Source organism: Natator depressus, chromosome 1 (genome assembly GCF_965152275.1).
Source record: "Natator depressus isolate rNatDep1 chromosome 1, rNatDep2.hap1, whole genome shotgun sequence".
NCBI classification, from domain to species: domain Eukaryota; kingdom Metazoa; phylum Chordata; order Testudines; family Cheloniidae; genus Natator; species Natator depressus.
In genome coordinates, this window is record NC_134234.1 from 313,177,970 (window position 1) to 313,250,058 (window position 72,089).

Consider the following 72,089-nt stretch of genomic DNA (forward strand, 5'->3'; position numbering starts at 1 on the left):
GATCACTTCGACTAGCATGCCAGATTACCTGAATCTGGAGAGACAGAAGCCAATGCAGAAACTTACTTTTTTATAGCTGCAGGATTGTTATTGTTTGATTATTAAGAAGTATAAAATAGTTTATGGTCATTGCCTTAAATTTCTAAATGGGAAGTTTTGTTTCCTTACTTTAGTAAATGAACAAAAGAAAGCCTATTTAAACCTCATTGGATAAACTGCATACTCTATCTTGAAACTAGGAGTTAGTCTTTCTGAAATGTTGCTTAGTGCAAGGTTTTCCTGGGCAGAACATGTGCACATCAGAGAAGCCTTTGCTGCAGAATTGACCCTCTGGGTGCGCCCCCCCTCCCAAACTTTGCCAGAGCATGCTGGAGAGGAAAAAGTGTTTGGGGGGGGAGGGAAAAGTACAATAAATGAGTCTAAGCAATAGAGCAACATCTATTTCTATTGTCCCATTGTGTGAGAAAACAAGTGAAGGATGGTGGTGTTTGGCAAGCAATCTAGTTTGATAGTTCCCCAAAGTTCACCACTTGAGAAATATCTCTAGGGTCAGGGACATTTACTCCCAGAGGCTTATGTCCTAAATCCAGACTTTGGATGTTAAGGGACAGATTCTCAATTGCTGCAAATTGATGTAGCGGCATTGAAGTCAACCAGGTGTGGATTTGGCATGTAATGTCCACTGTCTGGTTTAGAAGCAAGAACTTCTCGGAGTGAATGTCCTCCGTGTTTCTCAACTTCTGCTTTCGTATGGGAAGAAGAAGATGGTGTTGTCCCAGACAAGAACTCTTGACAAAATTTCACGTTGCTAGTCATACCAGAAGATAAACAAATCTACGTCCAGTAGCCTTTTGACAACATTTGACAACACACAACAGGAGTATCACATGAAGGTTGTTGTCCTGATCTCATTTCTTTACGAATGTTGTCTTTAGGGGACTACAAAACTAAAAATAGCCCAGGAATTTGCTAAGCAGTTAAACTTTACTATTGACTTTTCTCATGACATCCGATTTGTTCTATAATGTATAAAAAAGGGACCCAGTCCAAGTTGTTGGCCTCTACATAACACTTTTTCACAAAAATATCAAACCAGGCTGTTCACCTATCCCACAAAGTAAGTATACCTCTCACAATAAATAGGGCTGTCAAGCAACTAAAAAAGTTAATCGTGATTAATCACACAATTAATCACACTGTTAAATAGAATACTACTTATTTCAATATTTTAGATGGCTTCTACATTTTCAAGTATATTGATTTCAATTACAACACAGAATACAAAGTGTATAATGCTCATTTTATATTTTTGACGACAAGTATTTGCCCTTAAAAAAACAAAATAAAAAGTATTTCAATTCACCTCATATAAGTACTGTAGTGCAATCTTTGTCATTAAAGTTGAACTTACAAATGTAGAATTATGTAAAAAACCCCTTCATTCAAAAATAAAACAATGTAAAATTTTAGAGCCTTCAAGTCCACTCAGTCCTACTTCTTATTCAGCCAATTGCTCAGACAAACAAGTTTGTTTAGATTTGTAGGAGATAATGCTGCCCGCTTCTTATTTATAGTGTCACCTGAAAGTGAGACTGGGCATTCTCGTGGCATTGTTGTAGCCAGTGAAGCAAGATATTTACATGCCAGATGCACTAAAGATTCATATATCCCTTCATGCTTCAACCACCATTCCAGAGGACATGCGCCCATGTTGATGATTGGTTCTGCTCGATAACAATCCAAAGCAGTAGGCTGCATGTTCATTTTCATTGTCTGAGTCAGATGCCACAGGCAGAAGGTTGATTTTCTTTTTTGGTGGTTCAAGTTCTGTAGTTTCAGCATTGGAGTGTTGCTCTTTTAAGACTTCTGAAGCATGCTCCACACCTCATCCCTCTCAGATTTTGGATGGCACTTCAGATTCTTGAACCTTGGGTCGAACGCTGTAGCTATCTTTAGAAATCTCACATTGGTACTTTCTTTGTGTTTTGTCAAATCTGCAGTGAGAGTATTCTTAAAAGGAACAACATGTGCTAGGTCATCATCCGAGACTGCTATAACATGAAATATATGGCAGAATGCAGGTAAAACTGAGCAGGGGACATACAATCTCCCCCAAGGAGTTCAATCACAAATTTAAAGAACACGTTATTTTTTTAACAAGCATCATCTGCATGGAAGCATGTCCTCTGGAATGGTGGCTGAAGCATGAAAGGGCATACGAATGTTTAGCACAGCTGGCATGTAAATACCTTGCGGCGCTGGCTACAAAAGTGCCATGCAAATCCTGTTCTTACTTTCTGGTGACATTGTAAATAAGAAGGCGGCAGTGTTCTCTTGTAAATGTAAACAAACTTGTTTGTCTTAGCGATTGGTGGAACAAGAAGTAGGACTGTGTGGACTTGTAGGCTCTGAAGTTTTACATTGTTTTGTTTTTGAGTGCAGTTATGTAACAAAAGAAATCTACATTTGTAAGTTGCACTTTCACGACAAAGAGGTTGCACTACAGTACTTGTATGAGGTGAACTGAAAAATAGTATTTATTTTGTTATTTTTACAGTGCAAATATTTATAATAAAAATCATATACACTTTAATTTCAGTTACAACACAGAATACATATGAAAATGTAGAAAAACATCCAAAATATTTATTAAATTTCAAATGGTAGCCTATTGTTTAACAGTGTGATTAAAACTGCCATTAATAATGATTTTTTTTAGTTAATCGCATGAGTTAACCTCGATTAATTAACAGCCCTAAAAATTACCCTATTATTAATGCATAATCTTGGAGGGTTGGGTGCTGAGCAGCTGTTGAGAAGCAAAAATTCTTGTTAAGCTGAAGGAGAGTTGCATGATTTTCAGCACCTCCCTGTGGTTGGCCAAATACTAATGAATTTATAGCAGGGTGCACTTTTGTTTAATGTTCTGACCAGTGTAATTGTAATACACAGAATCTGGGGTTATTGCAAAACATCTCATTTCAGTCTCAAAAAAAAAAATTCCATTGAAGCAAGGACTTTAGTATTAGCTACTCCTAAATGTGATTTCTCATTTAACCACTACCACCACCCTGAACTTACGTTCGCATCAATTACCTTTTAATCCAGGCTCAAAATGCTCTCTTGTTGACATTGGTCAACAAAAACTTCTGTGCTTCAAAAAAAGGAACAGGATGATAATTTCTTACTTTATTCAAATTTTAGATGCACTGTATAAATGAAAAGCTGTTCTAAATAATGTAGTGCTTTTGATTTCATTTTATGTTAACAATTTTATCTTCTGGGATATATAAAGTAAATATACATTAAAGATGTCAACATTACTGTTCAGTCTCGCAGCAATATTTTATTACGAATCATTGACACTACACATCAGATTCCTTCACTGTTGGTTATATGTGTTGCTGGAAATGTCGGTTTGACTTAATCACAAAAGCATTATTTCTTTATCCAGACTTAAATTGTGTATATTTATTCTGAAAAGGAAGAACTGTACATGGCATCAAGTTGAGACCATTTGAAAGGTATGAACTGTTTAAATGACAGTTTCACCTTCAGCAAATACATTTTTGCCTGGTAGAAATGGTGATGCTATCATGCTGCAGGCAATCTATGGTACAGTCATGTCACAAATAGGTGTCAACTCTCATTACATTCTCAAGTATAAATCCCACTTATCAGTCCCCATATAGTTGCAGATGTTCTAACAATCCCATTTTACCATGATTGCACTGAGTCTGACCCTCAAATATATTATGATATATTTGTTACAGCTTCTGTAGATGTATCAGATTTTGGAACATTATGTGTAGTTGTGTAGCCACATGGAAATTCTGATCTCAAGTAGCTAGAGAATAAACCAATTTTATTAATATTAATATTTGTATTTGGAAAATAAAGTGATTAATTTCCCCCCCCCCCAATATCCTTGAAGTCTGTTTACATGTTTTAGAGCATTACAATAAAAATAATTGTTCTTGAAAACTCAGTACTTAATTTATATTTAATTAAATATAATACAGTTCCAAGAAATTACATCAGTTTATGTTATGTTGTCTTCAGTTAGTGGAAATGTTGCTTGTTTACAAAGGGTCTTTGCTGATGCTCATTTATAATAGGATTTTAGTTAATTAATATTAGTTAATTGGGGGAAATGGATCAGCCTCCTTGTCGTGCCACCCACCAGTACCTGACAGGAGTCAGGGAAGCTAATGATCCAACCAGTGAGCCGAATTCCACAAGCACCAGCTCAACAAATCCTGGCACTGTCGTCACTGACAACTCCAATGTGTAGCCTGGTGAATTCTATGTCATTGGTCCAACTCTACACTTGTTACAACTCAACGTGGCAGGTTTGTCAGCTTCCAAGCATGATTTACTTGGTGTTCTTGCTCATTGACATACTATCAACATCATTTGCTTGCAAGAGACACACGTGACAACTGCCAAAGCCGGGCGTTACAATATTGATGGCTTCAACCTGTTTTGCCATGTGACACACCTGAAGCATGACCAAGCCTCATACGTTTGATCCAATACTGCAGATGCCATTTAGCTGATGTCTACTGAATTCTGTGACACCTTCCAGGCTGATGGTTTCTGGCTGTCAAATGTTTATAAGCCTCCAAGTATCAGCTGGAACCAATAGATTCCACCAAGCCTGCCACACCCAGCTGTCTATGTTAGAGACTTTAGCAGCCATCACACAGACTGGGGGTAAAAGGAGGTTGACACCAATAGTGAACAACTTGCAGACTGGGCATCTCAAAATGATCTCACACTTATCCATGATGCCAAGAAGTGAGGCACATTCCATTCTTCTGGATGGGATCATGATTCCTCTCCTGACTTGTGCTGAGTCAGTTCAGTTCATGGTCATCCTCAGACAGCAACATGCCAAGTCTTGGATAACTTTCCACGCAGCCAACACAGACCATCACTGATCCATATCGGGCTACAGCTCCCAGTTGTCAAGAGTTCCAAAAAGAAGCAGTGGAACTTCCAAAAGGCTGACTGGGAAAAATATAGAGAAGTGCTGGAGAAGAGTGTGGTGACAATACCAGCCCAGCATATCTCAGTAAATGAGACCTACCATCGCTTCTGCGGTACTAGCTACAAAGCAGCCTGCAGAGCCATCCCATGTGGTTTCAGCCCGGTCTAAATCCCCTTTCTTGACTTGGGGAGTGCTGCCAGGCTTGAGTGGTATGAGGCACCTGGTGACCCAGATGTCGCTGACCATCTGACCAAATCACTGGACACTGAGCCAGATGGGAGGAGACGACCAAGAGGATGAGCTTTACCTGCTCCAGCGGCAAGTGTTGGAGTCTGCTCTGATGCCTTGGAGCAGCGCAGCAGCCACCTGCACTCTATTGACCCTCAGTGACACCCAACCAGATAGCCGGATACCTACTTAAAGTGGCCAGAGCACCTTTGGAGAAAGGTGCAAAGACAACTGAGGGACAAATGGCATATGTATAGATGTGTACACCAGATGAGAAGCTGCCAAGAACCATTCACTGTAACAGAGCTGGAACAGACACTGGGTAGCATCAAGTGTGGGACAGCTGTGGGCTATGACAACATACCTCTAGAATTCCTGAAAAACCTTGGCCCCCATGCTCGGCTTTGGCTTGTGAAATTCTTCACCAGGGTCATCAGTGAAGGGAGGCTGCTGAAGATATGGTGCACCACAAAAGTAATTGGCCTCCTAAAGCCTGGAAAGGACCCAAGTCAAGCATCAAGCTATCGTCCAATATCTTTATTGTCGGTGTGCTTCAAGGCACTGAAGCACTTGGTCCTACAGTGCATATTACCCGACATGGAGAGAATTTTGAGCCCTGACCAAGTAGGTTTTTGTCGAGGCCGTAGAACATGGGACCAGGTACTTGCGCTGACAACATTTGTTGAAAATGGCTTCCAGAGAAACTTTAAAACAGGTGCAGTTTTCATCGACCTAACAGCAGCGTACGATACGGTATGGCATACTGTCTGCTTGTGAAGGTATCATGGGTTACAGGTATCGTTGAACTGTTCTCCCATGACAGGAAGTTCAGAGTCCATATGGAGGGGGAAGATGAGTGCTTGGAGATGACAGAGCAATGGGTTACCCCAGGGCCCTGTGCTTTCTCCAACCCTATTCAACTTTTACATCAATGGCCTGCCAACAATGGTGTCACAAAAGTTCATTTAAGCAGATGACATCTGTTGTGGTACCCAGGCCCTGATGTTTCACAGACTTGATGCCACTTTAAATTGGGAGATGACAAAATTAGCTGACTACTTTAAGACTTGGCGCCTCCAGACAAGCGTCATAAAAACAGTCTCCAGCTTGTTCCATCTTCATTACACCAGCGCAACCCGAGAACTGAATGTTTATCTGAATGGTCAGAAGGTGAAGCATGAAGTAGAGCTGGTCTATCTAGGTGTGACCTTAAATTGCACACTGAGTTACCATGCCCACCTGAAGAAGACAGCGGCTAAAGTTAAGACACGCAATATTCTTAGCAAACTGGTAGGTTCGTCATGAGCTGCTCATGCGCCAACTTTGTGGACATCAGCTCTTGCCACCTTGTATTCGGTGGCGGAGTGCTGTGCACCAGTTTGGAGTCGATTGTCACACACCAAACTGGTAGATACGCAGTTACATGCCATCATGCATATCATCTCCGGCACCCTGTATCTGACTCCACTCCCATAGCTTCCAGTTCTGAGCAATATCACTCCTCATATCTGGCAAGAGGTTGCCACTGGCAAGTTACGGGAGAGAGTATGTGCCAACTCAAGCCTGCCACTGCACAATGACCTTCTTAAACCATCAGCTGAACATTTGCAGTCATGTCTCCCATTATAGTCTCATCTGCCACGCCAGGATGTTAGGGTGGAAACACTCTGGCGAGAAAAATGGATATTTGTTATAATCGCCAACTAGTCCCTCGTCACTGACCCCACAATTTGCCCACCTGTTTTGACTTGCCCCATTGCCAGTGGTCCCTGTTGAACAGGTTCAGGACCAGGCAAGATCTCTGTGCAGCCAACCAGTATCTCTGGGGCCTTCATGACAGCCCTTTGTGCAGCTACAGCGCAACACAGACAACGATGCACATTGTCGATGAATGCCTGTTGACTAGGCTCAGTGGTGGCCTAGAAGAACTGCATCACGCCACTAAAGATGCCATCGCTTGGCTAGATGACTATGCACACGCTAAATAAATAGTTAATTAACAGACATTATGGGGCATTTTGTGGCTTTTAAGGCCACAGCTACATTGCTATGAGAGGAATAAGCATCTGTTGGAGACATCCTGGCTGCCTTTTTGTCCCAGGTATAGAATGTCTCCAGGGCACTCAGAAGCCCACTTCTTTAAACAGGGTGCATTTTGAAGACCCCAGGCAGTCTTCTGTTCACTAGGAGGTGCAGAGGGAGTCATGCCTTTTCCACGAGTCTAGTAGCATTGTTTTTTCTAACACTGCAAAATGAAACACAAGCACCATGAGCCTGGCTTCCTGCTGTACTAGAGAAAGAGTGGATGTGAGCTCTGTGTTTTAGCATGTGTACATGAACAACCACAACTTGCTCCTACGTGCATAACTATTACCATAAATCTATAGGAATAGATTATGATACTATGAGTCTGGTTTAATAGGACTTTACTTCACAAGCATTGTTCCATTAATTTCAATAGGCTATTCATGGAAAAAGCCACTTCCACCATCTGTCCCATAATCAATAATGTATTGTGCATAAGGATAATACATAGTATTTAGGAGAGGTAGGTTTAGTGGGATTAATTCTTCTCTTAATTACACTAGCACAACTCTATTAAGTCACAGGTGGCTACATGGTGACAACTGAGGGCAGATTTTGACCAGAAGAAAGAGCAGATTCCAAAACCACAAGAGAGGGTAAAATTCATAGGTAAATCAAAGGTCCGGACATTTCTGTAACCAAACCTAGGGTCCAGCCCAATTCCAGTCCAAACTGACGGAACCACTTCTACAACAAGTTTGCTTTTCTGGCTTCCTGTTGCTTGTGTACTTTTCTTCATTTCAGCAGTGTTCTTTGCTCTTTAGGGTTTGTCTACACTGCAATGAGAAGATTAATTCCAACATGTGTTGACATACATGAGCTAGCTCTGAGCTAACTAGCAAGAGTACCAATAGCAGTGAAGCCACATCAGTTTGGGCTTCAGAATAGGCTGTACAAGCTTGCCTAGGAGCCTGGGTACTTACTGAAGTGTGTGCAGTTGTGGCTGCACTGCTGTTGGTACTCTCACTAGGTAGATTAAAGCTAGCTCAGGTATGTCTACACATGCTGCAGTCACAACTCCCGTTGTAGTACCCTCAGTGTGTAATAATTACTAGTGCCTTATCTACCATAAAGCCATGAAACATTCAAATATTCAGTAAGAAATTCTAAATTAGATAATTGAGGGAATTCCCCCTATTAGTGCAAGTATTAGGTGTTAGTGCGGTATGAATGTTATTAGGCACAACCAGTTTGGACTGCATCATACAGCTCTCTACAGATATATAATAAATGGCAGTCTGATCCCCAAGCAACGTTCTGACAGACAAGACACGGAGCCATTTGCTGGCTGCAGTTGAGCTGAACAACTACTTTTCTTACCCAAGTATCAAGAATATATTTGCTAATTACCCATGAAAAAAGTGGCTAAATGATGCAAAGACTAGTTTATTGTCTCCATTGATTGGGTTGTTTGTTTCTTTATAGTCTAATCTCTGTGACTTTCCTGTGTGCTTTCCTTTAGCCCTATGAGAGTACAGTCAGTCTCTGTTAAGCAGCCTATACCTGATTCTGCTATATGTGTATCCCATTCTGACACAAAAGTGTCTAGGGCTAATATCAAGAGGTACCCACATTTCTCTACAGTCATTTAGATGAGTATGGTCTGATTTAAGGCATTTGGCCTTTCTGGGCTCCTTCTATGTCCAGACTTTTCTATGCCACCCATCTCACAAAGAAGCCATAAATATTCCTAATAATATTTTTACTCTCCCTGAAAATAGCAAGGGTGGAGGGAGTGGGGCTGGGAAATTTGATTCTAAAGATGTAACTCTTCCCAGCTAGCCAATAAGGAATTTTCAGTGTAGTGAAAAGTTCATCTTCTTTGGAGACAGCAAGTGTCATTTCTGAGATGATCCCAGGCCATGGCTGTTTGAGAAGAGTGAGAAAGCATCACGTTTATTTCTCAGTCAATCTCCATGCCTCATGCCAGCAACTAAACTGACCAAGAAATTACATTTCTGCAATATATGCAGATTCAGTAGATCACGTCAATATAATTTGGTGCTGCACACCCAGAGATAACTTCTGCAATTCAAAAGCTACTGCATGTGAAAATAAATTTATATTGAGTATTGCTTAATTATATATTTGTATATGCATGTGGTTATACAATATGGCAAGGCACTTTTTAAAAAGGTGTGTTTTTTCATAGTCCTTACAACAGACTAGTTGACTGTAGATAAATAAAAGAATGTGGTGGACACTGTGTATTTGAATGTCAGTATGGCTTTGACAGATTACCCCACAGATAAATTAGAAAAGTATTATCTGACTGATATGTGATGAATAAAAACTTACAGAAAACCAGTTAACACTCCGTTATTTAAATATGGAAGGTGTTGAGTGTCAGAGATTTGCAGTGATCAGACCTGGACTAGGTTTATACTAGAGCCCAGATTTCAGATAGGAGGCAGAATCAAGGCTATGATTTTGTTGTGGATTTGATAGCAGTGAACTAGTGAGATTGCAGCCTCAGATGGCATAAATTTGTATAAATAAATACGCACTGGACCAGAGGACAAGTGAGAATGACTATTGCCTGGTGGTTAGATCACTCACCTGGGATGTGGGAGACCCAGTTGCCAGTCCCCCTCTCCAATGAATATTTAATTATTTTTACATGGTGGAACAGCTTCAGCAAGAGAGACCAACCCCAGTATACTCCATAGCACTGTGGCTAGGTACCTTTCTGAGATGGATCTAGCTCTTTGGCCTTGAAGTAGTAGAATTTCACTCAGCTGTGATCACACCTTCAACACTTCAAGTGATTTGAGTATATTCATTTCCAGTTACACCACTTTTTGCTCAGACTTTATTTCAAGTAAATTTCCCATTGTAAAGGCTTTGGGATTTGTCATAAAATCATTGAAATGTAGGGCTGGAAGGAACCTTGAAAATACATATATGTCCATCCCCCTGCACTGAGGCAGGACCAAGTAAACCTAGACCATCCCTGACAGTTGTTTGTCCAACGTGTTCTTAAAAACCTCCAACAATGGGGATTCCACAACCTCCCTTGGAAACCTATTCCAGAGCTTAACTACCCTTATAGTTAGAAATATTTTTCTCTTCATGACTCTTGATCTAAGATTGTATGGGTTCATGCCAGGAAAGAAAATGATTGTGTTGGTGTACCATTGGCTACCTCCCTCTTGAGAACACCATCTATATTACTAATTCCAATTTCAGGAGTCTGAGAAATTGATAATACTTTTCTAGGTTGGTCAGCAGACCTGCTCATGTACTTTTGAATGGACCATATCCTGCAGTCCTTACGCAAACAAAACAGATATTAACCCAGAAATGAATTACCTATTCTTTTCAATAGAGGGCAATCAGACACATGGCACACACACACACCAGCAAACAGAAAGGCAGAGCATTTAGTTGTAGTAAAGGTTTATGAGATACCTACTCAAGGAGCAGGCCACACTAGTCTAAGGAAGTATTTGCGCCACTGTCTTAGACTCTAGGGATTGGAATGAGTGTGACAAGTGTCAAGCATAAAAAAAGGCCAATGATAAACAAACAAGTGTGTTTTGCCTGATAAGTGCCAGAACATATGTCCCACTATCTCACTCTGCAGTGACTGCACTTCAAAGAGGATACTTAGAAGGATAAATGACCATCTGAACTTGAAGAAAAGCATCTGCAATTGCATTTGCATTTTGCAAGTACAAATATTCTGTGGTATTTTCGCATGCATTTATATTTTTATGGGTAAAACCATTGAGCAAGTTCGGTGTCTATATAAGTATCTTGCTTTTCAAAAGTGCTGAGCACCCATCACTCCAATTTGAAGTTAAAGGGACTTCAAGTCAGGATTTTTTTTTATTGTGGGGTGTGGGAGGAATTATGGATTTAGATGCCTAACTTTAGGCAGCCATAATATAAAATGTTGGCCTTGACCCTTACATTTGTACCTTCATATGTTTTTTCTTCGGCTCATCTTCTAGAGATTTTACCTCAAGAAAATCTCAGTCACTAAATCTTTTCTTGGAAATATGAATGTTTTAGCAAGAAGTAGAATCAAATTATTGGAATGATGTGAAATCTGCTGTTTTCCCCTGAAATGCATATAGTATTTCAATTATTACTCTTCTGCAGTTACTGATGTCAGAACATAGATGGGAACAGAAGACAAAGGCAAATTTGCAAATGGAAGATTCTGTTATAAGTTACATGTCTCCTTAAGCAGTGGAGGGATGCTCAAAATTAGTAGTTTTATTTAAAGAATTCTAGGGTATTCATTTCTTTGACATATAGTCATGTGATCTAGAATTGATGGCAGGTAGTTTAATATGGCTCTTACAAACAACTTTCAGAAATGAAGAGATTGGCAGAAAGATATCACTGGGAGCCTTACATATTGCTTTCAAAAGTAGTTCTGAATTGACATGAAATTGATAGCTCTCTTTTAATAGCTTTTTGTAGTCATATGGAGCTGGAGGGAAAACCAATAACAAAGGGAAATTGTACAAAAATGAAATACTGTTTAATAAGGTGAGCTACCGAGTAGTTCATATTCCCTAATTGTAACAGTGCACATCCATAACTCGTCAATGAATATATACATATTCATTCTATCCAATGCTTGTATATTTTAAAACTTAGGAAGGCCATTTGTCTGGTTTTAAGCCAGACAGTCCTGTTTATGTATGGTTTGTCTGCTGTCCAGTACTGGTATGTAACTAGATGTGGTTTTGTCTGGAATACTATGTGGAAGACACCATTTTGAAGAGCGCATATGAGATCACATCAGAAGAGGTGGGGTCACACGGGTGGGGGCAGGGACAACCAAAGGAATGTTGTTCCATATTCTGGGTATGTACCAGTGACCACCCTATTTAAAACACTTAAGAGTTTTAAGACTGGACAGATCTCCCCCTCCCCTTTATTTTCTTTGTGATTTAACATTTTCACCTTTACAAAGGAGGAAAGGAGTGTGGCAGGAAAGGAAAGAAGAATATAATCTAAAGCTGTAGCAGAAAGAAATATAAATAGCATGATCTGATTCCCCTCCTCCTTGCTGATTTAATATCGGCCTAATTCCATTGACTGAAGTGGAATTACTCCAGATTTACAAGGGGATAATCATATCCATTCATATGTGCAAGATTACAGAAACAAGAAATATTCTGTGTACTGCAAATTACTCTGACCTTAAATCATATGGGTCCAGAGTGAGAGTACACATTTTTAAACTCTCTGGCTTTCTCTCTCCAGTCACCAAATTTCCCAAACCACTGTAACATTCACACCTGTTAGATCTAAATTAAGCCATTGGACATTCATTATTTTTAAAAAAATAAGTCCATGAGAGGCTTTCAGAATAGTGATGACTGCTATTATATACGCTTGGCTAGAAAAGATTAGATACAGGCACACAAAATAACAGATTTCAAATAACCATATAATGTCTTGAGTCAGCTAATATCCAACATGCTTTACTCTGTATTACACAGACTAATATTCAGAACACATTTAGCATGGCAACTTGGGTGCCATTAAACACTGCAAATGTCCCCTATGCATCATAACAGCAGGAAAACCTGCTAAAAAAATAACTTTGTGCTGATCTACAGTGAACATGTTATGTTACTAGAGCTCAAAATGTCTTACCTATTTCTCATGTCTCACCTGCAGTAGCAATGGTTACAACATTAGATCGCAGCAGAGAATCTATCAGGATACTGGTTTAACATTTATTAAAAGGCTGCTTGCATGGTAGAACTGTACTTCTTGCTAATGTGCAAAATTTTGCATTGATTCAGAAGGTACACAATCTATTTTGCTTGTATACAAATCAGAGATGTCAAAAGTACAACCCTTTGGCCAATCCAGCTTGCTATAAGAATGAATCAGACCCATGCCCACACATCTTTCCTTACAGTATAAGGATAGCCCCCAGCTAGATCCACTTGTCTCTTACTTCATCAGCTGTGATGAAGCTGAAAACAAATGCCTACCTACAGCCAGAAACCTGTGCTGTTATCTTCTAAAAAAAACAAATAATTAAAAAAAGCTTTTCCTGACTATATTAAACTTCCACCATTACACCCTGTATTCATTTTGAGTATCAAGAGTTGCTGTCATATTGTTTTAATGGAGGATGGTGGTGGTGGCCCATTTGTGATAACCATTGATGCAAAAGGTACTTGCCAGCTCACTGATAACGTTCATGAACAATTTTGGGGCGGTAGCTATGAGTGTCTTTGGCTAGATGTGCCACTAAGTTGTTCTATGAATCTAACTATAAGCAATTGTGAGATACTTTTGCTTTTATTGCACTTTAGATTTGATGTGAAGCCAAGAACTAAGGTCCAGATCCTGAAAGGTATTTAAGCACTTACCTCCCAATGAAATCAAGGGCTGTTAGGTGCCTATAACATCTCTGAGGATCTGGACCTAAGGCAGGATATTCAAAGGAGCTTTAGAGCTGTAGGTGATTAGTGCCCATTGAATTTGGGGACCTAAATCACTTCGGCTCTTTTGAAAATCCCAGTCAATCCGATGCTTCATTTTTTGTTTTTTTACTACATTATTAGGCAGTCAGCACAACTAATCAGAGCCCATCAAGATAATGCTCTTAACCAGGTGCTGTAGGGTTTTATCAGAGATATTGTGTGGCAATTCCTGACTGATGGCCAGAGTTACGTTTAAGTCCTTGTGAAAAACCTACGTGGTTTTTTGTTGTTGTTGTTGCTTCAGATTTCTCATAGAAACATAGGAAATTTGTATAGGCAGTTGACCTTTATTTTGCTGTGCATGGACCTCAGATATGTCTGGGCTCAGGTGCAGCACAACTGAGCAGGGGAAGGAAAAGTGGATCTAAACCATCTTTCTACTTCCTACAACCTTAGGGGACAGTCAAGGGATGCATCACATGGTGCAATTTGGAACAGCTTAAAAATCCATTCTCATTTACAAAGCTTGTAAAGGCTCACTGCCATTATGTTATCAAGGATTTTAGTGATGCCAGCTCTTGAGGTTTTATTGGAAATCTCACTCTCATTGATTTTTTTTCTAAAAGCTTCAGCTCCTGGAGTCATGTGATTATATGAGAATTTCAGCCTTTTACTTAAGTTTCTTTCCCTCATGATTACAGAGGAAAGCTTGAATGTGTGAATCCTATAGACTGAGGTACTAGAAAAAAAACATTTTTACAAATCTTACATATTTAAGTCAATCACATGATATTTTGGGGTCCAATTCTTGATTGTTGAATGACTGAGATGGGCAATACTGGGATTGTCTTGAGCATAGTGTACTTCAGTCCCCTTTATAACAGCTCCCACTCCTGACTCTCCCCACAACAAGCTTCTTTCATCTGCAGGGAAGGGAGTAATGGTACTGAGTCAGCTCTGTGAACTGATTCCCCTGTGTCAGGCCTGGCAAGCACAAAACCAGTGGAAGTGTGGTTTAGGATCTAACCATTTGATTTTGCCTTTTATATAAATTGAAACATACATTGATATTACCATGTCCACCAAAGGGCTTGGAAGGAAATAATATACCAAACTGCTGGAGCAATAATTTCACTGCAGGTAGAGGTTGCTATTTCAAATCACCCCTTCAACAAAAAGGGAGCACAAAAGCAGCACTTGTGGTAAGACAGGCGTGATTGCAGTGATATGTAATAATTAGATAGGATATGTTTCCTGTTCAGGTACAATGAATTTAGCTCTGCTAACCAGGGCTGTCAAGTGATTAAAATATTAATTGTGATTAAAAAAATTAATCATGATTAATTATGCTGTTAAATAATACAATACCACTAATTTAAATATTTTGAATTGTTTTCTACATTTTCAAATATATTGATTTCAATTACAACACAGAATACAAAGTGTACAGTGCTCAATTTATATTTTTATTAAAACTATTTGCACTGTAAAAACCAAAAGAAATCATTTTTCAATTCACCTTATACAAGAACTAGAGTGCAATCTTTTTATCATGAAAGTTAAACTTAAAAATGTAGAATTAGGTACAAAAATAACTGCATTAAAATATAAAACAACGTAAAACTTTAGAGTTTACAAGTCCACTGAGTCCTACTTCAGCCAATGGCTCAGACAAACAAGTTTGGTTTCAATTTGCAAGAGATAATGATGTCTGCTTCTTGTTTACAAATGTCACCTGAAAGTGAGAACAGGTGTTCATATGGCACTGATGTAGCCAGCATCACAAGATATTTACATGCCAAATGCCCTAAAGATTCATTTGTACCTTCATGCTTCAACCACAACCGAAAGCAGAGCGGACTGATGCATGTTCACTTGCATCATCTGAGTTAGATGCCACCAGCAGAAGGATGATTTTCTTTTCTGGTGGTTTGGGTTCTGTAGTTTCTGCATCTGATTGTTGCTTTTTTAAGACTTCTGAAAGCATGTTCCACACCTCATCCCTCTCAGATTTTGGATGGCACTTGATTCTTGAACCTTGAGTTGAGTGCTGTAGCTATTTTTAGAAATCTCACACTTGCGTTTTGTCAAATCTGCTGTGAAAGTGTTCATAACAGGAACATGTGCTGGGTCATCATCCGAGACTGCTATAACATGAAATATATGGCAGAATGCAGGTAAAACAGAACAGGAGACATACAATTCTCCCTGCAGGAGTTCAGTCACAAATTTAACGAACACTTTTTTTTTTAACGAGCATCATCTGCATGGAAGCATGTCCTCTGGAATGGTGGCTGAAGCATGAAGGGTCGTACGAAAGTTTAGCATATCTGGCACGTAAATACCTTGTGATGTGGGCTACAACAGTGCCATGTGAACATCTGTTATCACTTTCAGGTGATACTGTAAATAAGAAGCAGGCAGAATTATAGCCCATAAATGTAAACAAACTTGTTTGTCTTAGCGATTGGCTGAACAAGAAGTAGGACTGAGTGGATTTGTAGGCTCTAAAGTTTTACATTGTTTTGTTTTTGACTGCAATTATGTAACAAAAAATTCTACATTTGTAAGTAACATTTTCACAATAAAGAGATTGAAGTACAGTACTTGTATGAGGTGAATTGAAAAATACTATTTCTTTGTTTATCATTTCTACAGTGCAAATATTTGTAATAAAAATAATATAAAGTAAGCACTGTACACTTTGTATTCTGCATTGTAATAGAAATCAATATATTTGAAAATGTAGAAAAACATCCTAAATATTTAATAAATTTCAATTAGTATTCTATTGTTTAACAGTGCGATTAATTTTGATTAATTTTTTTGAGTTAATCGCGTGAGTTAACTGTGATTAATCGACAGCCCTACTGCTAACACATTGGTCAGTGTGGCCTAGGTAAATACCTAAGTCAACAGATTTTCTAATGTCAGAACTAGGCAGGAAATGCCTCTTCCCTCCCATGGAAAGGTTAATAATTAAAGCACACATACACACACACACACACACAAACAAAATGATTTTTCAGTTTGGGACCAATGTTTTTTTCCCCAGTTTTCTGATCATAATACTTGAACATTTCCAAGAAAAGCCAATTCTTTTCATTACACTTTTTATTTTACTGAAAACCCAATACTCTCTCTTTCTCTCTCTCTCAAAAAAAGTTCAATCATTTTTGTTTTGTTTTGTTTAAACAGCCCTACTTCACACCAGTAAAGCTGCTTATATGAAGGAGGGTCACTGTAATTTTAAAAAGTGGCACCAATTGTTCCCATTTTTCACATAATCCCTGGCTATGATATTGGAGATATGAGCTGGAGAAAAATGGAATTCATGCATCAGCACCCTCATTAATTTAGGATCAGGATCCTGCCCACGAGGTCTCATTTTGCACTTGTTTACACTACTCTCTTTGCCTGTGGTTGGACAGATCAAGCCCACATTGTCTCACCTGCTTCCCTTCTATTATGCAGAGAGTGATTGCACCACACTTTTTACTTTTCTGCGATAAGGCAGGACCCGCCGTGGGTACCCTTCCATGGCAGGCCACAGTAGAGCAGGTGTGCCTGCCTCACATCCTTTTCTTCAGAGTCCCCAGTAACTCTATGCACATTTTCTGGTCTCAGTAAAACTGTCTCTGGGGCCAGTTTATTACTGAAACATTGTTCAAATAATTCCATGAAAAAGTCCTAAAAACAGTCAATGTCTCACACCCAGTGTATATAAGTCCTTGAAAGCCTACATCCTATACAACTCCATCAACATAGCACATACTGTTGTCCAGCATCTTCTACCACATCCCAGGCACTTCTTCAGTCCTCTCCTGTCCTTTAACCAGAACAGCCACCCCACCCCTACCTGCTGCAGTGCAACTGGGCTCTTCCCAGCAGGAATGCTTACAGCCTCTCTTCTGGCCTCTCTTCTCCTCTCTAGTGGTGCACCATCAGCCTTCTCCAGCCCTCTAGTTCCAGCTCTCCTGCAAGGAAACATCAGTGGGTAAGCCCTTCTGCTGCTCCCCTGCCTTCAGCCCTCTCTGACCATCAGTTTCAGCTCACTGGCTTAAAAGTCAGCTGTCAGCTCCCTCTGCTAGTCTCTGCCCTTCAGTCCTGGGTCTCTGCTTTGGGGAGGTCTGTCAGCAAATACCTCTTGCTGCTCTCCTGTCTTCAACTTTTGCGCAGGAATCACCTATAGCTTCCTCCAGAGATCTCTTACAGTCACCTGATTTCTGTCAGACCTTACCTGCTGATTTCTTGCTCCCCAAACAGTTCTCACCTGCCCTTTTGCTGACTGACCCTCAGGCAGCTCCCATTTATATGACTTAGGTGTCCTCTCTTCAGAACCAATTTGGAGGTAGCTGATAAGTCACAGGTGTATTGGCCTATTTCTTCTTAAAGGGCCAGTGCCACCCTGTGACATCTTCTTTTTTCTGAAGGTCTAAAATGTTTTTCTTATTGTGCTACACTCAGGTCTCTTAGTTACTGGGGTCTGAATATAAAACTTTTACAGCCAAATTCTTCCACACTTACTCTTCAGCATGAGACTTCTCAAGAAGTGAGATACTACTCCATAAGGGGAAAGGTTTCTGAATGTTGCTGTAGTGAAGATCTCTACTCTCTTTCAGTATTTTTGGTTTGCCACTAGGGAACAATTTCTACAACATAAACATTCAGGTTTGTGGGTTTTTAATAAGTAAAGGCCTTAAGGCCACAGTTAGAATGAAAACTCTGCAAAGAATTATCTTTCACTTATAGAAAATAACAAAATCTGATCAAATATGTATTTATTTCTTTTTGCTTTATTTCCCCCCCTTTCAATACCTTTCAAAAAAAAAAAAAAAAAAAGGGCAGTAAACACTGGAATACTTTTCATTTAAAGATAATACCAAGAAGCATATCCTAATAGTAATGAAAACTGTGAAAGATCTTTATCTGATGTAGCATTGCTGGATGTCAATAAGAAATTAATTCATTGCAGTTGTTTCTTTTAAAAATCTGATCTCAATAAGCTTAGTCACATATGATCAGACAATGCATCTGCTTGGTATCAAGGCATGACTCTTACAACTTATTACTTGGAAACATTTTATTAGTATAGGAAGTAAACCCTACATTGCAACATAAACCTCTGAATTAAAACATAAGTTACTACAGTGAGGAATGACTTAATTCAAAGGAGAAAATGTAACCCTTGTTTAGTATTGGTAATTAGTAGAACTTGTAACTGATTCATTATTGAAAAAGTCACAAAATGACCATTAAAGGCACACATTTATCATGAGAATCATTATTGAGGACTATGAACATGATCAGTCCCTACACTGTGCTGAATGGAGCATGCAGACCCTGAGTCAGTGTGGAAACTCATCCCTCTCCTTTGATTTTATATCAATTATTTACTCAAAAACTGTAAAACATATCTCTGAGCTTCCTCCCCAATTTTAGCTGTTCCAAGAGTTGATTTGGAGGAATTTTGACACCTACCTTTCCAATACAGGAAAACATGGCAAATTCCTGTACTATAGTCCATGAGTTTTCAAGTAGTTAATTCCAACCTAGTGAAAACTTTCAACTCACTTGTATCTATACTAGCAAATTTTCATTATTGTTATTGTTCAGTAAAGTAAATGTAATCTTAAAAAGACACAAGAACAATGAATATTTATATTTCTTTAGGCACAAGAATCAAACATAAAGTCTCCCATAACAAAAAGGAACATTTAATAACATAAGAACCATTGTTTTCTTCTTAAACAGGAACTCTGTTACCAAACACTTATTTTTTAAATGTGTGACCTAATCCACGTTTGAGCTCAGAAGTAAATTGCCTGGGTCTGAACCATTACACAGCCTGGCTCCTTGAACTGAAGTTTGGAAGAGGAATATTATCAGAACATAAGAATGGCCATACTGGCTCAGACCAATAGTCCACCTAGCTCAGTATCCTGTCTCTGACAATAAACATTCCAGATGCTTCTGGAGGCTTAGGGACACCCAGAGCATGAGGTTGTGTCCCTGACTATCTCGGCTAATAGTCAATGATCAAGCTATCCTCAATGAATTTATCTTATTCTTTTTTGAACCCAGTTATAATTTTGACCTGGATAACATCGCATGGCAACAAGTTCCACAGGTTTACTATGCATTGTGTAAATTGTGTTTGTTTTAATCCTGTTTCCTATTGATTTCATTGGTTGACCCCTGGATTTTGTGATATATGAAGGAGTAAATAACACTTCCTTATTCACTTTCTCCATACCATTCATGATTTTACAGACCTGTAGCATATCCCTCACCCCTTAGTTGTCTATTTACTAAGATGAACTGTTCTAGTCTTTCTAATTTCTCCTCCTATGGAAGCTGTTCCATACCCCTAATAATTTTTGTTGCCCTTCTCTGCACTTTTTCCAATTCTTTTTTTTTTCTTTTTTTGAGATGGGGTGACCAGAACTGTATACAGTATTGAAGATGTGGGCATACCATGGATTTATATAGTGGCATTATGCCATTTTCTATTTTTATCTTATATTCTTTTCCTGTTGGTTCCTAATATTTTGTTAGCTTTTTTGACTGTTGCTGCTTTCAGAGAACTATTCACAATGATTCCAACATCTTTTTGAGTGGTAACAGCTAGTTTAGATCTCATCATTTTGTATGTGTAGTTGGGACTTTTTTCCAGAGTGTTTCCTGATTATTTATGAATATGTTGAACAGCACAGCACAGGCCTCAGTCCAGATCCCTGTGGAACCCTCCTATTTACTTTGCACTTATCAACACTGAATTTCATCTGCCATTTTGTTGCCCAGTCACCCAGTTTAGTGAGATCCCTTTTTAGCCCTTCACAGGCAGCTTTGGACGTAACCATCTTGAGTAATTGTGTATCATCTGCAGGTTTTGCTACCTCACTGTTCACCCTCTTTTCCTGATTATTTATGAATATGTTGAACAACAGAGGTTCCAGTCCACAGCCTTGGGAGACCCTGCTATTTACCTGTCTTCACTGTGAAAATTGCCCACTTATTCCTACTCGTTTTTTCTCTATTGTTTATCCAGTTCAATAAAGAATGGACAGGACACCTCCCGCCCCCCCCCCCACTCGACACTACTGCTGCCCCACGTCTGTCATATGGATTGCATACCGTTTAGTGTGGATTTTTTAGTCACTGGATCTGTGTAACTGTAGGCCCAATGGCCACAGTTTAGTGACACAACCCCACAATCGCTCCGTGCTAGCCTAGAAAAAACTCATGCAGTATCCAACTCCAGAATATGTCAGGGATGCACAACCCTCTTTGCAACCCCCCAATATCCTGTGCAGAAGAACCACTGCAGATTTGGGGGGGCTTGCTGTAATCACAACATTGCCAAGTAAATGTCACCTCAATGTATTTTTCTTATTCACTACCGTATAGAAAGGGCTTGCTGTTATCAGGAATGTTATAAGACATATTGCCCCATTCAGAAGTCATTGGGTCTTCCTGTAGCACCATTACATGAGGAGGAACCAGGAAGTATTGTTACTCTTTTTGCTAGCTATTTTTCTGAGAAAGAGACAACTCTTAGACACTTTCATGTCTAAGATCTGCACAAATTCCCACACACCCTAAAAGAATGTGGTTAGATCGGTGCATTTACTGCACTGTGATTCAAGTGAAGGAGAGAGAGTAAGTTAACAGTGTGTGAACAGCCTAGAAAATGGGGAGTCTGCGAACCACCTACAGTACCTGTGCACTTGTATCTTATTTGATACTGAGCCAAGGAGCTCACACATTTATCACAGTATGGCGGTACCACTTCTGACCAATGCTTCCTCCTGTGGCTTCCTCAAGACTGCACTGTAATTAAAGTGTGCCTCTGTGAGGGGTCTAACAGGAATAATCATTCAGGCACAAAAAACATGTCTCCCCTTTCCTTCCTTCACTCCCCACCCCCGCACCAATGCGCACACAGAGATTAATGTTTTCTCCTCCTTCTTGAATTCTAGGATATTTGCCAGGTATTAATTATAAAATAATGTAGCGCAGAAGAACCTTTTTCAGTAACAGTTTCTTCTCAGTTACAAGAGTGCACCGGGTTGCTGCTGCAAAGTTACAATTCCCAAGATACTCCTTTCCCTCAAAAGAATATGTGACAGCTCAGATTTATAAAAATATAACCACTAGGAGAAGACCAAGGTTCATACTCTGACAAGCATACAAAATATTGTGAGGAGTTGGAGGGTGTAATGGATAAAATGTTCATTTTTCACCTGTGGGATTGTGGAGAAGAACTTATGTCTAAGGATGAATTAACAAAAACTAATTGACTCAGTGAATATGTGTTCACATGCGAATTAGACAATCACCAGCAGTCTGAATCAGGAGAATCCTAATCCTTGGCCATTAAGGACAAAAAGGTTGTGTTTTGCAAGTAAATTTTGGTCCGTTCACAAGAAAACGTTGGAAAATAAACTGTAGTATGTAGCAGAGGCATTGACTTTCTAATGTGCCGGGGGGTGCTTGACCCCCGGCTCTGCCCCAGGCCCCACCCCCACTCCACTCCTTCCCCCAAGGCCCCATCCCCCACCACCTCTTCCCACCCCCGCCCTGCCTCTTCCCGCCCCTTTCCACCGCTTCCCCTGAAGCACCTCCTGTACAGCCATGGAACAGCTGATCATGATGAGCAGGAGGCACTGGGAGAGAGGGGGAGGCACTGATCTGCAAGACCTCTGGTGACTGCTTAGCACCCACCATTTTTTTCTCATGGGTGCTCCAGTCCTGGAGCACCCATGGAGTTGGCGCATATGGTCTGTAGAATACTGTATTACTGGCTTTGCAAGTAGTGACCTGGAGTTAAGGATACCTGGCATTTCCCATGATGAGACACTGTTTCCAGCTGCTTATCATTTTGCCAATCTTCAGCTGCTTTGGCTGAGTTTTTCCATGGTGGGTGCTTCCCTCATGCTGAATTTTTTGAGAAAGTTTCAGCAAAAATGGTTCAGAATAAGATTAAGGAAAATTATGTCATTTTATCCTTGTTACAAAAAATTTTATGATTGTTTAATTGATAAGCTCTAGTTCTTCAATCATTTGGACCAGAGACTTGAAATTTACCAGTGGGGTGACCTTTATGCCAGGGATGTTCCATTTACTTTCCCCATGAAAAACCACCAACGTTTGGCCAAATCAAAAGCCGCTGATTACATCTTAGTTTGCACATATTCAGTAGAGATTTGTTAGCATATGGCAGCTAAATTCTCTGGAGATTCCGTCTGCACTGAACATGCTCCAACCCAGGGCTGCTGCAGGCACTGAACAAAACTTTCCCTGAAATTTCTGCTTCCAGCTCCTGTGGGCCAGTGTGGTGACAGGAACTAGAACCAAAAGCAGATTCCCATGTGCTCAGTGCTCCACCTGCTGGCACCCTGACATCATGAAGAGAAAAGCATCCTGACTTAAATGCAGCCTGGAAAGTGCCAGACCTGTGAGGGCCAGAGGGACAACTGAGGGAGTAGATTGGGACAAGGATGGGAGATTGGGGGAGAGACAGGAATCTTAACCTTAATTTAGCCCCCCTTGGCCATATGCATTAAGCTAATTCATTAAACACTCAAAGGTGTTTAGATACCTAACTCCCATTGAAATCAACCTTTTCTTTTGAAATCAATGGGAGTTAGGCACCTCAAAACTTTTAAAGATCTTGACCCTAGTAAAAAGCAGTGCCAGATCCAGTAATTTTCAATTATTTATTCCTAGACTTATTTCCACATATTTCATACCTACCTCTATAAATACCATAACAAGTCAACCTGATCCTTTATTTTCTGCTTTAGAGTTTTGTACAGCTGCCCATCCCTGCAGTAACTGAAAGGCATAATCCCAAATGTGTATTATTGTATGTGTTTGAAGGTGCCTGTGTGCACATCACAATTGCAACTCTGATTGGACTCCATATCTGAAGAAACTGACAACATGTCTTAGGTTACAAAGCTTTTGTTAGTGCTGTGAAGTTAACCGGCTTTAATGTTGCCACCACTAATGACTGGATAGAGCTTTCCCCAAAATTTCCTCCTATTTTTAACTTCCCACTGTAATTCCTTGGTCCCTTTTCCATGATTTTAAAATTAATTAGAGCCTGATAATGACTAGTGTAAATCTATTGGTTGTATGTCTACTGCAGTAGAGGGAAAGAGGTGAAATTCTAGATAAGAAAGATAGATCAGTAGATAGAGACAGATTATGCCAGATCAGATGGTGTAAATTGGTTTATCTACATTGACTTCAATGGAGATATGTCGCTTTCAGTGAGGATTTGGACCATATATTTTAATTTTCTTTCCATCTTTGTGGAGCTCTTTTTGTTCCATATGGAGACAGATAAAATGCAAAAAAGGATTTTATTTTATTTTTTCTTTAATCTAATTTTCTTTTTCTACTCTATAGTTTAGAATTTGGGTAACTACTGGCTAAAAAACAAAAGAGGAAGATTAACAGAAATGCCATATATATATATATAAACAAGCCCCAAGATAAGCAACCTTTATCAGGAATCTTCACAATAGTCAATTTATCCAGAGGGAGAAATAACAACAGAGTTCATCCAAAGCATGTGAGAATAACTCAAGGATTAGGAAGTGAATGTAATAAAATGTATTATTATTTGCCCAGGAAATTCAAGATGGGTCTGTGAAACTTCCAGAGCAGATTAAAAATGAAGATTAAAATGTTTCCAAGATAAACACAAACTTGTAGCCCATATATGAAAAAAATAACTGTAGCAGAAAATCAGATTAGCAAACAGGAAGGTTCTGTATCTGTGACGGCATTATGAGTCGTAAGAATACAAAATAAACTTAGACCTGATGCTATGAAATTGGAGGATACAGAACACTGAGCCAAGCAACCAGAACCAAAGAGTGGCCAAGCAGGATTCGTGTTTTATTCTCAGCCTTGCCACTAATTTCTCAGGTGTAGCCTTAGGTAAATCACTAAGCCCAATTTTTCAAACCTGTTCTCTAATTGTGTATGCCTCAGTTTTTGGGTGCCTAATTTGAGACAACAACAGCCTAAATTTCAGAGGTGCTGAGCAGCCTGAATTCCAATGGAAGTCAGGGGAATTTTGCTGGAACAAATACAGTAAAAATAGAATAATTAAGCTGAATCCTCAGCTGGTGTAAATTGATGTTAATTCAAATGATGTCAACGGAGTGAGTACATTTTAAAAAGCTGAGGATCCAGCCCTATGTTTTGTATTTGCCCTTGGAGAATAATAACAATAATATTATATTTACTCACATGATTACAGAAACTAAGAAGGAGCTGACACAGTTTCCGGGTCACTAGGCATTTTGAACTCCATGGTCTGCTCTGAAAATGGCCGTTCAGGTTTGACGCCTCTAGCCTTCACCTCTCTATGGACAGGAACCCATATCCCTTCTCTTTCCAGAACCAGGGTTTTTAGGCTATATCCCCCTGCTTTTTTACAGTGGCAATCCCAAGCAGGTCTTACTAATATCCAGCCCCCTGCTCTTTAGTTGCTCTTCAAGGACAATGACTATGTTTTTCCAGTGACAACTCTTCCAAAACAAATACAATTATTCTTAAGTAAAAACATAATATATTAAAATAAACGGATTTCCAAATTTCATAAATATAACAGAAATAGCCCGTCAGTCTTATGGGACCCTGGTAGGCCAAAATCTTTCCAACCCTTCAGCAAATGTTGGGGCAACCTTAGGGCAGAATATCCTGTCCAGTTGATGAATCAAAAGAAAGACCCCCAAATCTGTTATAACTCAGCCTATACATCACGAGTTCTTTCTTTGTCCCTTGCTTCTCCTTTGATACTGCCCTAAACATGCCAAACACTACAGGAAGTGGTACTTCTCTGGAGCTATTTACAATCTTGGTCTGTTGAAGGGTTCATGTTTAGTTATTCTACCTGGAAACAGTCAGAGCACACTCTGGCTGTTTTGTAGAGGCAATGCACACATTACTTCTATCCAAGGACAAGAACTAGATATGAACCATGAAAAGTTGATTATAAAACAGTGATCGTGGGAAGCTTTCTTAGCCTGGGCTCAAGGTCTGAGAACCAGGATTGTAGTAAATAAAAGTTAGTAAGTAAGAATATTAATCAACGTCATGCATTCCTTTGTTGTATCTTTTTGCAGTAGAAGTATGTAATGCATAAGGGGGAAAAATATAATAAAAGGAGAAGGTTGAAAGCTGGGGGGGCGCAGCCCATTTTAGCTGCCAGCCTGCTTGCTTGGAAAAAGCTGTGTTCTGTCTCATCATTGAACCGCCACAGTCTGTAGTAATCATCCCACACTATTCCTAGAGCTGTGGTAATCCTCCCCTCATGGAGTAGCTTACAATCAGGGGACCACAATGATACATAAGTCATACACTTAATAAAATATAGCCACCAAAGTTACCAAAGTTACTGCAAGTGGTTGCAATATCTATCACAGAAGCTACAATAATCCAATTTAATGGGCTAAAATTGCAGATTGAGAGGAATAGGGAATCAAGTTCTCCTTTGTAACTGGTGAAAGTGAAGGGGGTAATTTTTAAACCAATAATAAATTACTTCCAGTCCTTGAAGGATGCATAGTCTGTATCAATGAACTGAAGAATTTAAAACCCACTTAATGTGGAATGAAAATGTATTCTAAAAATCTATTTTATGGCTACCCACACTGAGTAAGAATAATACAACAGACAAAGCAAAATCTTCAGGACACAGTTTATCACACATGCACTTTCTCTCTCTCTCTCTCTAAGTTTACTGTGTACAGAAAATGTCATACTTTAAACTATTTTCAGGGACTATCCAGGAAGACCCTTGGAACCAGAATAAAATTAATGGAAGGTATACAAAATGGTAAGAGGAATGATGCCCAGTGGCTTGCTTCAGGTTCTACACCAGTATCCCCCTCAGTTTCATAAAAGCGATATAACAACACGGTGCAGGAAAGAGCATGAGGCATCATATTCTAAAGGCTTGCTTAAAACCAAAAATTGGCAACATCATGCGTGCACACATGAACTCTGAAATTTACTTTCCAATCCCTGGCTAAAGAGTGGGCTATAATTGGTTTTCAAGCTAGTTCAGTGAATTTCAATTTTCAACAACACTTACATATTCCTGGCACACACTCTGCTGTATTTACATTCATGCATTAAGATCCTGCATGGCTGTGCAAGAGGGGACAATGAAAGCACCTTCTCCCCTTATGTCCCACCTGCGGGAGCAGAGTACAATCACAGCTCTTGAGATCATCAGAGTACAAAGACTGTATAAGGTTAGCGCCCATAGACGACTGGTGCCACCTGATACTGGGGGGGCACAATGTAAAGGGTGGGACATGTGACTGCCCCATGTGTCTCCTCTGGGAGGAACTTCCAGCTCCACCTCCCTGGGACAGGACAGCCAATCCTGCCAGCTCCTGGGGGGCTGAGACCACAGGAGAAGGAAGCACATGCTGCTGAGGCCAGTCCCAACCTGGGAATACTCACAGCACCAGTGTCTTCCCGGAGCTCATGGACACCTCATCAGGGGAGGCATAGAGTGTGGGCAATACCCCTACCTCTGGCTGAGCAGAGGCCAGAGAATCTGCTCCCAGCAACATCCCCACCGACCCCCCATTCTGCACCTGACCCTAGGCCCCAGCACTTTCCCTGCCTCACCAGAGTTAACTGCGGGGGGCTCTGCCCTTCTCCCGCTGTGACTCCCCTACCCCGCCACATTCAGCTGCTCTGCCTGGCAGCCGGGAGCGGGACGGAGCCACTTTTCACGCCGGCTGTAGCTGGCTGCTCCAGGTCTCTGCCTCTGGCAGCTGCCTGAGAGAGAGTCCATATGCAGAAGCAGTGGCCACCCACCTCCTCCACTCCCTGCCTGGGCCTAGCGCCCAGGGAGAAAAGGGGGCAGGCTGCCACTGCTTCCACAGCTGGGCTCTGGTCCCGCCCCTTCTGCTCCCTGCCTGGGCCCGGCTACTAGGGACAGGGGCTGAGCTTGCCAGGAGCAGGTGCAGCAGGAGAAGGACAGAGCCCCTGTCACTCTCCCCAGACAGCCAAGCAGAAATCTGGGGGACTAGTTAACTCTGCATGCCTCCCCTATGTATCATCTATGTTAATGCCTATAGTGTTGCCAGCCAGGCCATTCCAAAAGGGGAGGCCTCTCTGGAGTTAACACAGACCTGTCCCTATTGGCAAATCAGAATGCTCAGTCTTTATTCAAGCAAAATGTTCACTTGAACTGAATCCTACCCTAATTTACACGTGTCTTGCTGTGGAGGCCAAAAGGACTGCAGCAGAGAAGTTGATAGCAGAATTCAATGTGAGTTTTGCTGGAGAAGGTATATAATAAAAAGAAAGTGAGGACTTCAGATTGTGGACTGATAGGAGTATCTTACGGAACCTGTGAAAGTGACCCATTCACTTGTCTTAAGCTGTTACAGGCAGTCCCTGTCCTGAAGAGCTTACAATATAAGTAGATAGACAGACTGTCATAAATATAAAGGGAAGGGTAAACCCCTTTAAAATCCCTCCTGGCCAGAGGAAATCTCCTCTCACCTGTAAAGGGTTAAGAAGCTAAAGGTAACCTCGCTGGCACCTGACCAAAATGACCAATGAGGAGACAAGATACTTTCAAAAGCTGGGAGGAGGGAGAGAAACAAAGGGTATGTGGGTCTGTCTATATTTTGTCTTTGCTGGGGATAGACCAGGAATGAAGCCTTAGAACTTTTAGTAAGTAATCTAGCTAGGTACGTGTTAGATTATGATTTCTTTAAATGGCTGAGAAAAGAATTGTGCTGAATAGAATAACTATTTCTGTCTGTGTATCTTTTTTGTAACTTAAGGTTTTTGCCTAGAGGGGTTCTCTATGTTTTGAATCTAATTACCCTGTAAGGTATCTACCATCCTGACTTTACAGGGGGGATTTTTTTTATTTCTATTTACTTCTATTTCTATTAAAAGTCTTTTTGTAAGAAAACTGAATGCTTTTTCATTGTTCTCAGATCCAAGGGTTTGGGTCTGTGGTCACCTATGCAAATTGGTGAGGCTTTTTATCCAACATTTCCCTGGAAAGGGGGGGTGCAAGTGTTGGGAGGATTGTTCATTGTTCTTAAGATCCAAGGGTCTGGGTCTGTAGTCACCTAGGCAAATTGGTGAGGCTTTTTACCAAACCTTGTCTAGGAAGTGGGGTGCAAGGTTTTTGGAAGTATTTTGGGGGGAAAGACGTGTCCAAACAGCTCTTCCCCAGTAACCAGTATTTGTTTGGTGGTGGTAGCGGCCAATCCAAGGACAAAAGGGTGAAATATTTTGTACCTTGGGGAAGTTTTGACCTAAGCTGGTAAAGATAAGCTTAGGAGGTTTTTCATGCAGGTCCCCACATCTGTACCCTAGAGTTCAGAGTGGGGGAGGAACCTTGACACAGACAAAGGTTGGAAAAGGAAACTGAGGTACAGAAAGCTGGTGAAGTGACTTGGCCATAGATATACAGAACAGCCGTGGCAAAGCCAGGAATAGAACCCAAGTTTTCTGGTTCATAGTCCTGTGCTCTTCAGGCCTCTGGGTGAAATCCTGCATCTTCTGAAGTTAACAGGAATATTCCCAGTGACTTTGATGCGGCCAGTTTGCTACCCTGGATTGTTTCTTTACTCAGCAATTCTAGCTAAGAAATATCATGAATTAGAACATCGGCATAACAAACCCATTTATTTGTTTCATAAAAGGAAATAGTTTTTGTATTTTATCCATGTTTAAGTTCTGAAAGAAATGTAAATAATTCAAACATTAAATGTAGCTTTTGGCAAAAAGAGGAAAAGATTATGTGTTTTATTGATTTATATTGTTGATTTGAATAAAATGGACTTATTCACAGTCAGAAAGAATGGATTCCTCAAGGAAATCAATAATTTTCAATTGTAAGGAGTCAGCAAACACATGTTCCCATGCTTCTTGGGGTAAAACCTGAGGGAGAAACATGAATTAATTAATTTACCATTCAGCTAATTATATAATCAAAACTATTCATTTGATGCACTGTAATTGTTATATTTGGGCCCGGCAGAGAAGGGGATAAACATAGACACAGAGGGAGCTTTTAGAAACATTGTTGTCTGTTGTGGTGGTGGCTTCATTGTTCTTGCAGCAAAACTAAAAACAACGTGAATATGAGGCTTTGCATTGGGGAGGGAGATGAAGTGCTCAAACATTTAAAGGGACAGGACATCACATTCCTCCACCATACTTTAAAAAACTTCCCAAATATGCATACATTATTGTTTATATGGCTAACAGAAAACACTATATAACCAAACTAATAGTTATGGGTAGAGTACCGAGGACTCTCAAATTTTAAAGGATTATTCTACCCTGGAATAGCAACTCACTTACTGAACAATTTCACAGGCACACCACTTGTTATTGCACACTCTTGGGAAAACAGAGTGATGGTGGTGTGTCAGTGTCCTGAACAACAGGAACAGTTGGTGGTAAAGCATCTCGTGCCAAAGTTTCTCCAAAAAGTCATCAAAATTAGGAGTTGTAACAGAAGGAGGTTTGATCGGAGAAACAGAAAGTCCTGCTGGAACATCCCCAGATTTGTTAAGGCTGCAGCTGCTCCAAATATCATTTCCATAAAATACTATCAGGTAGTTTTATCACAAGCGAAACAGGTCCCAGGAATTTTACAAGTTCTCCAGGGACCCATTTCATTGCATATCCATAGTTGCAAGTCGACACTAAGTCTCCTAATTGAAAAGAATGATGAGAAGTCTTAAGTCAATCGAGCTGCATAACTTGGAATTTGAGGCAATATCAGGATGTAGCCGGTCCCAACAGGTTTGCAAAATCATTTTAAAAAAAAGTTGATACTACTCAGAAGCAATGTTCTTTTGACAGGCCGTGTGCGCAAAAAATTTCTTCTGTGCAAATTGTTGTGCTTCTGTGCAAATTGTTGTGTGCGCGGCATTTCGCTGTGTGTGTGTGGGGTTTAGGATCTGTGTGCGCGCGCACACGCGCACAGCTTAGAGGGAACAGGGCTCAGAAGTCACCTGTATGTGGTGTGTTTCTGTAGACAAGCAAAAAATTGTCCAGATTCTGCTGTTGGCTCAAAATAGACTTGTTTGCTTTTAATGCACACTTACGTATCTGTACGAAGCATTCTGTTAGTCTGTTTGTAGAAGGATGGTGTGGAGCAGAGCATATGTGCTGAATTCCATTTGAACCTAAGCATCTCTGTAATTCTTCAGAACAGAACTTAGGTCCATTTTCACTCATCAATTGGAACGGTAAACCAAACTGGCTAAACAAGGTATGAAGATGTCTAATAGTCCGGTGGTGCTGGAACAATTTTTATAGTGAGGGTGCTGAAAGCCAGTGGTCCCCAAACTTTTTACCTCACACCCCCACCTTACCCCTGTCTATGCCTCCTATCCCCAGAGCCGGGGCCAGGACTGGGCCGTGGCTCCGGGAGTGGGTGACGCAGACAGGGGTAAAGGGGCTGAGTCTGGGATCACAGCTGTGGATGGGAGCAGAGCCCCAGGTGCGGGGCTGGCAGCCAGGACCCCAAGCATGGGGCCAGTGGCAGCCGGGACCCTGCATGCGGGATCACCAGCGGAGCCCTGAGCACGGGTCTAGCAGCAGCCAGGACCCTGTGTGTGGGGCCAGCAGTGGAGCCCTGAGCACAGGGCTGGCGGTAACCGGGACTCCACGTGCAGGTCTGAGAGTGGAGCCCCTGGCATAGGTCCAGCAGCAACTGGGACCCCATGTGCGGGGCCAATACCAGAACCCCAGGCACGGGGCTGGCAGCCGGGACCCTGCACAAAAACTGGGGGTGCTGAAACACCCCCTTTTCCCCCATAGTTCCCATGCCTATATAATGGTCTTAGTAGCTATCATGTAGCAGAAATCATTCTGAAAACTTCTGGCCATTTTGAATGGGCATTGATTATGACCAAAACCATACAACCTTCCACACACATCCAAGGAGTCTGAGGCCATGACCAAGGGCATAGATGAGCTGGGCCAGGATCATGCTGAATTTGCTGACATGTAGTACAGCACTTTGCCTTGCTCTCAATATCTTTTTCAATCTCTGGCTACCAGACAGGACTCCAGGATATAGCCTTTATCTATCCAATGCCAAAATGACCTTCGTGAAGAGCTTCCAAAACCTGAGATTGAAGAGATTTCTGAACAATCACTTGCACCATTATTCACAGATAATTCACATTGACTTGACACAAATTATGTCAACTGGTGATTCTTTTGATCCAATGTTGTACCCTGTTGTACCATTCCTTTCACAAAGAAAACACAACATTTTCTTTGTTGATGTCTGTTCTAGTAATGGGTAACCAACCCATCAAATTGAGATAGATCACTTTGTCTGAAATTTCTATGGGTTGATGAGAGTTTGGGCATGGCAGGTGTGACAGCCCATCAGAATCGCCATGCTGAATACCTTTATGGAATTGTATAGTATAGGAATGAGCTGAAAGTAGCAATGACCATCATTGTATACAAGCAGCAGCTAATGATGGAATTTCATGTTTCGGTCCAAAAATTGAAATTAACGGGCAATGATCCATCAGCAAGGTAAAGTTTCTACCATATAGATAAGTATGAAACTTACAAATTCTGATGATAATGCTGAGAGCTTCTCACTCTATTTGTGCATAGTTCTTCTCAGCGTAGTGAATGTTCATGAAGTGAAGGCAATTAGGAAAAAAGTGGGAAAGAACTGCACCCACTTCATATGGTGAATTATCACACGCCAATTGCAACGGTAGTGAAACATCAAAGTGCATAAGAAGCTATTTCTTTGCTTCTTTAAAACACAGTAACAATCTTTAATCCATTTCCATTTTTTTCTTTGCTTGTAAGAGTTCATGTAGAGGTGCCAATATTGTAGCCAGATATGCAGAAATTTACCATAGTATTTAAGCAGCCCTAAGAATGAACGTAAACATGACGTTCTCTGGCAGGGGCACTTCAGGAACAACCTTCTTTTCCCCTGGCAATTTTCTTAAGCCTGTGGCATCAATTACATGTCCAACATATTCAACGGAAGGTTTGAAAAACTCACATTTGTCTCAATGTACTCTCAGTCCATGGTCTTCCAAACATTTCAAGACAGCATCCAAATTTTGAAGATGAACTTCATGATCCTTTCCTGTAACAAGGATGTCGAACTCTGTTCAGTCCCTTCAGGGTCTCATCCCATGGCTTTCTGGAACAGGGCAGGTGCCAATGTGATGCTAAAAGGCAACCTGTTGTAACAAAATAAGCCTTTGTGCATGCTGATTGTAAGATATTTACACGATGCCAAATCAATCTCCATTTGTAGGTATACACTAGGCAAATCCAATTTACTGAAACACTCTCCTCTATGAAGAGTAGCAAACAAATTTTCAATATGAGGTAGTGGATACTGGTCTGCACATGAAACTGGATTCATTGTCACTTTGAAATATCCACACATCCATACTGAGCTTGATCATTGGTACAATGGGTGTAGCTCCCTCACTCTGTGAAACTGGTGACAGGACTCCAATGTTCACTAAGTGGTCCAAAACAGCTTTCTCCAGAAACCTCAGAACGTATGGCATAACTCTGGGCTTGGAATATTGTGGCTGGCTATCAGACCTAAAAGTGAGCTCCACTGACACATTGCTCATCTGTCCAAGCTCTTTTTCAAAAACTCTGGAGTGTCTGCCTAGTATTTCTTGAAGATTTTGAGGTGCTTTGGTGATCACCTTGCTCTTGGTCCAATTCAGTTTGAGCATCTCAAGCCAAGAACTTTTAATCACAAAAAAGGGGAAAACAACAGATTGTCCATCTAGTTGAACTTTCACCTGGATTATCCCCTTTGGGGCCAACTTTTCTCTGCCATATGTCTTTCTTCCAGAGGAACTTGTGACACAATGTGGTGATAAGTAGATTCAGAAATCAGTGAGACGGTAGCTCTGGTATCAAGCTCCAGTCTGCATCTATCTTACACAACCTATATGGATTTCTAATTTATTTTGGAGTACAATCTATAAAACCTTAAAAGGATATCTATTAGGTCCAGTGACATACACTGACAAAAAGGACTTTATGGATACACAATAACAATTCTTATGGTTTACACAAAGATCCTGTTAAAATTAATGGGAAACTAAAATTGCTCCAAAGCATTTGCAAATATTCACGAGTGCATGTCACTTTTGGACGATAGAAGACTATTAATATTATTGGTCTTTAAACTGCTTTTGGAGAAAGGAAAAGATGAGTGAAACTTTTGTTCAAAGCTTGGTCCAAATTCTCCTTTTCCCCTGTTCTCTCAAGTGTGATGTTATATGATTAAAATATGACCATGTAGATCATTGTTGCTACCACTGTTATATAATTGTACAAATCTCTTACACAAAGTATGTCATGTAAGCTGTCTATGGAAATGTTATGATTTGCTGAATATGATTATCCTATTTGCATGCATGTATCATTTTTGTATCTGAAGTTATGAATATTGACCATGTACCTGTATTTCAAACGTGTTTGCTCATGTGGTAATACCCACAAGGTATTTAGCCTGCACATCTTGAAGTCAAGTCAAATGACCCATCAATGAACACTTAACTCACAATGGAGCATGGAAGACATCCATCCACACCTGATGGACCTTCATGTGAACGTTCTAATTAGAGTATGGGTGGTGGCCCCTGCTATGACTTAGCGGAGCATGCAAGAACATGTGACAAGACCATGTGACACTAAACTCCATCTTGTTACCTGTATTTTTCCACAAGCTGTGTGGATGACTTTGTTTGAAACACTGAGTTTCCCTCCACATGGCAGGAGCTATAAAAGGCCTTGAAAGCATCTCCATTTTGCCTCTTTCCTGCTCAAACCTCTGGATTATGAACTTGTACTAATGGAAACATTCTAACCAAAGGACTGTGGACCTTCCAATGATTTGGGAGCAAACCAGCAGTTTATTCCACCACTGCTACAAGCCTGATCCAATAACTTTGTAGTTAGTGTATGTATTTGATTCCTTTAACCAATTTTAACTCTCACCTTTCTTTCTTTTTATAAATAAGCCTTTAGATTTTAGACACTAAAGGACTGGCAACAGTGTGATTATTGGGTAAGATCTGAGTTGTATATTGACTTGGGTGTGTGGCTGGTCCTTTGGGATCAGAAGAGCACTTTGGTTGATGGAACTGGTTTTAAATAATCACTCATCATTAAGTTTAGTGTTTTTGGTGGTGATACAAGAACTGGAATACCTAAGGAAACTGCTTTTCTGACTTCTTGTTAGCCAGTGTGGTGAAACAGACGTTTACTTTTGTTGCTGGTCTCGTATATCTTATGTGAAAATAACCACCAGTTTTGGGGTGGTGTCTCAGCAGTTTGTCTTGAATTTAGTATTCTCTTTTGTGACCCACTGAGGCACAGTGACACCAAGGCTCACAATTTTTTATTTTTTTTTTAGCTTTCTGGTTTTGAACATTTCCAGATGCTTTCCACTTCCTGATTTTGGCTGCAGTTGGAACTGAAAGTAAGAAAATAAAGAAATACCACATGAGAAGTTGCCTTATCTAGATATCTATCCTGATTTTCACCTCAAAGAGATTCAGAAATTATGCATATAAGCTTTATGGCTCTTATCCAACTTGAATCTCAGAACCAAACCTCTGACATTTCTGCAATTCACCCATTACTAATAAAAATAAATACTTGAAACTCTCTGTTGCTAAACCTTCTAAAAGAAATCTGCTCAGTGAAAGGCCTGCTCATCACTTTCTTTGCACACAGGTAACTGTATTTATTTTGTCATTATATTTTCATGAAGCAATCAGAATTTGTTCTGCCAAACTAATTTCCTCAATCAGACAAGAGCAATTCACTAAGAAGGCATATTATATGCAACTTAACAGATGCTGCTCAGTGTGTGTTATTCCTTGGAGATTTTTTAGTGATATATAGAAATGTCATCCCACTTTGTGCAGCTTTAACAAACTGTTTTGCTAACAACAAAATAAAACCAGCATTATACAACTTACGTTTCCATTTTGTGTCTGCATGAAAAAGAAATGTATCCTAACAAACCACCTTCTGTGCTTGTGTATGTAGTTTTAGCACCTGGATTCCTTTGATTTAGTGTCTCTCTCACATAAACAGCAAAGGACACAGATTTCCAGTTAAGGAACAAATTTTCATTAGGCCTCCAAATTTTCACTGTGGGTGTGATTTTCAAAAGAACCTCAGGAATTTAGGAGCACAAGTCTACTTGAAGACATGCCTTCAAAATTTGCAAGCACATATATTTGCATGCACAAAAAACAAAATAGTGATCGTCACATTTAAACTGTGAATTCAGCGTGAAGAGCTGTGGGGATTTGTATGTGGCCACAATTTGAGATTTTTGGAACTTCAGTCCTTAAAAGTTTCTTTATATACAAAGGTAACTGAAAGCTTAAGAAATTCAACAGTTCACATGTAGCTATACTGCAGCTTTGCAGTCTGCCCTGAATAGGAGGCAACTCGAAGCTGTTCCTCTCCAGGAGCAACCTGGAAAATGAACTGTGACTCAGAGAGTGACATCCTTTCCTGATAGGTCTCTTGATTTCCAGAAGGACCTAGGAGTAAGTTATTTCACCCATTTTCATGGAACAGCTTACTTCCCCCGTTTGCCTTGACAGCTACGCTCCAGAATAGCTCTCACTCTCTCTCAGACCCTCTCCTCACCTACTTCCCCTTACATAGGAGAGGGAGTATCAAGTGTGTATCTCCTATTGTCCGCCACTTTTTGCAGAGCCACAGTATGGGCAGAACCTAAGAGGGAAATAAGGGTAATCCAGTCATCATTACTGATGTTGCTTTTATATTTAACATTTATCATAGATATTCTGATTACTATGATTATTAGGGCAATATAAGATTAATATATTTTAAGGGATATATAAGGAACATATATATAAGGAACGCAGAAGGGATCACTGTGTTCTTCTAGTCTGACATCCTACATAACACAGGCCATACAATTCCTTTGTATTAATTCTTGTTTCAAGTGCAACAGCTGTGGTTTGAAATAGAGCACACTTCTAGACAAAAACATCTGACCTTGATTTAAGATTGCCAGTACTGAAGAATCCACCACAATACTTGATAATTGTTCCAAAAGCTGATTAAAAATATGCACCAAAAATTTGTTTAGCTTCAGCTTCCAGCCACTGGATCATCTTATACCTTTGTCTGTTAAAATTAAGAGCCCTCAATGATCAAATGTCTTTTCCCCATGTAGGTATTTCTAGCTAGACTATGATCAAGTCACCACTTACCCCTTATACATCCAAGCATTGTATTAGCCCTTTGGGGCACAACGTAGCACTGGGAGTTCATGTTCAGCTGATTATCTGCCACATTCCTCAAGTTTTTGGAGAGTCACTGCTCCCTAGGATAAAAACTCTCACTGTTAGGGTTCCCCCCCCACACTCTGAACTCTGAGGTACGGATGTGGTGACCTGCATGAAAGACCCCCATAGTTTATATTTTACCAGCTTAGGTTAAAAACTTCCCCAAGCCACACATTTCTTTCCTTGTCCTTGGATGGTATTGCTGCCACCTCCAAGTGATTTACACAAAAATTCAGGGCAGGGTCACTTGGAATCCCTATCCCCCCAAAATATTCCCCCAAGCTCCTTCACCCCCTTCCCTGGGGAGGCTTGAGAATAATATCCCAACCAATTGTCTTTAATGTAAGTACAGACCAGACCCTTTATCTTTAGGACACTAAAATCAATCAGGTTCTTAAAAGAGGAACTTTATTAAAAAGAAAAAAGTAAAAGAATCACATCTGCAAAATCAGGATGGAAGGTAACTTTACAGGGTAATAAAAAGATTTAAAACACAGAGGACGCTCCTCTTGACTCTTCTTCACAGTTACATAAACAGGAATGAAACTACCTCTTAGCATAGGGAAAATTCACAAGCTAAAACAAAAGATAACCTAACACAGTTCCTTGCCTTACTAACAATTTTTGTAATTTTAGATGGATCATTCCAGGTATATTTTCAGAAGATGGTGTATCTGCGTAGTCTCACTCTCCGTCCAGAGAGGGAACAAACAAAGAGACAACCAAATCCTCTCCTCCCCACCCCCAGATTTGAAGGTATCTTCTTTCCTCATTGGTCCTTCTGGTCAGGTGCCAACTAGGTTATTTAAGGTTCTTAACCCCTTACAGGTAAAGCGATTTAGTACAGCTGCCAAGGAGGGATTTTATGCTATCCTCTCTATATTTATGACACTCACCTTGCAAGTATTCTATTCTTTGTTCCTAAATGCATATTGTTTTCTTGCACCCCAGTTTATCAAGAGATCCAGATTGCTCTGTATTAGTGACTCATGCTCTCCATCATTACCACTCCTCTGCACTTGGGTCATCTGCAAACTTCATCAGTAATGAGTTTATGTTTGATTCCAGGTCACTGATAAAATATTAAAATAGCATAGGATCAAGAACTAATCCCTGTGGAATCCGACCAGACAAACATGCACTTGATGATTCCCTGTTTTGAGATCTATGAGTAAGTCAGTTTTTAATCCATTTACCATGTGCCATGTTGATTTTGTATTGTTCTAATTTCTTAATCAAAATGTTGGGTGGGACTAAGTCAAAGTATATTATATAATATATGTTATATTACATAATCAAAACAACCATTCAACAAGCCTTAACTCTCCAAAATTCCACAATAACTCACAAACTCTCCCAACTTACTTACTGATGGTTTGTTGTGATACGTATAGAATGCTGTGTTAATGGGCTTCCCCTTAGATGAAGGCTAACATGAAATACTTATACAGTTGTATTACTAGCTGAAAGATTCTCTCTTCCTATAATTGCACAGACATATATACTATTTTATTGTATAATCATATTTTGGTTATCTGTGGCACCTAGAAGACCTCAGAATACCTTACAAATAATAATTGAAGAATATTATCCTCCTCCTCTCATTTTATAGATGGGACAACAGAGGCAAACAGAGGTTAGGTGACTTTGTCAAAGGCTGTACAGTAGGATGGCCCAATTCTGCTCTCACATAAGTGTAACTCCCTTAAAGTTAGTGGAGTCCCCATGGTACAAAACCAAGGAAAGTGAGATCTGAAGTGTTTGATTCTACTCACTTATACCAGTGTAACTCCATTAATTTCAAAAAAAAAAAAAAAAAAAGAAAAAAGAAAAGGAGGACTTGTGGCACCTTAGAGACTAAGAAATTTATTTGAGCATAAGCTTTTGTGAGCTACAGCTCACTTCATTGGATGCATACAGTGGAAAATACAGTGGGGAGATTTATATACACAGAGAACATGAAACAATGGGTGTTACCATACACAGTGTAACGAGAGTAAGCAGGTAAGGTGAGCTATTATCAGCAGGAGAGCGGGGGCGGGGCATTTGTAGTGATAATCACGGTGGGCCATTTCCAGCAGTTGACAAGAACGTCTCCCAAAGTCCTTAGCAGACCAGGATACAGAGGCCATTTCTCTCAGCTACCAGCTTGGTGGTATAACCACATTAGCCTCCTAATTAGCATTTGTTAAAAAGCGCTTGGTTTGTTTGTTTATTTGTTTATTCTCAATTAGTTATTTAAGCTCCAACACTGCAATTACTTAACCACATGAGTAACTCTGTTACCATGAGTTAAACCCACTGAAATCCATAACACACTTACAGTATTGCATCTGGGGGTTCCTTTTATGGTTAGCTTTGCTAAATACTAAAATACACTGACTTCTTTTTTCCCTCAGTTCCTAATAAGGCATTGCTAGTCATTTTTCATCACTATTATTTTTGCATTCAAAATATCAGCTGTTATACGGGTAGCAGAGGAGGTATTGGAAAGCAACATGTACTCTGAATGATGACTCTAGGGTACATCACTGCACTCTGTACAAAATGATAAACAATCCCCTAATGGAGGAGGAGGAGGATTTTCACTAGAAATTATTTGTTTGCAAATGTATAGGTTACAAATTATCAAGTTATTTAATTTGTTGACACTAAGACCACAAGACAACTCCTGTGCTTGCATGTTATTTTCTTGATTCTCAGAAGAAACACTCCCTGTGGGCAATGACTCCTTTATTTACTACTCCGTGAACCTTACTTAGCTCTCGGTTATATTGGTTTTACATGGATATAATGCCAATAGATTTCAGAGTAACAGCCGTGTTAGTCTGTATTTGCAAAAAGAAAAGGAGTACTTGTGGCACCTTAGAGACTAACCAATTTATTTGAGCATAAGCTTTCGTGAGCTACAGCTCACTTCATCGGATGCATACTGTGGAAGATACAGAAGACGTTTTTAAACACACAAACCATGAAAAAATGCGTGATTATCACTACAAAAGGTTTTCTCTCCCCCCACCCCACTCTCCTGCTGGTAATAGCTTATCTAAAGTGATCACTCTCCTTACAATGTGTATGATAATCAAGGTGGGCCATATCCAGCACAAATCCAGGTTTTCTCCCCCCCCGACCCCCTAAACAAACCCATTCTCCTGTTGGTAATAGCTTATGTAAAGTGATCACTCTCCTTACAATGTGTATGATAATCAAGGTGGGCCATTTCCAGCACAAATCCAGGGTTTAACAAGAACGTCTGAGGAAGATGGGGGGGGGGTAGGAAAAAACAAGGGGAAATAGGCTTGAATAGAGACTGGGAGTGGCTAAGTCATTATGCAAGGTAACCTAAGTTAATTGTATCCAATTTGCAAATGAATTCCAATTCAGCAGTCTCTCGCTGGAGTTCTGGATTTGAAGTTTTTCTGTTGTAATATCGCAACTTTCATGTCTGTAATCGTGTGACCAGAGAGATTGAAGTGTTCTCCGACTGGTTTATGAATGTTATAATTCTTGACAGCTGATTTGTGTCCATTTATTCTTTTACGTAGAGACTGTCCAGTTTGACCAATGTACATGGCAGAGGGGCATTGCTGGCACATGATGGCATATATCACATTGGTGGATGTGCAGGTGAACGAGCCTCTGATAGTGTGGCTGATCTTATTAGGCCCTGTGATGGTGTCCCCTGAATAGATATGTGGGCACAATTGGCAACGGGCTTTGTTGCAAGGATAGGTTCCTGGGTTAGTGGTTCTGTTGTGTGGTATGTGGTTGCTGGTGAGTATTTGCTTCAGGTTGGGGGGCTGTCTGTAGGCAAGGACTGGCCTGTCTCCCAAGATTTGTGAGTGTTGGGTCATCCTTCAGGATAGGTTGTAGATCCTTGATAATGCGTTGGAGGGGTTTTAGTTGGGGGCTGAAGGTGACGGCTAGTGGTGTTATGTTATTTTCTTTGTTAGGCTTGTCCTGTAGTAGGTGACTTCTGAGAACTCTTCTGGCTCTATCAATCTGTTTCTTCACTTCAGCAGGTGGGTATTGTAGTTGTGAGAATGCTTGATAGAGATCTTGCAGGTGTTTGTCTCTGTCTGAGGGGTTGGAGCAAATGCGGTTGTATCGCAGAGCTTGGCTGTAGACGATGGATCGTGTGGTGTGGTCAGGGTGAAAGCTGGAGGCATGTAGGTAGGAATAGCAGTCAGTAGGTTTCCGGTATAGGGTGGTGTTTATGTGACCATTGTTTATTAGCACTGTAGTGTCCAGGAAGTGGATCTCTTGTGTGGACTGGACCAGGCTGAGGTTGATGGTGGGATGAAAATTGTTGAAATCATGGTGGAATTCCTCAAGGGCTTCTTTTCCATGGGTCCAGATGATGAAGATGTCATCAATATAGCGCAAGTAGAGTAGGGGCGTTAGGGGACGAGAGCTGAGGAAGCGTTGTTCTAAGTCAGTCATAAAAATGTTGGCATACTGTGGGGCCATGAGGGTACCCATAGCAGTGCTGCTGATTTGAAGGTATACATTGTCCCCAAATGTAAAATAGTTATGGGTAAGGACAAAGTCACAAAGTTCAGCCACCAGGTTAGCCGTGACATTATCGGGGATAGTGTTCTTGACGGCTTGTAGTCCACCTTTGTGTGGAATGTTGGTGTAGAGGGCTTCTACATCCATAGTGGCCAGGATGGTGTTATCAGGAAGATCACCGATGGATTGTAGTTTCCTCAGGAAGTCAGTGGTGTCTCGAAGGTAGCTGGGAGTGCTGGTAGCATAGGGCCTGAGGAGGGAGTCTACATAGCCAGACAATCCTGCTGTCAGGGTGCCAATGCCTGAGATGATGGGGCGCCCAGGATTTCCAGGTTTATGGATCTTGGTTAGTAGATAGAATATCCCAGGTTGGGGTTCCAGGGTTGTGTCTGTGCGGATTTGATCTTGTGCTTTTTCAGGGAGTTTCTTGGGTTTGTGTTGGGGGTGGGCGGTGGGGGGGGGGAGAAAACCTGGATTTGTGCTGGATATGGCCCACCTTGATTATCATACACATTGTAAGGAGAGTGATCATTTTACATAAGCTATTACCAACAGGAGAGTGGGTTTGTTGAGGGGGGATGTTTGGAGGGGGAGTAAACCTGGATTTGTGCTGGATATGGCCCACCTTGATTATCATACACATTGTAAGGAGAGTGATTACTTTACATAAGCTATTACCAGCAGGAGAGTGGGGTGGGGGGAGAGAAAACCTTTTGTAGTGATAATCACCCATTTTTTCATGGTTTGTGTGTATAAAAACATCTTCTGTATCTTCCACAGTATGCATCCGATGAAGTGAGCTGTAGGTCACGAAAGCTTATGCTCAAATAAATTGGTTAGTCTCTAAGATGCCACAAGTACTCCTTTTCTTAATGCCAATAGAGTTACTCTTGATTTCCACTTGTGTAAGTGAGAGCAGAATTAGGTCTGATATACTCAGCCCCTGGATGCCTTTCATGACCCACAGTCAAGTCAGGCTAGTATATGTAATCTAAAAGAAAATTGAAAAACACACTTCTAAAATGAATATCACACTTTTATTATAGTTATTTTTATTAGAGGGTACACTTTATGTTATTTCATTATTTGTTTTGCTCTATAAATAAGAAGGTAAATACAATAAGGTTGTGCTGGTCAAGGCAATCAATATAACATTCACTGAGACTGTTTTTCTTATTTTATTTTTCCTATGTTATACACAATATTTTTCAAAACAAAATAAAGAACAGAGAAATAAACCTTAATCAGATGCTTTTCTACTGTCCCTATTTTAAAAAAAGAGAAATAGTTTTGATACAGTTCAAAACCTTCAAACTTGTCCACAAAAGAATCTTGAACCATTTTTTTCTTTTTTAAGAAGTTGTGTGTATGTGTATGTTTGTGTGTCTGCAATAGATATACAGAGGATTTCATTCTCAATACCGACTCTCAGAGGAAAGGCACCAGCAATGAATATATACTCCAATGTATCTTCTCCTTATTCTGTTGGAACCTTGCTTAACAGGGTCTCAGGGAACTACATTCACTCCAGTCCTTAGCCTCTAGCCTGAAAATGTTAATTGTGATGTGAACATTTCTCTATTACAACCTATCTGAGACCACCAAGTCAAATTACCTGAAGCTGAAAGCATTTATTCTCCATTAACAATTTTTTGAACCCAACAGTAACTCTCAAAACTGTAGCTATGGCTGTAGAAAATAGAATCATGATAAATCTGTCTGTGTCTTCCAGATATTTTTAGGTCTTTCCAGTGGTAGCCATTAACAAAACAGTATTTACCACACCACCATATCAGAAATGCAATGGTATTTCCCCTTACTTAGGTGTCTCAGCCACAATGTGGCTGGGTTTCTATTTAAAGGGAGTCACTCTCTGTAGAGTTCTCATGCTTGAACTGTTTCTCTTCTCATGTTGCTACCAAACCTTGTATAAGACAAGAGTATACACAAGTTATTAAATAGAAATCCAGCCAGAGTTCAGTTAGTATAGCTAATTAGAAATTCCCTTTCTATCAGTAGGACTCAATTGGTAAATTTCTTTTGGTGTGTAATAAATGGATGATGGGTATATTGAAAAAGAAGAATTATATAACAACACTTACCCGAATCTCTGATATGGTGGTGTGGTAAATACTGCCAGAAAGCAGAGCTACAGGAGCAGGGTTAACTCCTGTGTTGGGGTCCTAGAATGGAGAGGAGCCCTGAGCTATGATTTGTGAGGCCCAGGGATTGAGATAAACCAGCGTTCCACCCCTCACAAGCTTCTAAGTGGTACTTGGACTCCCAGCAGGGAAAAGCCCGGGGAGTCAATACCCTAGCAAGGGGGAGGAATTGACGTTGAGTACCAACCTTTTGTTTAGAGTTGAACCCAAGAAGGAGACTGAACTGTTGTGTGACTTAGCTGGAGGACTGAGCCATAGCAGACCCATTGAGAGGATCTGGGGAAGAGATCAGCTGAGACTGGTTATCACAGCTTAGAGAGTGCCACCAAAAGAGTGTGAAACAAAGTCCTCTGCAACTCTGCATCTGGGCATGAGGGGGCACCCTAGACATAAGGACATATGTTTACAAGTAATTAAAGTTATATAGAAGGCACCTATCTCTATAGTTAGACACCTGGGCCTGGTCTACACTGGGTGGGGGATCGATCTAAGTTACACAACTTCAGCTACATGAATAACGTAGCTGAAGTCAACGTACTTAGATCTACTCACGGCAGTGTCTTCACTGTGGTGAGTTGACAGCTGATGCTCCCCCATCGACTCCGCCTGCTCCTCTCACTCCAGTGGAGTACAGGAGTCTATGGGAGAGTGCTCAGGGGTCAATTGATCATGTCTAGACTAGACGTGATAAATCGACCCCCACTGGATCGATTGCCGCCCACTGATCTGGCGGGTAATATAGACATACCTTTAAATACAAGTGGTTAATTTTCAGCAGTGCTGAGGATCCTCAACTTCCATTGAAATTAATGGGAGTTGCAGGTGTTCTGCGTTGCTGAAAACTTGACTAAAGTTATTTATGTCCATAACTGTGGAGTTAGCTATCTAACTTTGGGCATCCACATTTGGAAATTGTGGATTCTAAGTCTCCCTAAAGAACCAGACATTTGTAACCTCAAGTGGTTGTCTCAAGTGGACACATAGTTAAGTAGTAAAATTAAATCTGGTTTATTATAGGACATAATTTTTAACATCACTTCCTCAGTGTCCAATTTCTTAGGAACTAATCAACAAAGTGTGTTTTCAAATTTTAATTGTGTTTAAAATAAAAGAAATAAGCATGTAGTTTCCTACCTTGGTTGAACAAAGCTATTAACACAGAGATATGCTCCTCATAAATCCTTAGCCATTTTAAATGGCAATTTCTTATACTGTATACACATCACTCAACTCTGATGTTTTCTTCAATAAAATTGTTTTGAAGTGCTGTTTGTCATTCACACACACAATGCATATTGCCACCTATCCACATGTCTTTCTGACACAGAAACCTTTTGACAAATCCTTCCTGATTGCCACTTTAACCTTTCAACACAAATATTCTGCATCAACCACCACTACATAAACATTTTAAAATGCTTTTTGTTATGAATCATTTGCAAAAAGATATAAAGCTCCTTCTTCAGATTATGCTTCTATTGGTATGACCCTTTTGCTCATTTATTTTCTAGCTTGTTGGAAATAACAGCTGTTGCAGAACAAAGATAAAGACACAAGACATAACCTTTCAGTTTTTGGCAGAACACCACAAAATTTACGTGAAAATTAGCCACATTCTTCAAGAAAGCTTTGAGCTACTAATGTAACTTCAATGCAAACTTATATATATGAATGCTGGCTTTTTAAAAAAATGTATTCAGTTTATTTTCATCTAAAATGTACAAATAGATGCTTAACTCAGGATCTAAGTGCCTTAAGAAAATATTTAAAATGTATTATATTGGTCCTATTCAAAGTCCTTTGAAATCAATGGAATGGTTCATTGACTTTGGCATGCTTTGAAATACACTCCATAAGAAACTGAAAAAACAAGTTAAAATATAGAAAATGATAACAACAGATTTCACAAAGTTTAGTTTTTCCACAGAGAACATAAACAACATCCTGTAATTCCCTCCCCCATAACTTCCTCTATCCTACACACCTAAGCCCTCCTCAAAAACCTAAGCTAATAGATGGAGCTTACAGCATACACTAAAGATAATCAGATTTAGGAAATTTGGAACCAAGGAGGGAGAAGCATGAATTCCGAAGTCACAGTGCCCTCCTGGAAAAACATTCTGCCAGCAGCTTCTTCTGCTAAATCAAGGAAGCTGCAATCTGAGCACCACCATTGATTTTTGCTGTGGCATGCTCATCTTGGGACAAATGTGATCTCTCAGGAAGGAAGTTCCAAGTCTGTTTGTGATTTACAAGTCAAAACCAACACCTTAAACTCCAACTGCACCATGCATTAACTGCCAGATACACCAAGCAGGCTGCCACATGCAGAAGTAAACTTCAGCTTCTACAGGGATTTAATGTATAATGGTATGCAGAGTATATTGCAGTAGTGCCATCTAGAACTCATAAAGGCATGGATAATGGTAGCATCTTCTGACTCCTAGAGGAAATGACACAATGCCTCCTGATCAGGATTAGAGTGAAAAAAGGACATTCTAACCAGTCCGGCTCCTGTTTGATCCTCAAAAAAGAGAGGAAATTTAAAAAAAAGCCCCAGAGTTGCACACTTGAGGAACAAATCATTTTGAAAACTACGGATAACAATCACTACAAAAGAATTAAGTATTATTATTAGTATTAGTAGTATCTTAATGTCTTGGATTTCATTCTTTTCTTTCTTCTACAGCCATTAAGATTAAGAACCCGAAACACTCCCTAACAAGACCCCAAAGGTGACCCTTAAAGGGACACAGTTGGGCATCCAAAGGAAGGACTCAAGACTACAAAAGCAATGTCCATCAAGAATAATCACCCCATAAACCAATCAACTGTGGAGTCAACCCCATGACATCACATGCTAAAACACAACTCAAATCCTTTTTAATCCTAATAGCCTCTCATGCTTGATGGGCTCCACATAAAAGCTCCCTGACCATGGAGTAACCTGACCTGGAGAAAGATTAAAATTCATTACACCCTTCCTTACCCTGAAGAAAGCAAGATGGCTGAACAAAGCAAAAACTACCCCGGTGTCAGCCCTCACACAGCAGATTGAATCGCTCTCAAAGAAACAAAATCCTAAATCCATGCCCTCCACAACCATAAATTCAAATATATAAATAAGTGGCTAGCCATGCTAGTGGTGGTGTTGTCTAGCGGCGGGAAGGCCATGTCTGGGTCAGAGCAACAATGGTGCATCCTTCAAGAAACTGCCAAGTACATATATAGGAGAATCCGATATATTAATCTTACTTTCATTTGTTTGCATGATCTTAGATACTGGTAGGAGGGATGGCAGGGACCATATGGGCAAAGAGGGAAATATTCCCTCATCTTTATTTATATTCATCTGTTTTCCCCTCTGTATGTGTGCACTGACACCAAAGAGTGCTCTTCATGGATAGAGGGGAGAATACACTGCAAAACACTTAATGATTGTATATGTCAGGTGAAATAAAGAATATTTTGTTCTGATACTATGTTTTCCATTCTGATGATAGTTAGCATTAAATAATAATACACCACATTTAATACTTCCCTACAAGGAAAGCTCTTTACTAAGTATGCACACATCCTGGTTAACTTGGAGCTTTTGTCCATACTATTCCTATACCATGCGAAAATCGTGTCATATAGTGGACCAGTTCCTCAACTGGAATAAATCGCAGTACAGTAGCTCCAATCTAATCAATGTAGCCACCACGATTTCAATCAGCTGAGACTCTGGCCCACTGTCCAATATTATCATATACAGAGCAAGTGAAGATAGTAAGAGAGCTATATTGTCAAGTTGCTTCCTGGTGCTCCTCTGCATCCTCCTTTTGTCTCTCATCTTATATTTAGATTGAAATCTGTTTGGGGCTGGAACCATCTTTTGTTTTGTATTGTACAGAGTGTAGCACAATCAACTCCTGGCCAGTGACTGGGGCTACTATGCATTACCCCACTATAAATAATTAATAATGTACTGTTAACAGACTGTGAGTAAGAGACCTGGTAAAGAACAATACAAAATTCAGATGATACATTCACAGATTTTAAGACCAGAATTGTTACATCCAATATGTTAACAAAACTATTATACCATTCTAAAATGGGAGCAACACTGGTCCTGAGCATTTTGGCATGTGCCTCATTATTTCTGTGCAAGGACATCAGGATGTAAACATGAGAGGCAAAAAGAATGTCCTTCAAAGCCCCAGACTGTATCAATAGAGAACAGAATGCTATCATGGCTCTGTTGGATTACATATCACTGCACAAAAAGCTTTGTTGTAGCAAGACAGAGAGAAGCTGCTGTGATAAAGTAACATCATAGCTGGGATTAAAGAGACCCATCACATTGGAGAAGTGGATGGGAATGCTACAAGGGGTGTTTAAGGTGAGGGACAGGAATAGAAGGCATAACAGGCACATGGTGCTATCATGACAAGTCAAGCAAGTCTCAGTGGCCTAAGTATAGAGAAAGTTCCCCTGCAAAGAACTGTGCCCTGCAGCAAAGGAAAATATTAAAATATCCTGGCAGGTCAAAGGGAGATGAGATAAAGGGATAGAAATAAGCTTGCCTGGCTGTCTTAAGTTGCAGACAGTGCTACTATGGAAGTCAAGAAGTTTGATGGCCTAAAGTATAGAGAAAGTTCCCTGCAAGGTGTTGCGCCCTGCAGCAAAAGAAAAATATTAAAATATTTTATCTCTTCTAGGTTAAAAGGAGATAAAATAAGAAGATAGAAATAAGATTCCATGGCTGAGTTAAGTTAGTAACGGAGTCCTGTCATTAAAAGTAGGTAGCTGGAGGTAAAAGGAAAGCAGGAGTCAGCAGCTGGCAGTATAGGTAGAGGCAAAAGGATCCAGCTGTCTAAAATGTGGCAGGTGATCCAGAAGATGGTAGGCCTTCCTAATTCCCAGTCAGTACTATCCACAGCTTCACTGGGATTAAAATGACCTTTTCCAGCAGAGTCCCGTTAATAAATTTCCCTTATTTATATCCAGTTTCTAGAGAAAATATCTAGGATCTCTATGCTCCTTCTGCAGGATATAACTAATTCCCACTGTCTTCAGTGAGAGTTGCTCAGTTCCTGGAGAAGGAGCATAGGACTCCTGAATATGCCAAAGCTGCACTTAACTTTTGCAGTTCAGTCTTGCTTTTTTTCTTATCTTTTTGAGATCTCTTCTCAGATGGCCTGCAGTCTTCTCAAGCTGCAAATGGGCAAAATTAAGCTCATACTCTTTTCTCTTGAATTATTTTGATACTAAACCTGTCCCACTTCCTACCGAACCTACCCAAAATGCAGCTATGAAAATGTCTTCCAGATCTTCTTCCATGATGTCTTCTTCCATGTCTTAACCACTCTGATTCCAGCTGAAGTCACTGGGTTACTCATCTACTGGAGCATGAGCATAGGTATACTAGATATTTTCTCTGGGGACCAGACATAAGTAGGGGCTTTTGAGTTTACCAGCAGAACTCTCCTGAGAAGTGTCACCTGTCACAAGGAAGCTATAGATCTTACTGGCTGAATACTAAGGGATCACCCTGCCAATCCTGGGCTGTTCACAGCCATCTTTGTACCTAGGGTATGTCTTCACTGAAAAAAAAATGTGTTCTTAACTTGGGCTAGCTAACTTGATTTGAAAGCTAATTTGCTTTGACTTCACTGGTATTTTAACCCAGATTAACTAACCCAAATTAAACTCACTTGGTTTTTTTGCAGTGAAAGCAAGAGTTTAGACATCTCTGGAGGCCTGTCTAAGTTATGGAACATTTCTGGAACTGTCTGGTTTCATGCTGCAGCCTGATTCTGACACACCCCTCCCATCCTGGCCCAACCCCTACACCAGGGCCTATGTAGAGGTTCTCAGAAGGCATCCTTGTGGTAGTATTCCACAGTGGCGGCACCCAGGATATTTTTCTCTTAGTCCACAGCTGGAGATTTTAGGTCCCCTTTATACTGCTCTGATCCTTTTAACCAGTGTAAAGGGCCTGTTGCTGGAATCAGGAGTTTACCTGATGTTTTCCCAAGAGGTTTTGCAGTTCAGCCCCAGGAGAGGCAGATCAGAATCTAAGTTTAATTTTGCTAGCCATGATCTCCACACAGAGGAGAGAAAACTGAAAGTCTTTCTTAGAAATCATTCTTAAAAAGACAGGGAACTCATGTGTTCCGGGGAGGAAGTATGATCTTGGTAAGGCAGTAGGAGAAGTTTCCAGGGTCAGGTCCTGATTGCTGCCTTTGATCGGGGCCCAAAACCATAGATCCCTAATGAAGGCTGAGTAAGAACTCCTTTCCCCTCAGCATGGAGGGACCTCTTGGGAGGACACCGTCATGCAGCCACTGTTCTGAAGAGATCACAACTGAAGAGACAAATGCTACAGAAACAAAACAAAAACGGTACACATGCACACTGAAAAATACAATGAACTATCAAAGTGATGGTCAGCAAATGCCATGCCAGTTCCATTTATATTAGGATAGATAGAAAAGACAGAGGCCTGTGGTGAGGTGGAAATGCAGCGAGGGTATGTTAATAGGAAAAAGAAGGAAAGGATGAATATTCTATTTATGTTCTCATATTGCACTCATCACTGCTATTCCAGCTCTTCACCAGTTCTACCCGTGACAGCAGCGACCAGTACAACTGAGCCACCATGTGAAAGACAATCAGGCCCATATTATTAAATAGTTAAGTAAATACCATTTATTGAATGTATTTGTTTTACATGTTGTGGATGCCGTACTTAGTACTGGTCATCCGTTAGTGGCAAACAGAACAACAGTCACAGGATAACAGCTTTGCTGAAAAGTTATATTTTTATTAACTGATACCCCTCTTCCCCCCCACCCCCCACCCCCACACTCATTTCCCATCCCCAAAAGAAAATGAACAAATGCGTTCTAGAGGCCTGGCATAATACAATGAAATTTCCACAGTAAAGTCATAGAATCTCTTTCTGCTTGTTAATAATCTGGTCATGTGGTTCGACATCATATTCCAGACAACTGAACCAGTATAATTTGATTATCAAGGCATTTGAACCTAACAATTAATTTTCAGTATCAATAACCACCGTAACTTCCCTCATCATTTGAAACTCTGAAAAACCGCTAGATGTACAATGATTCTGGAAATATCTGTTCAGGGTTGTATACCCAATTAGCTTTATGTTACCACAGCGAAGCAAGCCAGTTTGTGATCATTACATGCAGCAAGTGCCATGAAAATCTCAGTCAGTTTATAGATCCATCTGGCAATTATGACAATCAGATAAGTAAGATGAAAAAAATAAGAAATTTCTTGCCCAAATAAATGAAATATATATTATTTTTTGCAGACACTATCGTCTTTTTTCCCCCCAAAATCATTAACCATCTTAGTACACATATGCAGGCTCTATTCATTTAACATCTTCTCACCTTAAAGTCTAATCAGTTTTGGATTATTATAGCCCTTGATGTATTTCAGCACTGTAGACAGGAATCATCCAACAATGAAATCTGAAAAAAAATTTGTTGTGTTATAATATCAGCTGTAATGAATGAAGACAAATGACATGAAAAAGACCAATTCACCACAAGACAGCTCCTAGGGAATATTAGTAATTTGAGGAGAGGGAAAGAATCCAAGTGGATTCTTATCCGCCAAACACAATTATGCATTATATTTCCTCAGTATAATTTTCTTTGTATAAAAGACTGTCTAGAATAGGTTATACAGGAATCATGTAAAATAAACAATAGTATTAAAAAAACAATATAAATGGAGCATTTTGGTGGGGCCCGTATTGTCAGTTATAACGTAACCTGAGGAAAATATTAAAAACGTACATGTGAAAATGTGCCAACACCCTTATCATTAGAAAAAGTCACTGAACAAACAAACAAATAAATAATGGATATTTTAGTTACTTTACTTGCTGAAGAAATCAGGCTAGGATTAGAAAAAAAAAGTTGACTTTAGTAATTCCACTATTAGCATGTGTAATGTTTTTACAACTCAGTAACAAATGTAGGCGTAATTGGGAGTAGGAGTTACTGATGTACCACAATGAGATTATGGCTCCGTGCCTGGGCTATTTTGCCTATGTAGTCACCAACAGCTGCAACTCCACTCCACACAACAGCAGCCTCTGTCAATGCATTAGATCCCAATCCAGAAAAGCACTTGAACACATGAATAACTTGAAGCATGTGAGCAGTCCCATTGAAGTCAAGTGGAACTGCTTACCTGCATGGAGCTAAGCTGGTGTCTAAGTATTGGGATTTAAGTCTTAACTGGTTCTGAACAACTACTGATTCCAATGGTGCTGATATAAAATGCAGTAATGATACCAAGAACCACTAATGCACATGATGACATCTGACTCAGCCAAAGAGAGAAAAATGGGAAAATAGCATTTTGAATTTTTTGTGAGTTTTGCTAAAAAATTAACCATATTTGAATGACCCTGAGCCAGCTGGTCCTCATGTGCTTCAGTGATGGCTGCAGTAGAAATATACAGAATTAGTTTAGATGTTTTCATATTTGAGTTCAAATTAATAAAAAAAAGACTCTGATTTCATGTAAAACCTGAAATGAAAAGGTTTTTGAATTTCATGGTGAATATTTCATGCAGCACTAGTTATATGGTTTAAAAAATAAATAAAAATACCAGGTAGAGTAGGAAGTGAAAACTTGTGCCAATACGAAATCAGTTTTAATATAAACATAGCACATTCCTGGGTTAAATTCTAATGCTACTAAAGTCAATAGGATCTTTGCTACCAACTTCAAAGGGACCAGGATTTCACCAGAAATTCACACTCAGGCGGGTGAGTGTAAGCCCCATCATGTAAGCCATTGTAGATTGACTCACACCAAGTCTAAATTTTGTCCCCCTTTTTAAAATTATCTTGAGAGCCCAGAAACTGTTAAAGATCACCTGGAAATTTTGCTTGTGTAGATGAATACATACACCCTGCCCAAGGGCAGTTTCTACAGTACTAAGGGATTGATTAAAGATGATAATTTTCAGAATTACTCTCTTTAACAGGAAGTAGGACTAAATTCCTAACAAGCCAATGCTGATCTGGAAGTGTGGCTTATTATGGTTATGGTGAACCCATAGAAGGAAACTGAGCATCTGGGAAGAGGGCGAGAAAGGAATCTCCTCCTACTTCCCCTCCCCACAATCTCATGTGGCACACCCTCTTTACAATTCAAATTCCTGCATGCAGGTGAGCACACAGGAGCCTGTTCACTTGTTGTGCCTGGCCCTTGAACATTGCGGGCAGGGAGAAGTAGAGACATGGCTGCAACCCATTTTGCATCAGCTGCACAATAAGCTAGCCACACAGTTGGGGAAGCAGCGCACATCTTCCCTAAAGGAGGGTGCAGCTTGCACAGTACTCCTGCACTTGGCTGCTCAAGGAAGGATTGGGCCTTTCTGAGGTACAATCGGTCTTAGAGTCCCTCAAGGAGAAGTGTGACTCTGCAATGACCCTATGCAGGACTGTGTATAAATCATCCATCTTAGCTCTACATGGAGAGTTCCAGAGAAAACAGCAAACTGCCTAAAGGAAGCAGAATATCCTCAGCAAAAATATGCAACTTCGCATGTTAACAAGTAATTATGTTCACACTTGAGTTTCAACTAAAATACTGCTCTATTGACAAATTGTATTCAATCGCTCATACAAACCAGTTTAAATTAGATCTGTGAAATAACAATGCAGTGCAACACAAACTTAATATGTAATACAGTGTGTATACTTCCTGACTATATTTTCATTTGTCAAAGTTATGCCAGACAGTCTTCTAGAGAAAATTTTGCCTGTGGTTTCCTTGAGCCTCTTGAGGAGCTCAATACTTTGGCATAAGTACAGGACATTTCTTTAATTCATCAAATGAATGGAATTTAATTTCTACACATTGTACTAGGGGAGATCATTTTATAATTTCCTGTCTGTCCTCTAGTTGTGTGAGGACACATCTCTTCTCTTTCTTTCTGTATAAGCAACAAGTTCCTTTGCAGTTAGATGTTTCTGAAATACAATAAAAAGGAGACGCCACTGGCTATATCAGTCATTTACTTTTTTTGTAGAGCGTGTGCAAACTCAAACTCCACAGCCCAATCACCATGCTGTGCATACTGGGGAGGCAGGGGGTCAAGAGACCTGCTTCTCAAATAATGCTGCTCATTTAGGACTAGAGTAGCCCCATGACTGCAATCATTCCAACCCCCCCCCGCCATAAGTGAGCTACTCACAGACTTTCTGGCCTGTCCCTCTTCTGCACTCATCATCTTTCCACCCAGAGTTCTGCTGATCTCAGGTATCCCCACAGAGTTGCACTCTGTAGCAGACTGTGGTTGCATACCTAAATGTAGATTCTGCAAATACCACCCCTCTTCACCTGCAGATAGCATCATGTTGGTCTCACTGCATCCAGGTTCCTAACCCCTGCAAGAGAAACAAAGGTAGGATTTATTCTGGCTGTATATCCATCCTAGAATATTTTTCCTTTTAAAAAACTGTTTCAAACCACATTTGCTGGGATGACAATCAATGCGTCAGTGCATTATGATTTGAGTAAAGTGATCTTATTTCTTTCTACCACATTCAAAATTGAATTATTTGCAGATGTGTAAAGATCCTTCAGAAACATCTGTCTCTCCCAAGGACATGTACTTTGCATAAAACGTTTCCTTCATTTGATGTTGTGCTCTGAGAATAATTTGCAGGGATGGGGGGGGGCAGAAGGGGAGAGAGGGAGAGGGAAAAAACTTTGCTTCTGACTTACAAGTCTACGCTTGGCTGAGTTTTAGATGATTGCTGAATAACCTCACTGCTATTTAAGCCTCAACATTCTGCTATATGAAAACTGATAGCAAGTCCCTATTCTATTCCGCAGTAACACAAAACATGAGCTAACCTCAAACTCCAAAATTTTCAGAGTCAAATGAAATTAGTTACATTAGATAGGTAGACTCTGGGGCAGCAGTCACATCTCTCCAGGATGGGGCAAGGTGCCAGAAGCTTAGAGACTGAGCCTGCAGCTGTGGAGCAGCCAGCAGGAAACACAACCCCATATGATGTCTCTTGTGATGTCAGGAGTGACATTTCTGAGTGTCTAATTTCTTTGGTACTGGGACTTGTGCAGAGGAAAGAGGCAAAGTTTTGGTAAGGAAGTGTGGCAAGGATGCAAGAAGAGCAGCTGGTGAATGAGAGTTAGATCAAGAACTAACAATGGGATCATTTTATATATGTATAAAATAAAATAAATAGCACTAACAAGAGTGGTGCCAGTCATGCACCTGAACACTTTGTATTTATGTTGATCCCCTTTGATCGTTGTTATATTAAAAGCACATTGAGGTATGGACTGTGTTTTTCAACAGTCTAAAAAGCACCCCACCCCAGAGCTATCTGTAAATTTTTTCCTGCAGAACATTTTGACTTTTTAGAAAAAAAAAACCTTAAATATTTTAGACATAAAACAAGATGTTTTGATTCTGAAATGCTAATGCAATACCCCATGGGAATTGTAGTTTGAGTGTTTTATGCCCCCAGTCTCCTCTTTCAGCACGGCTCCCAGTTTGGACTACATATTTCATGATGCACCCTGACCTTCTCCTTGGTGGTGGTGGTGGTTGTGGGGAGGGGTAGTTTATCACAGGATTTCCTTTCTATGGTGCATCACAGGAAATGTAGGTCAGCCAGGGAGTGTAGCCCAAAGAGGAGAATGAGGGCTGAACCACAACTTCCAAGAAGCATTGGAAAGGCATTTCTAAACTGAAAAGTTTCAGGCTAGGGTTGAATTAGATGAAAAAATGAATTTTCTCGTTGTTGTTTTTGGATATTCAGTTTTGTGTCAAAGAAAATAAATAAAAAATTTCTGTAGAAAGCAGGTAGTTTTTGCAAAAAATGCTTTTTGTCAAAACCCCAATTTTCTACAGGAAAACAGTTTGGTTTCAGCCAGCCCTATCCAACATTTTGAAAATTGCCGTTGTATAAATAATAAAGAAAAACAGCCATACTACACCCTTTTATTCTGAGGAAATGGTCAGGTTGAACAAAGAAAACATTGGGCCAGATTCTGTTCTCATTTATGCTGCTGTAAATCTGAAGGCAAATAAATGACTCTGGTTTTATACCAATTTAATTTATATTACTGTAAAACATATCTAGGAATGAAGCCACTCACCCTGAAAAAACTCCAATAGTACAAAACACGAGCAGCCCAGCTGCTTAGCAGGTCGTCATAAAAATATGACACCAGTGCTCCACCTTTCTGTGCTGGCTCTCCATTGGATGCAGAGTCCAGTCCTCACTGTCCTATTCAAAGCCCTTGAAAGGATTGGCCCTAGCTATCTGAGATCATCTCTCCATTTTTAACTATGAACTCCCATACTGAATGAGGGCCCCTTACTGAATGAGGGAGGCAACCTAGTGACAGAGGATGTGAAAAAAGCTAAGGTACTCAATGCTTTTTTTGCCTCTGTCTTCATGAACAAGGTCAGCTCCAAGACTGCTGCACTGGGCAGCACAGCATGGGGAGGAGGTGACCAGCCCTCTGTGGAGAAAGAAGTGGTTCGGGACTATTTAGAAAAGCTGGATGAGCACAAGTCCATGGGGCCAGATGCGCTGCATCCGAGAGTGCTAAAGGAGCTGGCGGATGTGATTGCAGAGCCATTGGCCATTATCTTTGAAAACTCATGGCGATTGGGGGAAGTCCCGGATGACTAGAAAAAGGCTAATGTAGTGCCCATCTTTAAAAAAGGGGAGAAGGAGGATCCGGGGAACTACAGGACCGTCAGCCTCACCTTAGTCCCTGGAAAAATCATGGAGCAGGTCCTTAAGGAATCAATTCTGAAGCACTTAGAGGAGAGGAAAGTGATCAGGAACAGTCAGCATGGATTCACCAAGGGCAAGTCATGCCTGACTAATCTAATTGCCTTCTATAACAAGATAACTGGCTCTGTGGATGAGGGGAAAGCAGTGGACGTGTTGTTCCTTGACTTTTGCAAAGCTTTTGACACGGTCTCCTGCAGTATTCTTGCCAGCAAGTTAAAGAAGTATGGGCTGGATGAATGGACTATAAGGTGGATAGAAAGTTGGCTAGATTGTCAGGCTCAACGGGTAGTGATCAATGGCTCCATGTCTAGTTGGCAGCCGGTATCAAGTGGAGTGCCCCAAGGGTCGGTCCTGGGGCCGGTTTTGTTCAATATCTTCATAAATGATCTGGAGGATGGTGTGGATTGCACCCTCAGCAAGTTTGCAGATGACACTAAACTGGGAGGAGAGGTAGATACTCTGGAGGGTAAGGATATGATACAGAGGACCTAGACAAATTGGAGGATTGGGCCAAAAGAAATCTGATGAGGTTCAACAAGGACAAGTGTAGAGTCCTGCACTTAGGATGGAAGAATCCCATGCACCGCTACAGACTAGGGACCGAACGGCTAGGCAGCAGTTCTGCAGAAAAGGACCTAGGGGTTACAGTGGATGAGAAGCTGGATATGAGTCAACAGTGTGGCCTTGTTGCGAAGAAGGCCAATTGCATTTTGGGATGTATAAGTAGGGGCATTGCCAGCAGGTTGAGGGACGTGATCTTTCCCCTCTATTCGTCACTGGTGAGGCCTCATCTGGAGTATTGTGTCCAGTTTTGGGCCCCACACTACAAGAAGGATGTGGAAAAATTGGAAAGAGTCCAGCGGAGAGCAACAAAAATGATTAGGGGACTGGAACACATGACTTATGAGGAGAGGCTGAGGGCTAGCTGTCATTGAGCCAGCATGAGTACGAATAGCAGCGTAGCCGTGGTAGCATGGTTAGCAGCAGCAGAGCCATGGCTGAATGGTGCTGAGTACATATCCACCGGTTTCAGGCAGGTTTTGTACTCCACACAGCTCAGCCCTGCCTCCGCTTTGGCCACCCATGGCTACACTGCTATTTATATTTGTGCTAGGTTGATAAGAGCTAGCGCGAGGTGTATACACGAGTATGGGACTCATACCCCTAGCTTGTAGCATAGACATAATCTTAGATTAACACTGTATTAAAATGTATCTCAAATGAAGCGGTATAAATAGTGCCCCTTATTAGGCAATATGTTGAGGTTGTGGGAAAAAAAAATAAAAGAGAAAATAAATTATCACAAATAATGGCCCCAACCTGAAATCAGATCCATTTAGGCAGACCCAACTGATTTTTGCACAGGACAGGTCTGTCAGTGAAGATCTGGTTGCAGGAGTGGGGTCTGTAGCAAACTCATCCAAGGGTTAGGAAGTATTCTGATCTGAAGATTCAGTTCCACCACTTCAAAAAGAAAAGAACTAGCTGTGAAGTTTGGAAGGGGACTAGCAAAAGTGGTACAAAGCTCATGAAAAAATCTGGCAGTTTCACAGAACAGTTAAACTTGCATGACATGTAGGTCACTAGATAGCTGCAGGCTTTTTCATCAGGACCATACAATATCTCTGATCAGTGCTACTCACAACTGGAACAGCTCCAGCAGAATGTGCTCCTGAGCTTCTTCTGCCACCTGCTGCACTGGTATATTGGTCTGTGCTTTTTTATCAGATGCTATGACACCAAGCAGTAGGAAACCTTATTTTCAAATTAAGATGGTACAAAACGGCATGGCTCTCCAGTTACCCAATTTCAGGACAGTGACATGTTTTGATTACAGTAGGGAGATCTAAGAAAGGTGATCTGATTCCAGATCTTATTTATGGTTCATCATGATTTTTAATCTGTCGCTTACCTGAGAATCATAATGCTGCTTTCAAGTTTAGTGAATGGTGATATGCCAATTAAGGTAATAAAAGTAACTGTAGAAAATTGCCATGGCCTCGTTGCCTATTAAAAATCATCTAGAACAAATTGGGAGATTCTGAGTCAATGTGTGCTGCAAAAAAGAACAAAAGTGTTATCTTAACTGCAGCCTGGAACAAGAAAATAAGGGCGTCTGACAACATTTTGACTGTGAAAGCAGAGACATTCAAATGAGATCAGTGGAGGTACACTTGTTTAAAACATACATGAAGTGAGAGGAGAATAGAGTCTATTGTACATATGTTTTGCCTCACAGGATTATTTCCATTCAGTAGCACTGTATTCCTGTGTTCAAAAAAAAAAAAAAAAAAAGAGAGCCACCCTCTGTTACACAAAGGTCTTGTGGTATCCCTCTAATTGATTCATGCTTCAGATTGGATTTTAATCAGTGGTCAGATTATACTGGTAGATTTACATATAGATGTTTCCCTTATTAGGTTATCTTGCTACATGAAAATGGCAAGGAGAACGATGGTGATCCTCTTACAAACCCATATTCCTCTCATCCAAGTAAAGATAACCTGCCTTGAACATGTCTCCATGCCAACTCAGTGTTGGAAGTCTTATCATTCCTCCCATTTCTCCTTACTTTAACTGTACCCTTATTTCTTCTGTTGTGGGGGGGATTGGATAAGATTGTCTTTGAGCCTCACTAAGTCCTTCTTTCATTTGTTGAAATTGTGGCTCTTGAGAGATGTGAGACACTCCTGAGGCCTGGGTTGGAGTTTTGGATTGTGAAAAGTGGGTAAAAGGCAGAAGAAGGTGATGGTGATCTGGAAAAAAATGGTATTTAAAAATTATAAAAAAGCATCAGCTGTAGTCAAAAAGGCTGGCAGAAATGGAATGTATTTACACTAAAACAATTATTGTTAGTGAGTTTCAAGGCTTCCGATGAGATCACACAATTGTTTTAGCAACACAGCAGAGGCCTCTAAACTGGGAGCAAATGTTCAGAAATGGAACCTCTTCATGTTTGTTTTAATTGGTTAATTTTGATGGGATGAGGTTGCCACCCCTTTTGCACATTGGTTTTTGAAGCACACTTGGCACTTTGCTTTAGAAAAGAGCTTTTGGAAATAGAACAAGCTTCATCAGAATGGCAGGCCACACCTCCACCTTGCAAACTGTGGGTGCAAAAGAGGTGCTTTACCCATCAGGTTGTTGAGCGCCAACTAACATTGTTCCAAAATTACAGTGCTCACAATCTGCATAAACAAAAAAGTAGTGGATCAGCTTTGCATGATTTTTGTTTGTTTTGTTTTTTGCTCACAAGTATGTCTATGGCAAGTGTGTCTCAGGAATATCTGTACATATCAGGGGTGTCTGTGAAAATGTGAAAAGGTTCATGAATTTTAGTCTGTGTGACTCATCATTTGAAAATCAATATGTAAATTTGCATTATTTACTGTTAGGGCTGTCAAGTGATTAAAATATTAATTGTGATTAATCGTGCAATTAAAAAAAATCATGATTAATTACGCTGTTAAACAATAATAGAATACCATTTGAATATTTTTGGATGTTTTCTACATTTTCAAATATATTGATTTCAATTACAACATAAAATACAAAGTTTACAGTGCTCAATTTATATTTATTTTTATTACAAATATTTGCATTGTAAAAAACAAAAGAAATAGTATTTTTCAATTCACCTAATACAAGTACTGTAGTGCAAATGCTTTATCATGAAAGTTGAACTTAAAAATGTAGCATTAGGTACAAAAAATAACTGCATTCAAAAATAAAACAATGTAAAACTTTATAGAGCCTACAAGTCCACTCAGTCCTACTTCGGCCAATCGCTCAGACAAACAAGTTTGGTTACAATTTGCAGGAGATAATGTTGCCCTCTTCTTGTTTACAGTGTCACCTGAAAGTGAGAACAGGCATTCACATGGTACTGTTGTAGCCAGCATCACAAGATATTTGCATGCCAAATGCCCTAAAGAATCATTTGTCCCTTCATGCTCCAACCACAACCCAAAGTAGTACAGACCGACGCATGTTCACTTTCATCATCTGAGTCAGATGCCACCAGCAGAAGGTTGATTTTCTTTTTTGGTGGTTCTGGTTCATTAGTTTCTGAATCTGAGTGTTTCTCATTTAAGACTTCTGAAAGCATGCTCCACACCTCGTCCCTCTCAGATTTTGGATGGAACTTCAGATTCTTAAACCTTGGGTCCAATGTTGTAGCTATTTTTAGAAATCTCACATTGGTACCTTATTTGCATTTTGTCCGATATGCCATGAAAGTGTTTACAACATAAACATGTGTTGGGTCATCATCTGAGATTGCTATAACATGAAATATATGGCAGAATGCAGGTGAAACAGAACAGGGTACATACAATTCTCCCCCAAGGAGTTCAATCACAAATGTAATTAACACATATTTTAAACGAGCACCATCGGCATGGAAGCATGTCCCCTAGAGTGGTGGCCGAAGTATGAAGGGGCATACGAATGTTTAACATATCTGGCATGTAAATACCTTGCAATTTGGGCTACAAAAGTGCCATGCCAACACCTGTTATCACTTTCAGGTGATATTGTAAATAAGAAGCAGGCAGTATTATCGCCCATACATGTAAACAAACTTGTTTGTCTTAGCGACTGGCTGAACAAGAACTAGGACTTAGTGCATTTGTAGGCTCTAAAGTTTCACATTGTTTTGTTTTTTGAGTGTTGTTATGTAACAAAAAAAAATCTACATTTGTAAGTTACATTTTCACGCTAAAGAGATTGCACCACAGTACTAGTATGAGGTGAACTGAAAAATACTATTTCTTTTGCTTATCATTTCTACAGTGCAAATATTTGTAATAAAAATAATATAAAGTGAGCACTGTATACTTTGCATTCTGTGTTGTAACAGAAATCAATATATTTGAAAATGTAGAAAAACATCCAAAATATTTAAAATTCAATTGGTATTCTATTGTTTAATGGTGTGATTAATCACAATTAATTTTTTTGAGTTAATCGTGTGAGTTAACTGTGATTAATCGATGGCCCTACTATTCACTATTTGCTATTCTCCTTTTAAGACATTTCAGTTATCCAATTGGGGAACAGAAACACTATGTGATTTAGCTGAATAACCACACAGCACAAATTTCAGAGTCAAATCAAACAGTTTGAATATACATATTTGAAAAAGATTAGCACAATTCATGAAAAGTCTGCTAACTGAAACAGGGCTTTGTTTTTAATGAATATCATTTGTAGCAGAGTTTGCAAATAATTGGGATGTACAATACACAAAGAAATGTTCAGACCCTCTCTCTTTCTCTCTGTCTCCCCCCTCCCCGCATCAGGCTGTACAATATCTCTTCATGGCTTCTGTCACAGAGGTCTTGCGGAGTGCTTACCATGTGTTTTTTGTTTGAAACAGTTTTGGGGCAGAAAACATTCACATTCTCAGTTCTGTTGCAACTGAATATTGTGACAATTCTTTGTGTGATGCATTCTCCTAGATTTCTTCCCTTAAACTCTCAGCGAATCTAACACATTTGATTCCTGCTTTCCTTCCCATCATATCTATTTTTCCTTTATGGCTTTATAAGTGTGTGTGTGAACAGCACATAGTTTACACATAATATAAGACATCAGGTACAGTTGTACAGTTCTCTATGTTATGTAATCTATAATCTTATTCTGGTTTTGCAGTGAATGAAAAGCAGTGTATTTGGAAGAAGAGAAGTGTAGAGGAAGCTAATCCCTGTAGAATTACATATAGAAGTACTGTGGCAAGAAAATCTTTTTCCAAAAGTATTTAATATTCTGCAGTCCTACCATCAACTGCAAAAAACCCACTACACTATTTCAATAACCTCCAGGCTAAATAAACTTACTCAAGGTCATGGCCTTTAATGAGTTCCCTGGATATTTTCCAACAACTTACATTGTTGAATGTACTGAAATGTACACCTTATCTACAATCGTAAATAGCTTACAAATCCTTAATTTTGGGAGTTCTTCTCGTTAAAGGATAAGGTGTAAAATTCATTGTCTATTTTTTAAATTATTTTCATAGGGTAAAGCTTTTTCTAAAGATTCTAACAGTTTCTGTGTGATATTATACATCAAAACAACAGAAAAAAAGGCATTTGGGAATACAGATAAATCTTTTTTTAATGAAGGAGTGATGCTGGAGGTGAAAGAATCAATCTCTCCCCATAAAAATAGGAATTCTAACTCCTATTTTCATAAACATTTGACCTACGCAAACCTTATAAAACAAAATATTTTGCAGATGAACATTTAGATTATTTTCAAGAAGCATGCAATATAGCAATGGCTTCATGGTTTTTGCTTCATCAATATTTCTTTGTGGTTTTAAAATGTGAATACATTAATTAACCAAATGAATGTCTATAACTATTTCAATCCCAGCAACACACACTTGCCCTCAGATCAAGTGGTTTTCAGAAGAGCTGTTCATGTTCCCAAGCTTACAAACGTCATATGAGCTATGAAAATCATAGAGATTGTTTTTAGAGTCACTAGGCATTAAGCAGATGGCAAATGTAGAATACTAACATTTGCTTTTCTTGTCCATTAGCTTGTCTCCTATATTAAAAATAAACAGTCCTAGTATACCGTCAATATGATAAAGACTAGCAAATGGAAATAAGAACATTGATTATTTATAGGGCTTCTGATTTTTAACTGCTAAATACCAATAAAATATCCTTGATACAAAATAAATTAAGTATGTTTATCCAATATACACCGCAACTCACTAGAAATAGTTACTTGTATCTAGGGGCTTGTCTAAAAGGAGCAGTGATGCAGACTATAAGGGTGTGATTTGTAAAGTGCACTAATATGTGCATTAATCAATCTATGTAGACACTGTTGGTGCACACTAAATGATCCCTAGTATGCTTGAACATAGTGCTGTTTGAAACAGTCCTGCACTAAAGCGCATCAGGTAACATTGCAAGGAGATTACTCATTACAGAATATGCTACCTCTGTACGGTATATACAGAGAGAAAGCCCTAAAACACCCCCTCCCCTGATTTTTGGACATCTCCAGAAAAATCCAAATAATTTTCAAAATAAACTAAAGTAATCCGCTGGCGGGCCGCAGGGACGGGCTGGCCTCTGCTTCCTACAGCTCCCATTGGCCGGGAACGGCGAACCACAGCCACTGGGAGCTGCAAGCTGCTGTGCCTGAGGATGGTCAATGTAAACACTGTCTTGTGGTCTACCAGCTGATTACCCTGACGGGCCGCGTGCGGCCCGGGAGCCGCAGGTTTCCCACCACTGCTTTAGACACATCAGATGACTGCAAAAGTGTTGAACCAAAAAGTGTACAGGCTACTGCAATATTTAATTTCTCATTCAATTTTTGTGGTGTCTGTATAAAATGTGTGTATGTTTCTTTTTTCCTTATTTGGTTGTCATTTGCTCTTATCTTACAAAACAGCATTAGGGCCATTCCAATATATAACTGTAGCAGTAACCCAAATCTAGTTTGTTACTCTACACCCTCAAATGCCCAAAATAAGACTCTTGACAAATAAATATGGTTACACGTTCTGTCTTATTAACCTCTAATCAAATCCTAAGTTTTTCTACAACCAGATCAGTTAATCATCCTCTTTGGAAATAAACACCACAGCCTACGAGGTGCCAGCCAAATCAGACCTGAATCTGACCTGAAAATCATATATCAAGCCACAATGATCTTCAGAGGGATATGCCACTGATATTAATTATAAATCTCACATGACTAAATTCTTCCTTACTTCTTAAGTAACCTATATGCAATGATGTTGTATTTATACACACAACCAAAATTGCTTGGCAGAATACCTATATGAGCAAAAAGCCCTGCCAGGAGAGGGTTTTACCAAAAAAATTGAAGAGACACAGCATGAAATGCAGATAGCCTAGGTATCCTCTCTATGACTCTCAAATAAATGTTATAAACTCCAAGAGTATTTAGCAACAAAAAACTTCTGCATAAAATTAGGGCCAGGGATAGGGTGCCCACCCCACACAAGCCCTGTGTGGGTTATTTCAGGCCACAAGTGGCCAGTTAACCTCAGATACTGCTCCTGGAGAGGAATCAGGGATTGATAGGGCCTACTAAGGTAAAGCTGAGCTGAGGGAGGATCTGGGAAAGGATTACACAGCCAGGAATCAAGGGCAGGAAAGGGGCTGCATGAAGGAGGTCTGCAGTCACTCCCTAGAGCAGTGTCTCTCAACCTTTTCAGACTACTGTACCCTTCAAGGAGTCTGATTTCTCTTGCATACCCCAAGTTTCACCTCATTTTAAAATGACTTGCTTAAAAAATCAGACATAAAAATACAAAAATGTCTACTTTTTCAGTAATAGTGTATAAAAATACACTATTACTGAAAAGTGCTTACTTTCTCATTTTTACCATTTAATTACAAAATAAATCAATTAGAATATAAATATTGTACTTATATTTCAATGCACAGTATATAGAGCAGTGTAAACAAATCAGTGTCTGTATGAAATTTTAGTTTGTACTGACTTCGCTAGTGCTTTTCATGTAGCCTGTTGTAAAACTAGGCAAATATCTAGATAAATTGATGTACCCCCTGGATTACCTCTGTGTAGCCCCAGGGGTACACATACCCCTGGTTAAGAACCAGTGCACTAGAGGGAAAAAGAGTGACAAGAAGGAATCATGGGGTTCTACTCTGGACTTGGGAGTCCTACAAGGGGCTGAGAGGGGTAAAGTAGACACAGGGAGCTGAGGAATCTCTGTTGGCAAACCCAGAGATAAGCAAGGAGATGGTGGGGTGTTGCGGGGTGTAGGATGGAGCCCAGGGAAACAACAATAGGGTCTGAGACTAAGCAGACATGGATTTCTCACTGTAGGCACCCTGAGATGGATCCTGGAGTAGTGGGTGGGCCCAGGTTCCCCTACTAGCCACTAGGAAAGTGGCACTGGTCCAAGAGTCAGCACAGATGACTTTCTGAAATGGCATAATGACAGCTTATCTGGTGGGACTTGGTTACACTTGAACCACGGGGTGTCTGTATAGTGACCTGATTGGAGGGCTGAGTTATGTAGAGGGAGCAGAGTGACAGAGAGAGAGAGAGAGAGTGACAGAGAGAAAGAGAGTTACAGAGAGAGAGAGAGGCCACAGCGTCAGCAAATGATAGAAGAGGATGCCAAATGGGTCCCAAACCTAGCCACATGGAGGTGCACCTGTGGTGAGTAGACCCCCTTTACAGGCCTCTGCAGTCATGTTTCAATGCTTAAATAAATGGCCAGATGTTCAAAAGTGCTGGCACCAAGTAGTACCCACTGACTTCACTAACCCTTGTTCAATATTGGTGTAATTCATCCCAGTCATGTCCAGTGGCTGGTCAGTAACTGCAGCTATGAAATAGAGGCACAATCAGCCTGCTATTCTGGCCCCCTCAAGAGGCCCCTGAACCCTGACACATCTGTTGTACTGTGTATTCCTAAGGGTGGCCCCAACTTTGATCCCACACCTTTGGCCACTGAGGTATTGTCTACCCACTCATATGTCCCCATGACATATGAGACACTCCTATTGAAGGAAAAGTTACCTGCACTGGATGACATGAGAAATGAGTGACTGCATGCCCCCAGAAGAGAATTAACCACAATGAGCCCTCATTTAAACACAACTCCCAGTTACACCAGAGGCCAGCAGATGGGGCACTACAGAGGAACACAGTATCACTCATTCACTCTGCTCAGGTGCAGCCTACTCATTGACTGTCATAAATATAAAGGGAAGGGTAACCACCTTTCTGTATACAGAGCTATAAAATCCCTCCTGGCCAGAGGCAAAACCCTTTCACCTGTAAAGGGTTAAGAAGCTAGGATAACCTTGCTGGCACCTGACCAAAATGACCAATGAGGAGACAAGTTACTTTCAAAGCAGGAAGGGTTGGGGGAACCAAGGGTCTGTCTGACTGTGTGATGCTTTTGCCAGGAACAGATCAGGAATGCTCTTCAGAACTCCTGTAAAAAGTTAGTAAGCAATCTAGCTAGAAATGCGTTAGATTTTCTTTTGTTTAATGGCTGGTAAAATAGCTGTGCTGAATGGAATGTATATTCCTGTTTTTGTGTCTTTTTGTAACTTAAGGTTTTGCCTAGAGGGATTCTCTGTGTTTTGAAACTGGTTACTCTGTAAGGTATTTAGCATCCTGATTTTACAGAGGTGATTCTTTTACTTTTTCTTTAATTAAAATTCTTCTTTTAAGAACCTGATTGTTTTTTCATTGTTCTTAAGATTCAAGGGTTTGGGTCTGTATTCACCTGTGCAAATTGGTGAGGATTTTTATCAAGCTTTCCCCAGGAAAGGAGGTGTAGGGCTTGGGGGGGATATTTTGGGGGGAAGAGTCTCCAAATGGGCTCTTTCCCTGTTCTTTGTTTAACACGCTTGGTGTTGGCAACATAGGGTTCAAGGACAAGGCAAAGTTTGTACCTTGAGAAAGTTTTTAACCTAAACTGGTAAGAATAAGCTTAGGGGGTCTTTCATGCAGGTCCCCACATCTGTACCCTAAAGTTCAGAGTGGGGAAGGAACCTTGGCAGTGACTCAATGGAAGATTTGTGTGTGTCTCTGAGCAGCAATCATCAAAATTTGGATATCTCATAAATTTTGGCATGAAGTCCAGCCCCTTACTCCCCAATTACAGATGAAACCCCAATTGTCCTTTGGGTCAAACTGAGTTCCAAAGTCTCCCGGGACTTGGATTGAACCACTGCTGCAGTTAGAATTTTTTCTTATTGTGGATCTAGTTTGTTTCCACTGTTTTTTGGAAGATGACAATTTTAACTTCTAATTCCTAGACTTTTCTGACCCAAGTCATTTCTTATTATGATTTAAAACTTTTTTGTATATTCTTGAATCTGAGAGGCTTAACATATCACATATATCAGTGTCACCTTTCTTTGGGGTAATGGTATTTTCACTAACTAATTTGTTTTAGCAACAGCGAAGCTGTATATATTTTAAAAATTGGCTTCTACATAAGTGAATGTGCTTACATCTCAGAGAGACATAAAGGTGTTAAAGTATAAATCATTAATTTGGTTGATTCCTTTATGTCCACAGTGGCAAACTAATCTTTAATGCAACTGAAATGAGATTATCCTGGAAGGACCTGCAGCTGCTCGAACTACAGAACGTAGTTAAATATGTAGATGCAAAACTCTGGTTAATTTCAGATATATTTGTGCCTCTAAATTTGTGCCTCCAAATTCTCTGAGTGGCTTTGAAAGAACCTAACTTTAGAGACCTGTTTTTTTTTATTATTATTATTTTGGCCAAAGACTCAGAAATAGTTCTTGTATTCAACTGAGAAATGATACCCTATCTTCCATTTTTTCATAAATATTAAAGTAAACAAAATCAACTGTCATTAGAAACACCTGGCTCATGTAATCAACTACATCACATACCAGGTTCTCTCGCTTAATAGATAAAACAACTGGAGAATTCAATTTTGAGATAGCAAAACATTCCTAAATTGTGTGCATCTTCTGTTTTGTTAACTCCACTTAAACTGCACGCTGTAGAATCCCTCCAATATTTTCTGTGGTCCTAAGAGAGCTTATAGGACAGCTACACGGATCAAGAAGGGGACATTTTCAGCTCTCTGAAGAGCAATTAGTGCTAATTTGAATAGAGTATACAATTTAAATATAAGGAATTGAAATCCTGATTCCCTAACTGGGGGCTCTATTCTGATCTTTGAAGAAAAAAACACTTTTTTTTAAAAAAGGAGGTGCATCTCTGCCCAGTGTAAGGGTAGCCCAGCTTTCATCATCATTGTTGCATATTTTAACTGACATAATTGTATTTGAGAATATTACTCTCAAAGGATTATCCATATCTGTGTTTCAGACATATATTAATAATTTCCTACCATTACCAATGACCCTAAACACTTCATATGTTTGCCTATTTTTAGACTCCCAGTTGCTTTATTCAGGCTGCTTAACCTGTGATAGGAGTCATTTTGAAGTCTTTATCAAACTCTATGTTCTCCTTTATCCAGTGTCTCTAAACTTCTGCCTGTCTCAATGGCCAAGACTCGTCCTTTCAGCCCCATCACCTCTTGTCTCCCTATCTCCTGTCATTCATCATTCATTATCTCCTCTCCTCTCCTCTCCTAATCACCCTCTCTCATTTCACTCCAATTTTCTGAGCCTGCCTATCCTACTTATAGCTCAGTGCTTTATTACTGGTGGACTGACTTCTCATCCAACTCGCTTCTTGATTCTGCGCACTGTGGCTTCCATCCTCTCCATCCCATTGAAACTGCCCTCATAACAGTCATTAGGGACCACTTCTTTCCCCAGTTTGAGGGTCACTTCTCCATACTTCTCTTTGGTCATTCTGCAGATCTTGATGTGATCAACAATCAGCTTCTCCTCAATACACTCTTTTTCTTGGCTTTCATGACTATTTAATGTACTGTTTCTTCTCCCACCATACACCTCCAAATCCTTCTATGAAGCCCACCTTGCTTTTCAGCACTGACCTTTTTTCCTCTTATTTATTCATCTCCTTTTGCCACATCCTCATTTTCAGTTTGAAAAACTGATATGCATAAGTGTCATACACAACAGTGTATAGTTCATGTTATCATTTTCCCCTTCTCTCCACTTTTGTATGTTGTGTGCTATATTAGTCTATTTTAGATTTCAGATTCTCTGGAGCAAGTATGATGCCTCTTATTTCTGTAAATTGACTTTATCCTAGTGCATGTGCATACATAAATATTAAATAATTATATAACATATCTGCATTTAGTAGACATTTCATTTGTTCAGAAAAGCAATCCTCCCTCCAGCTCTCAAGAACACTAAGGTCACCAAAGGAGGATGAGATCCTTCATTCAATGAAGCTCTCTATTCCTTTTTAAAATCCATTGATATTAAAACTACAAGTCACTACTGAATTCTCAATGGGACAAGAATTTGGCCCTGTTGAAATATCCTTTTCTGTTAACTTCCTATTGGTTATTAGACCAGGATTTCTTATTATTATTTGTAATTTTAATTTTGAAATAAAAGTTCCCAGAGGTCCAAGATAAGATTGACGGTCCATTATGCCCAGTGCTATACAAAAACATAGGAAGACACTCTCTCTATTTTAAGGGCCCAATCTTGTGGACACAGAGCATATAAGCATCTCTACTCATATGCTTATTTCCAAAAAATGAAATTAAAATATTTTCAGTAATAAGATTTTATTCTTGGAAAAAAATATTTTGCATGTTAATGGGATTTGTTTATAAAGAAAACCAACATTGTTTAAGAAAAAAGAGGATCTTAAATGGTTACTAAATATGTACCGTGTTGCTTCCAGTGTCATCTTGTCAGATATATGTAGTCTAAGATGTATGCTCTGTGTTTGAAACAGGACATTTTACATTATAATAACTCTGTCTATATCATATTAAATCACCTACATTAAAAGGGAATATTGCACACAATTTGCAGTGCATCCTGTAGCTGACCATGACCTTTATGTATCTCATTGTGACATTTTGAATGTGTGGCTATCATATAAGATGAATTAACTTTACTAGTATATAGGAAACTTTAAATCATACAATCTGTTTTGCAGCCCAGGTGAGGAATTTTAGGCACCCTTAAAGTGAATGATCTGTTTGGATAGACAACTATATCCTAAATCCAATAGCCTTTCAGCTTGTTATAGAGGATCATGACCCACAGTGTTCCAAGATTCATGTTTGCTGATAGCAAGCTTTTTATGTAAGTTAAAAATGTGGTATTAAGATAAAATACAGTATCAAGGGGCACAGTTGTTATAATGTTCCAGGTTAGTATATTTTGATAAAAGAAAAATACCGTTAAAAACTGGAAAGCAGCAAAGCTTAGTTTCAAGTCTGATGAAATTTCCAGTTTCTACTGTAGATGTCTTGTTCACTGACAATTATGTAATTGGTGACTTGACCACAGATGCTTAGTATGTATGTTTCCTGAATAAGATCCAATTAAAAGCCTACCATCTGTCACAAATCTTTGTCTCCCTCGAGCTTTCAACACTGGTGATATACAGTTGCATTCAAGCATTAGCCTACCTTTCAACCATTGTGATCAATTTTATCAATAAATCTATTTACTAGGTATCTTTCAGAAGTTCCCACAGAGGATTTTTTTTGTTTCACATGCCCTCACATATTTATTTCTCTATAAGTCGGAAATGAAAATATTACTGTGAGATGTTAGGGAGAAGCATAATAAAAATGGTTATGGCCCAACTGAAGTCAATTACAGTCTTTCCATTGACTTCAATGGAAACTGGATAAGGTCTTTACCACATACAGTATTTAAACACAGTAGAGACAATAGAATGTCTTGTACTTTTGGAAGAATTATGTATTTTAAAATAAATAGATATTACTATTAATTCAGTGGACTGGCGAGCATTTAATGTGAGGCTACTATCCAAAACCATGCTCTCAGGTGTTCTTTGGTTAAAAATACATATAAACAGTGCAGATACATAAATACCTTTATACAGTAAATAAACATTCAGTATTACTTAGTTTGTGTAGTTTTAATTTATAAAACATATTTTCAAATCCCTTGATTATTCTCTGTGATCCAGTGAATAATTTTCGTCTTTTAATCAGATTTTCAAGACTCCTGTTTAATAATTGTTTATAATTCCTAATAAACCTATTGATCTGAAATGTCAGTTAATTCCCCAATTGTATTGACAATTACATGCATATTTTACAAATTTTATAGTCCTTGACACTTCTAAAGATGAAGTTTTCTGATGGCGGAACAGATAATTTGAAAGCATAAATATTTAATTCTGTGCTGTGCCATTAACTGTTTCTTTCTGATATCTTTTTCTTTAAAGACATGGAAGTTGGTCAGGGGAAAAAAGAAGTTATTTCCACTTATCTGAAAAGAATAGCATTGCTCCTAGGATACTATTGCATTATTACAATTTTACAATTTACTCTTGAACTGAAAAAAATAAAAATCATGAGTGAAATGAATCAAATATACACACATTTAGAATCTGAAAATGTGGCTATTTTCATTATAGTTCTTAAGCATGCAAAACTGTTCTGGTTACTTCACAGAAACTAATAAAGCACTGGAGCTAGATCCACTAAAGGATGCAATGACTAATTTGGGGGCACCTGCCAACCCAGTGGGATCCACAGCCCCTAGTTAGGTTCCCAGAGTCCCTATACAATCCATGGAGAGAGTTAGGTGCCTAAGAATGGGATCCACAAAAGCCAGCACACGGAATGGGGAGCCACCTAAGCTAGCCAATAGGGAATGTTGAGGAGAAAGGAGTGGCCTAATCTCTGCCCCCCTCAGGACTTGCATCTATCTCTACTTGGGATTCTCAGCTGTGAACCCCCTCCTGGAGGAAGGTGCCTAAATTCTGTATGGGTTGGAAGGTCTCCATTTATCCAGTGGTTAGGGTACTAACAGATCATAAATACTTATTTTTCCAGA

At 39.8% G+C, this 72,089-nt stretch overlaps 1 long non-coding RNA gene across 1 annotated transcript; it reads right to left on the reverse strand.

The window, feature by feature from the left end:
- Positions 1-38,114: 38,114 nt before the first annotated feature.
- LOC141987227 (uncharacterized) lies at positions 38,115-58,541 on the reverse strand. Its single transcript, XR_012639474.1, has 4 exons — positions 58,523-58,541; positions 54,134-54,216; positions 51,193-51,273; positions 38,115-38,178 (listed from the first exon to the last, which is right to left on the reverse strand). It is a non-coding gene; the product is annotated as an uncharacterized LOC141987227 (long non-coding RNA).
- Positions 58,542-72,089: the final 13,548 nt, after the last annotated feature.